Below are 71,653 nucleotides of genomic sequence, written 5' to 3' on the forward strand. Positions count from 1 at the left end.
GTGCTGCCCCCTAGTGACCCAATGGAGAACGACATGTAATGACATGAAGATTCTACATTTTTCCACTTGTGAGATAAAAATACCTCACAGCAAGAAGGTTCAGGGTTCCAGTCCTGGCTGGAGCACAGGATCTTTCTGTGTGAGTCTCCATGTTCTCCCTGTTCCTGCGTGGGTTCTCTCTGGTTCTCCTGCTTCCTCCCACAGTCCAAAGACATCAAGAGAGGACGAGGCTGATTGATACTCTAAATTGACTGTAGGTGTGACTGTGAGAGTGAATGGTTGTCTGTCTCTATGTGTTGGTCCTGTGATGGACTGGTGACCTGTCCAGGGTGAACCCCGCCTCTCGCCTGTAGACGCTGGGATAGGCTCCACCCCCCATGACCCTTAACAGGAATAAGAGGAAGACAATGGATGGATGGATATTGGAAACGACTGCAATACAGCATATAAATATTCTAGTTCCATACATGGGAACCTGGTTCTTCTGCTCTTTAACATCCTCCAATAGGAATGGACCGTCTATGACAAAGTATCAATAAATCTATCAAGGAGGAAGAAGAATTCTGATCAAAGAACTGAAGTCAATCTGGAGATCAGTTGATCTCTGGAAGGAGGAGGAGGAGTCATCCTGTGCTTTTATCTCTCTGTTCATGTTTCCTGCTGAGTGTGTGTGTGTGTGTGTGTGTGTCCCAGCTGCAGCAGTCAGTTCAGGTTCCTTCAGTGTGACTGAGGGAGGTTTCTGTCCGATGGTTTCTCCCAGTGTGAACACAGCCTGACTGCTGATGCTGTGCCGACTCTGACAGTGGTTCAGTTTTTCTCAGTGGCTTTGTTGCTGCTCTCAGATCAGAATGAAAGTTCTCTCAACTCTGAGTTCAGCCTCCACAACATGGAGTCACTTGTTTCTCCTTCCTTTGATCAAATAGCGAACGCTTTTGGACGAGGAGGGAGGAAACCACGGCGTTTCACTGCTTTACATTTAGAATCTCACGCCAAGCCGGAGAAGCAGGTCCTGAATCAGTCACGTGGTCACTGCCAGCTGGAGAGGCTTCGGACGTCACCACATACGTCATCAATACGCGCTTCACAAAACGAGACGAAGACGCGGGAAGCTTTGAACACAACAAGGAAAGAAGGAGAAGTCCGTGAACCCCCGGCCTCGGTCTTTGTCTCCTGAAGGCTGAGTGGCGCCGGTAGAACCTCAACATGTGCGCCGCGCAGCTGCTGCGGGTGTCGGTCCAGGAGCGGATCCTCGCCGCCGCTGAAGACTTCCTGCTGCAGCTGGGAGAAGGAGACTCAGCGGCTGGAGTCCCGGTGCTGAGAGCGCTGCTCACCGAGCGGCTGGCGGCGGCCGCGGAGCAGATCGTGGCTCTGCTGGAGGAAACCGTGGCGGAGTACGAGCGGGAGAACCGCCGGCAGAGGTTGCTGCTCGATGCCGTGCTGAAGCCCCGAGTCAGGCTGGACAGAGCAGGTGAGTCCCCGCAGGGACATGCTGGGCCCCTCATTCAGCCAGGAAGTGGAGCTGCAGAGGTCCTCAGAGAGCATTTTAGGGGATTTTAGGTGTAAAAAGCCATTTCCGGGTTGTGTGTGAACGTCTGAAAGGTAAAATGTAAAAATTCAAAGGTCAAAATCAAAGGGTAAACTAGTTTTTCTGTGGATTGTTGTCCAGCCTTCTTTTGTAGTTTTTAACCTGTCCTGTTCAGCAGCAGCATCCATGTTCCTGGTGCCTGGTTGGACTGAAGCAGTTCTACTCTGCTAAGGAGGAACCTGATAAACTCCTCCTATCACCATCTGTGTTGAACTTTATTAGGAATGGTGTTGGTTCACTGATGAAGCTACCGGACTGAGGCTCAGGAGAGGACAGGAAGAGAGAGCAGGGACAGGACAGGGAGGACAAGGGGGGGGGGGCAACAATAGGAGAAAAACAAACAAACAGTAACAACAGAAAAAAAAGAAAAACTTTGGTTGCAGAATTTCCACTGCAGGTTTACCATTTATTTTAATATAATTAAAAAATAAATGCCTGAGTGTGTGATTAGGGATCAGTTGTGCACTGCGTGTGTGTGTGTGTGTGTGTGTGTGTGTGTGTGTGTGTGTGTGTGGATACGGTTTGTCTTGGATGCTGTGGGTAGCTGGCTGTAGCTGATGTGGGGGACCAGAACAACACGCCCCAGCCCAGGATAGCAGGCAGGTCAGGACCAAACCACCAGGGCACCCAGAAACCCCCAGGACACAGGGAGCCCCAGGAACCCCACCCCCCAGGAAACAACCACAGGCCAAACCCATGCCAGGACCCACAGGAAAGTAGAGGAGCAGCAACCCCTGAGGCAGCCCACAGAGAGACAGAAAGACAGGGCAGACAGAGGACCCCAGGCCCACCGGCTGGCCTGGGCTGGACCGGCCATTAGGGAATCATTCCACTTCTCCCAGTGGCCAGCACCTCCCTGGCTGTGAGTGCAGGTGGGCTGACATGTTTAGCATCGGTACAGGTTCCCTCTGGTTCTAGGGACTGAACTCTCATTCTCCTCCAGGGTCTCATTCTAGAAATGAACATTCTGACTAGCAGATGTGATCATGAATGGACAAAACCATCCAGCAGAGGGGACCTATGACCTTTGACCTTGGTGACACAACGTTGATCCAAGCATCTGAAGCCAGCGTTTCTGTTCCCAGTTTGCTGACTGGTCGTCAGTAGCAGGACGTCTCTTTTCATTGAGTTGATTTCTGTTTCTGTCTGTTGCTCCGCTGTTTCAGAGTCAAATGAAGAGATTCTGATGTTGCTGTTTGTGTCCTGCAGATGTGGAGCAGCTGCTGGTGATTAAAGAAGAGGTTCCCCCTGAGCTGCAGGACCCAGAGCCCCCCCACATTAAAGAGGAGTGGGAGGAGCTCTGGACCAGTGAGGAGGGAGGGCAGCTTCAAGGGCAGCAGGAGGCTGATATCACCACGTTCCCCTTCACTCTGGTCCCTGTGAAGAGTGAAGGGAACGAACAGAAACCTCAGTTCCCACAGCTTCATCAGAGTCTAACTGAGGAGAACTTGAAAGAAGAGTCTCTGAGCAGCAGCCCAGTTCATCCTCTGAAAACAGAAGCTGATGGAGAAGAGTGTGGAGGACCAGAACCAGAACCAGCCAGCAAGGTAGATCCAGATACACTTGTACAACCTAAGACTGATGACCAGATGTCAGACTCTTCTGAAGCTGAGACTGAAGTCAGTGAGGATGATTGGGTCAGACCTGATAACACGGCCACCTCTGAGCACAAGGAACCCCTTGGCTCAAAGAGGAATTTGCTTCAGAAACTGAGCCCAGGACAGGAAGTGACTCATTGCAGTTCAAAAGATGAAAAAGTAAAAACTGGAAGAGAATCAGAAATAATCAGGAACGTGAACTTTGGTCCTTCTGAATCTGAGACAGAAGTCAGTGAGGATAAGTGTCCTTTTAGGTGCTCAACATGCAGTAAAGGTTTTAGTTACAGAAGTAGTTTGGATAAACACATGAGAACACACACTGGGGAGAAACCATTTTCCTGTTCAGTTTGTGGCAAAAGGTTTGCAGAAAAGGGTTATCTGAAAACACACATGAGAACACACACTGGAGAGAAACCATTTTCCTGCTCAGTGTGTGGAAAAAGATTCTCACTTAAGGGACATCTGAATACACACATGAGAACACACACAGGGGACAAACCGTTTCCCTGCGCAGTTTGTGGAAAAAGGTTTTCAGAAAAGGGACAGCTGAAAAAACACATGAGAACACACACTGGGGAGAAACCATTTCCCTGCTCAGTGTGTGGAAAAAGATTCTCATTTAAGGGACATCTGAAAAGACACATGACAACACACACAGGGGACAAACTGTTTCCCTGCTCAGTTTGTGGCAAAAGGTTTTCAGAAAAGGGATGTCTGAAAAAACACATGAGAACACACACTGGGGAGAAACCATTTCCCTGCTCAGTGTGTGGAAAAAGATTCTCACTTAAGGGACATCTGAATACACACATGAGAACGCACACCGGGGAGAAACCATTCCCCTGCTCAGTTTGTGGCAAAAAATTCTCAGTTCAGGCAAGTCTTAAAAGACACTTGAGAACCCCTCCTGGGGAGAAACCACCTTGCCATGCCATGGCTTTGAAGTAAGACAAAAGAGCGAGACACAGGTTGAAGGCCCATCCATCCATCCAGCCATTGTCTTCCGCTTATTCCTGTTAAGGGTCGTGGGGAGGTGGAGCCTATCCCAGCGTCTACAGGCGAGAGGGGGGGTTCACCCTGGACAGGTTGCCAGTCCATAGCAGGGCCAACACATAGAGACAGACAACCATTCACACCTACAGTCAATTTAGAGTATTAATTTAGCCTAGTCCCCAATTGCATGTCGTTGGACTGTGGGAAGAAGCTGGAGTCCCACAGAGAACCCACGCAGGAACAGGGAGAAGACCCTTGTTAATTTGATAAAAGTGGTCTAAAGAAATATCTGGTTTAACTGCAGTTTCTGTGTTTACTGAGGCGGCTCTGGCTTTACTGAGGACCTTCTTATGCATTTGAAGACGATTCTGCCTCTTGCTTAGTTGCCTGGTGATGGAATTCTACCACAGAGCTGTTCTCTGTTGTTGAATGATCCTCTTTTTGAAGGAGTGATGGAGTCGTTAGTGTGGTTGAGTGGTTGTGGTTGGTTGGTTGGTTGGTTGGTTGGTTGTGGTTGTGTTAGTGGTTGAGATGATCGTCCAGTGGAGCAGTGACCAGAAAAGAGGCTAAGTTCTCTGTTGTTCTGAGAAACTGTCAGGTATTTACACATCTCTTCACATTCACTGGGGAGGGAAATGCAGATTGGGGTCAAACACAGGTTGAAAAGAGTTCCTGGCCATTTGTGAGGTGGCTTGTCAGGGTGGAGCCAAATGGTTCCAGTCCCTAGAACCAGCAGAGACAACCATCAACCTGTCACCCAGAAGCCACCAGATACATTTTTCAACTTTAACAACCAGACCATTTGGAATACATGTTAGCACCTGTGGTTTGTCCTTCCACATCCATTTATGAATTCAGCATATGAACATCCTTCCTGACCTTTGATGGAGAAGCCCAGAAACTAACAGGTCTGACATCGTTAAAGCAGGTTATCGATTTCTACTGAACTACACAGTTCAGAGGCGCTACACATTACCAGTGGCTCATTACTTACTAACTCACAACTCTTAAACAGAATAATGTCACGATCCCTGTCTTGTGTTTCCTGTTTTACTTTGTGGTCATGTCCTGTCTTCCTGTCCTCCCTCCCTTGGTTACCTAATGTGTCTCTCCTGGGTGATTACACCACCTGTGCCTCTCGTGTATTTAACCTCTGTGTTTCCCCTGTGCCATGTCGGGTCATTATTGTACTGTTGTGTTGCGATGTCGAAGTCTAGGTCAAGGGTTGTCACAGTCACGAGCCGCTAGTCTCAAGCCTCCAGGTTTCCCCGGTCTCAAGCCTTCAGTCTCCAGTCTCCAGTCTCCAGTCTCTCAAGCCTTCAGTCTCCAGTCTCTCCAGTCTCCAGTCTCCAGTCTCTCCAGTCTCCAGTCTCCAGTCTCTTTAACAAACCTCTTTTGTTCACCCTCCTTACCCTCCTCTTCATTTGGGTCTACTTCCCTTCACCCTGCCTCCTGCCAAACAAAGGAAATGCGTCACCAAACAAAGGAAAAAGCAAGCTTCTGCAGCAGTGAGCCTGCAGTTTTATCCACCATGAGATCAACCTCCAAATGACTAAACTCAGAACAGGCATCTCTGTTGTTGTCATCCATCCAGTTACTGAACAGTGAACTTAAAGTTAACAGAAGAATAGAAAGTTTATTAATAGACAGGTTTATGAGGACAGTTAATAAAAAGGTTTAAAGAGAGTATTTTTCTTAACTCGCTGTACAGTTTTAAAGTTGTCAGTGCTTTTGTTTCCATGTAGAGGCTCTGCTTGTATCCTCACCCCTGTGTTTGACTATTTGGAGTGGATGTTATCAACCTTCATCAACCCTAACTGACCAATTAACAGCCTGGTGTCAAAGTGCCGCCGGGTCTCATTTGATGGCCGAGGGTCCAACCTCATTTTGTAAAGTAGACGCCTGTCTTAAATAAACGCCAGGTTCGTTTAAACGCCTGGGGGCCGTTATTTGAGATTAATTTGATCTTAACTTGGTTTCATGTAAGATTTTGCAATTTATTTTAACTTCCCAATAATTTATGTCTCATGATGTCAGTGCACCGCAAACAGCAAATCTTCAAGCTCACGGTTCCATGCAAAAAAAGAAAAAAAAAGATCTACAAGGTGGTAACGCGTCGTTGTGAATGTGTAGATCTGCTATTTTGGCCTCATGAGACTGTCGTGGAAGTGGAAGGATACGGGCCTCAAGTTGTCACGCCCCTTTCCTTACTAATAAAGTGTTCTTGTGTAAAGTGTTCTCTGGACAATCTTGATATTTGCACTACTGTTCTTTAAAGTACTACAGTATATTGTTATACCTTGTTTACCTATTGCTAAAAAAATAATAATAGTGGCCCAGTGCTGGCCAGCGCCAAAATAAAAGCCTGTATCAATCAACGCCTGGTCTCTTTTAAACGCCCGGGGTCCACATCGATTTTGCTACTAATTGGTCATTTACGGTGCATATGCATGCACACACACACACACACTTGGATATATATGCCTTTAACTGCTTCAATTACTGCAGGAACCAACGAGAACCATCCAGAACCTGAACCTCTATATCTGATTCTGGGTCTGTTTGTTTCCATAGGCTAGCACACGGCACAGGGTGGCCTGGTTTTAGAAAGTTTCTTGGAATCCTTATTATCAATAAAGTATCAAATATTTTGCATAATAAATGCATGCATGGCCTAATATTTTGCCATTTTAACGTGCTTTAAGTTGACGGTGCCCACCTGTCGTGTCAATGTTTCTATGTTTGTCTGTTCTGGTCTGAATGAAAGAGGAGGTTTTCTTGGTCATGTGACGTGGATGAGAGTTCAACTAGAACTTCCTGATTCAACAGGATTTGAGTTTGTTGGGATTTTGTCAAAGACACCAACCAAACCTCTGAGTGGTGCAGATGTCTGCTGCCTCCTCAGAGCAGACTGGAGCTCAGCCTCACTCACCTGTGGGAGCCCCAGCAGAGCCACCGTGTGATGGAGTTTCAGTTCAGGCTCCAAGGTCCTGGATTGAATTGGTGTTTTGTGTTTTTAGGCCTCCTGGCACCGATGAATGAATGAACCATTGTTCCAGAGGGAGCTGGTGTCAGGTCAGTCCCTGTTTCTACAAGACCTCCTGCTGCAGAGCCACATTGGGAAACATCCATCCATCCATTTTCTTCCACTTCTCCTGTTTAGGATTGTGTGTGTGTGTGTGTGTGTGTGTGTGTGTGTGTGTGTGTGTGTGTCAAGTCAAGTCAAGTCAAGTCACAACAAAAGTTCTCTCATGACTCTTTACTAGTAGAGCAGGTCCAGCACCAAACTGCTTCAATGAATCTACACCCAACAATTCTCCACCAGCAGCACATCCTGCAACAGTGGTGATGAAAACCTTCCTTTTAACAGACAGGAACGTCGAGCAGATCCAGGATCAGTGGGGACGGCCTTCTGCTTTGACCGGTTGGGGGGAAAGAGAGCAGGAGAGCAGGGCAGAGACAAACACAGATAATGCTGTCCTAAAACAAGGACTGTTCAGTCAATGGTAGAGCAGAGTGGCGCAGAGGAAGCGTGCTGGGCCCAGAACCCAGAGGTCGATGGATTGAAACCATCCTTTGCTAAAAGAAGAAAAATAAAATGAACCAGTGTCTTTAGAAATGTGTGTCTGTTAAAAAGAGGTTCATAAGGATTTTGTCTTCCTCCACAATCACCAACCATTGTGAGAGTTAACAACAGTCCACTTTCTGACTGAAGCAAAAGTAGACTTGAAAAGGTTTTTCTGATTCAACATAGCAGCTAAATTTCCATTTCTCCACTGATTATCTGTTAAGGTTCATAGGGGGGGTGGAGCCTATCACAGCTGACATTGGTCGAGGGGCGGGGTTCACCCTGGACAGGTCACCAGTCCATCACAGGGCCAACACATAGAGACAGACAACCATTCACACTCACAGTCACACCTACAGTCAATTTAGAGTATCAATCAGCCTCGTCCCCTCTTGATGTCTTTGGACTGCGGGAGGAAGCTGGAGTACCAGAGAGAACCCACACAGGAACAGGGAGAACATGCAGACTCACACAGAAAGATCCTGTGCTGGAGCTGGGACTTGAACCCTGGAACCTTCTTGCTGTGAGGAGACAGTGCTGACCACTGCACCACCGTGCTGGATTTTCTGTAACATCAAGTCCATCTGAACTGGCACTTGACAGTGACAGCAGGAGAACAAAAATCCCAGTGTGTCATCAACATTTCCTGTCAAATAAATGATAGAAGCTGAAAACTAACGTTTCCTGACGGGTTGCTGTTTCCACTCCAGAGCAACCAGTAGTTGATCCTATCAGACCAGTCTGATGAACGAAGCTTTTCACTTTACCAGTGGAATCACTGGGAAAAGAAACTCCTCCTGTCAGACGAAGGCTTCACTGTGTTGAGGAGGGTTTGTTCAGATGATTCTAGAAGACCAGTGAAATTTAGGTAAAAACAAATGTGTATATATAGAAGCCGCAATGGACTCTAAGCCGCAGGTGTTTTAATGTTTAATGACCACATGTAAGGGTTTATGCACAGAGGGGATTGTCAGGAAAGAGACGGCTGTTTGGGGAAGCTTCCGATTTGTTAACCTTTCTTACAAACAACAAGTTGCATACATGCATCACTTATAACAACAGTACGGAACATGAACCGTGCTGTGTAAACTGTCCTGTATCACACGACACATCGCGTTTCAGACACACAAACTTTCACAGCATTTGAAACGTGTTTACTGAGGAGAAATAAACGGTGCTCTCTCAGCGAACGGACCATAAACGAAGCTTACAGCGCTGGACGAGGCTACCCTTAATTAACAGGGCTGCAACTAACGACTATTTTAATAGTCCACTAGTCACCGACTATTGAAACGATTAGTTGACTAATCGGATATTTATTAATTTTTTCTTAAATTTAGCATGAAGTTGATTTAATTATGAGGCAATGATAATAAACAAGAAAGATGGTACAATGAAAAATACATCTTTTATTGAACACTGCAGGTTCGTACAAAAATTAAATAAAAACGTCCTGTCTAAAACCAATTAGGCCCAGTGCTCGGTCAGCAGAGACATAGATCCATAAATAAATAAACCTCTGTCAGGCAAATAAATAATAAATTAAAATCAAGTAAACACTTTTATAGCGAAAATACGCTTCTAAAATGTACCATGTGTGTCATAAAAACCATATTGGCTTGAATGTTCCTTGAATCTCACCGAGGCGAGTCAGACTCCGTTCCGTTCAACTGCCCCACGTGCTTTCTCTTTAAATGTTCCTGCATCGCCGAGGTGCTGCCATGACACCAAGGTCTGCTTTGCAACCTTTCCAAGTAGTCTTTTTATTCGCCGTATCCAGGCTGAAATACCACCAAACTTTAGAAGTTTGGTACACGTACCTGATGTTGACGCCGCCATTTCTGTATGTTACCGCTCAGAGACAGAGACGCTACTGCGCATGAGCGACTCTCAGCAGAGATTATAATCAGGTGAGAAGCCTCACTCTGTTGGAAAAACGCGTCTGGCGACAATGGACTTCACTGTCGACTATTTCAATTATCAAATTTTTGTCAACAACGTCGACTAATCATTGCAGCCCTATGAATTAAGTGTTTTTTAAAAGTGCCTGTAACATAGCAGTAGGCCTAAAGGTGCAGTAACATCTGTTTAAAATATAACCAGCCTACCAGCCGCACCGTTGTATAAGCCGCAGCGTTCAAAGCAGGGGGAAAAAGTAGCGGCTGATAGTCCAGAAATTACCGTATATATAATTTTATTTTAATATTTCGAGATCACAATAATCTTACAATTTACAACTACAATTAAACAAATGAACAAACACAAAGAAAATAGGTCTAAATTCTTGCTTGTGTTGTACGTCGCTTTGGACAAAAGCGTCTGCTAAATGAAATTGTAGTAGAATTGTAGTTGTAGTAGAAAATACTTTGTTCAGATATTGCGCAGTTTAGGTGTCGCTGGGCTTTCCGCACATGCCGGCTGCCTGCTGACACGTCGAGTGCTGTCAAACGTCTCTCAAGAAGGCAAATGCTGATCACCGAAATTGCACAAGGTCTGAAGAAAGAAGTTAAAAACTTTGACTTAATAAGAAGACATGATACACGTTTTTGAGACAAATAACATACACTTCAATCGGACACTTAAAATTTATTTTCCCAAGCCACGCAGAGCTGCAACTTAAGGATGAAAAAGCCACATGCGGCTCCGGAGCCACGGTTGTCGACCCCTGGGTTAGAGGATCAAATTAGTAGAAAAGCATTGGCACAAAGGGAAACTTCCTCATTCCCTGAACGCAGCTTCATCAAACAGAGCAATGCTAACTGTTCACCTGCAGTAGTGAAGTCTTCAAGACAGGAAGTTGATCAAACATGGGAACTTTGACTCAGATCAACCAGGCAGGGAGGAGTTATCAGAGAATACATTCATTATTTGGCTTTCAACCTGCGTTTCCCACTCTTTTTTTCAAGGCTTCAGTGCGATATTTTGACAAATGGTTTCTCCCCAGTGTGCGTTCTCATGTGTGTTTTCAGATGTCCCTTTACTGAGAATCTTTTGCCACAAACTGAGCAGGGGAATGGTTTTTCCCCAGTGTGCGTTCTCATGTGTGTTTTCAGATGTCCCTTTACCGAGAATCTTTTAGCACAAACTGAGCAGGGGAATGGTTTCTCCCCAGTGTGTGTTCTCATGTGATTTTTCAGATTTCCTTTGTCTGACAATCTTTTGCCACAAACTGAGCAGGGGAATGGTTTCTCCCCAGTGTGTGTTCTCATGTGTGTTTTCAAACATCCCTTAACTGAGAATCTTTTGCCACAAACTGAGCAGGGGAATGGTTTCTCCCCAGTGTGCTTTCTCATGTGTCTTTTCAGATGTCCCTGTTGTGAGAATATTTTGTCACAAACTAAGCAGGGAAACGGTTTTTCCCCAGTGTGTTTTCTCATGTGTCTTTTCAGATGTCCCTGATCTGAGAATCTTTTGCCACAAACTGAGCAGGGGAATGGTTTCTCTCCAGTATGCATTCTCATGTGTCTGTTAAGACAACCCTTTACTGAAAATCTTGCGCCACAAACTGAGCAGGGGAATGGTTTCTCTCCAGTGTGTGATCTCATGTGTCTTTTCAGATGTCCCTTTTCTAAAAATCTTGAGCCACAAACTGAGCAGGGAAACGGTTTCTCTCCAGTATGTGTTCTCATGTGTGTTTTCAAATATCCCTTTGAGAATCCTCTACCACAAATTGAGCATGGGGATGGTTTCTCCCCAGTGTGTGTTCTCATGTGTTTATCCAAAAGCCTTCTATTACTAAAACCTTTACTGCATGTTGAGCACCTAAAGGGACACTCATCCTCACTGACTTCTGTCTCAGATTCAGAAGGACCAAAGTTCACGTTCCTGATGATCTCTGATTCTCTTTCAGTCTTTAATTTTTGCTCTTTTGAGCTGCAATGAGTCACTTCCTGTCCTGGGCTCAGTTTCTGAAGCAAATTCCTCCTTGAGCCAAAGGGTTCCTTGTGCTCAGAGGTGGCCGTGTTATCAGGTCTGACCCAATCATCCTCACTGACTTCAGTCTCAGCTTCAGAAGAGTCTGACATCTGGTCTTCAGTCTGGGGTTGTACAAGTGGATCTGGATCTACCTTGCTGGCTGGTTCTGGTTCTGGTCCTCCACTCTCTTCTCCATCAGCTTCTGTTTTCAGAGGATGAACTGGGCTGCTGCTCAGAGACTCTTCTTTCAAGTTCTCCTCAGTTAGACTCTGATGAAGCTGTGGGAACTGAGGTTTCTCTTCGTCCCCTTCACTCTTCACAGGGACCAGAGTGAAGGGGAACGTGGTGATATCAGCCTCCTCCTGCCCTTGAAGCTGCCCTCCCTCCTCACTGGTCCAGAGCTCCTCCCACTCCTCTTTAATGTGGGGGGGCTCTGGGTCCTGCAGCTCAGGGGGAACCTCTTCTTTAATCACCAGCAGCTGCTCCACATCTGCAGGACACAAACAGCAACATCAGAAATCTCTTCATTTGACTCTGAAACAGTGGAGCAACAGACAGAAACAGAAATCAACTCAATGAAAAGAGACGTCCTGCTACTGAGGACCAGTCAGCAAACTGGGAACAGAAACGCTGGCTTCAGATGCTTGGATCAACGTTGTGTCACCCAGGTCAAAGGTCATAGGTCCCCTCTGCTGAATGGTTTTGTCCATTCATGATCACATCTGCTAGTCAGAATGTTCATTTCTAGAATGAGACCCTGTAGGAGAATGAGAGTTCAGTCCCTAGAACCAGAGGGAACCTGTACCGATGCTAAACTTGTCAGCCCACCTACACTCACAGCCAGGGAGGTGCTGGCCACTGGGAGAAGTGGAATGATTCCCTAATGGCCGGTCCAGCCCAGGCCAACCGGGCAGTGGAGAAAAAAAGGTTGTTTTTAATGGGCTGATATAATTTCCAGTCTACAGGATCATCTTTTAACAAGGTAGCACCGTAGCAGCCTACAGAAGAACGACACAAGGACACCAACATGCACAGCATGCTGGGCCAGCCTGTCACACACGACTCAGTTAGCAGGAGTTAGCAACACAGTGTGAATGTCCCCTCAGCTTGGTCTTGTCTTGGTTCAGTCCAATGGTAACATGCTTCTGATGCCTGTCAATGGGAGTGTTCTTAACATTGACCACTGACAGTGACTCACACCTCAGGTTCCAGCCCTGGAATGAGGATTCCTGAGATCCACTGATGCGTCAGGTCTTTGTTTCTTTCACTTCATGATCCTCATGGACCCATCAAAAAATAACACAACACAAAAAACACCTACACAGGAAATACTTAGTCTGGGCCAATATTAATATTAATATTTATATATAAAAAAGAATAAATGGCACACAAACAAGCAACCGGCGGCGCTCCCACGCCCCGGGTGCCTCCCTGAATTTTAACTACATTCTAGTCATCCACACCATCACATCTACACTCCCACGCACAACACACACCCTGCACCCATGTTGGGATGGGGGGGCAGCTGGGGCGGGGAGTGAGTCCATTGCTGCCCCTTTTGCTAACTGCACCAGCGCGGGCCTGGGTTGGGCCTGTGGCCTGGGGGGGGTGGGGTTCCTGGGGCTCCCTGTGTTCAGGGGGTTTCTGGGTGCCCTGGTGGTTTGGTCCTGATCTGCCTGCTATCCTGGACTGGGGGTGTGATGTTCTGGTCCCCCACATCAGCTACAGTCAGCTACCCACTGCATTCAAGACAAACCATAGCACACACACACACACACACATCTGGTCTCAAAATACACACCTCTCTGGCTACAAAGACAGGTCAGTGAGAGTTTTTCTGGACTGATAACTTCTGTTGTTCTGTGTTGTAGAACTGTAATACTCTGAGAAGAAATACCTGCTGGCTCTACTCTCTCTCTCTCTCTCTCTGGTCTATTTTTATAGTTCGTCACTTGGTGACCAGTAGAATTTCAGATCGAACTCTCGATAAATCTCTGTTGTTATTGTTGTTACTGTTTTTGTTTGTTTGTTTTTCTCCTATTGTTGCCCCCCCTTGTCCTCCCTGTCCTGTCCCTGCTCTCTCTTCCTGTCCTCTCCTGAGCCTCAGTCCGGTAGCTTCATCAATGAACCAACACATTCCTAATAAAGTTCAACACAGAAGGTGATAGGAGGAGTTTATCAGGTTCCTCCTCGGCAGAGTAGAACTGCTTCAGTCCAACAAGGCACCAGGAACATGGATGCTGCTGCTGAACAGGACAGGGTAAAAACTACAAAAGAAGGCTGGACAACAATCCACAGAAAAACTAGTTTACCCTTTGATTTTGACCTTTGAATTTTTACATTTTACCTTTCAGACGTTCACACACAACCCGGAAATGGCTTTTTACACCTAAAATCCCCTAAAATGCTCTCTGAGGGCCCCTGCAGCTCCACTTCCTGGCTGAATTCGGGGCCCAGCAGGTCCCTGCGGGACTCACCTGCTCTGTCCAGCCTGACTCGGAGCTTCAGCACGGCATCGAGCAGCAACCTCTGCCGGCGGTTCTCCCGCTCGTACTCCGCCACGGTTTCCTCCAGCAGAGCCACGATCTGCTCCACGGCCGCCGCCAGCCGCTCGGTGAGCAGCGCTCTCAGCACCGGGACTCCAGCCGCTGAGTCTCCTTCTCCCAGCTGCAGCAGGAAGTCTTCAGCGGCGGCGAGGATCCGCTCCTGGACCGACACCCGCAGCAGCTGCGCGGCGCACATGTTGAGGTTCTACCGGCGCCACTCAGCCTTCAGGAGACAAAGACCGAGGCCGGGGGTTCACGGACTTCTCCTTCTTTCCTTGTTGTTTGAAACGTCCCGCGTCTTCGTCTCGTTTTGTGAAGCGCGTATTGATGACGTATGTGGTGACGTCCAAAGCCTCTTCAGCCGGCAGTGACCACGTGACTGATTCAGGACCTGCTTCTCCGGCTTGGCGTGAGATTCTAAATGTAAAGCAGTGAAACGCCGTGGTTTCCTCCCTCCTCGTCCAAAAGCGTTCGCTATTTGATCAAAGGAAGGAGAAACAAGTGACTCCATGTTGTGGAGGCTGAACTCAGAGTTGAGAGAACTTTCATTCTGATCTGAGAGCAGCAACAAAGCCACTGAGAAAAACTGAACCACTGTCAGAGTCGGCACAGCATCAGCAGTCAGGCTGTGTTCACACTGGGAGAAACCATCGGACAGAAACCTCCCTCAGTCACACTGAAGGAACCTGAACTGACTGCTGCAGCTGGGACACACACACACACACACACACACACACACACACACACACACACACACACACACACACACACACACACACACACACACACACACAGCAGGAAACATGAACAGAGAGATAAAAGCACAGGATGCCTCCTCCTCCTCCTTCCAGAGATCAACTGATCTCCAGATTGACTTCAGTTCTTTGATCAGAATTCTTCTTCCTCCTTGATAGATTTATTGATACTTTGTCATAGACGGTCCATTCCTATTGGAGGATGTTAAAGAGCAGAAGAACCAGGTTCCCATGTATGGAACTAGAATATTTATATACTGTATTGCAGTCATTTCCAAAATATTCCACTATTTACTTGTTTTATAGGAGAGGCTTTAATGTCTGTCTTTGATGTCTGAACTCTGACTCTGATGTCATTGGTGCTGACTGAATTCTACCCCCTGACAGACTGAAGGCTCCTATTGGTGATGTCATCATAAATATATGAAGGTCTTGTTTCAGTGTCAGGAACCAATCAGAGCAGCCTCCTCCTGACTAAGCAGCTCTACTCATCAAGCCCCTGACCCCAGACTCTTCTTGGTGAACTGGTCAGAGATCAGATTAGTAGAGAAGCAGTGACACAAAGGGAAACTTCCTCATTCCCTGAATGCAGCTTCATCAAACAGAGCAATGCTAACTGTTCACCTGCAGTAGTGATGTCATCAGGACAGGAAGTTGGTCAGACATGGGAACTTTGACTCAGATCAACCAGGGAGGGAGGAGTTATCAGAGTTTGATTGTGCTGATGAATCATCAGAACTCTCCATCATGCCGTGGTCTCAGCGTTTGACCTGAAGTCCCAGGCTTCAAGGGTTCTCCCCAAACTCTCAGGGTGGGTCTGACCACATCTGAGCAGGGCACCATGAACAGGCTACATGAGGACATCTCAGTGTCAAATCTGTCATTTCCTGTTGCCAGTAGGTGACGCTGTGGTCACTACTGACCTGTAGATGTGTTCAGACTGGGATGTTGATCAAACCTGGAAGTTTCAAACAGATCTGACAGGTGGAGAGGATTCAGAAGAGTTGAAGCTTCATTTTAGTTGGAGCCTGAAAATGAGGTGAGACTGAGGGCTCACAGGAGTTGCAGGTAGGTGCTGCCCCCTAGTGACCCAATGGAGAACAACATGTAATGACATGAACGTTCTACATTTTCCATTTCTTGAGGCCGTTACATAAAAATATGAAGTTGATCCAAGTCAGAAACCTTCAAACTGGATGTGAGTCCAGTTGTTTCAAGTAGAGTCAATGGTGACACCCCAGTAGTTTGTAGTCTGCTGGGTATCATAGAATGTTTGCTAGTGAATGAAACGTGGCAGCCCTGCACCAACTGCTCAGAGTCCATGTTGCCTGGGTGGACTGCATGTTTGTGTTCCGTCGTCTGTCTTGGAAGCCTCGTCTGCTCCTTCCTCCACAGAACTCTTTGCTCACAGGACATTCCAGTCTGTTCATGACAGATGTGGTTTTCCAGGTCATGGAATGATTCATAGGGAATTGTTTTTGGGAGGCAGCGTCCTGGAGGGTTTGGTTTGCTCTCCGTTTGCTCAGTGATTAAATAGAAACCAACCTTTGACATGACAGTGCAGTGTTGCTGATGTTTGTGTCAAGTAAGTTGCATGGAACAAACAGCACTGCAAACTGGGTTTCAGCTGGAGGTTCAGAGGAAAGTAGAGAAGTCTTCCAGGAGCCTGGAGCTCTGTGGTGGGTTGGAGCTGAACTAGAGAGGATTGATGGTGGAGGACCAGGAACACGTCACTGGAACCAGAACCACACTGCAAGCCAGTTTGCTGTCTTGCTTCCTTCCAAACGTTCAAATGTTCCATTAGAAGTGGAACCTTCCTGTCTCACTTTACTGAGTCCCAATGAGGGTGTGGCTAATCTGAACAGGTCAGACCAGCGTTGACTGCACACTCCAAACATCTTATTAGGAAGGGGTGGTGAACACAAACATGCTAACTTCCTTAGCGCGAGCCAGAGACCAGTCAGTTTACAGTCCAGCCCTCATTTGGTCTCAAGCTTTTGGTTTGTGAGTGAAAGAAGAATGGAATCCAATGTTGTTGAGGAAGTCAAATCAGCTGAAACTCAAACATTTCTGTTTTAATGGAGAAACTCCTGGTAAAATCTGGTTTTACCATCAAAAATAATCTAAATGTTCTTTTCACCTTCAAACAAACTTTCCTTTCCCCGTGAACAATGAGCATAAATCAGCTGCAGCCATGTTTTAGGAATGTTCCTACTGTGTAGTGACCAGTGAGGAGAGGCTGTTACCATGGGGACAATGTTTACTTTGTCCTGTTACTAGGAGGAGGGATTTACCTGTGGCTGAGCATCGAAGGCAGCTTCAAGGAACCAGAAATGCCCTTATTTGGATATGACTTGGTTCATGGATTCCCCTGAAATTCAACGCCCTGAATGGGAAAGTATTTACAAACCTGGTAACTTAAACAACAAACCAGTCAAACCACAGCTACCAGTTTAAAGTTCAGACTAAGAGGTTCATGTTCATGGTCGACTTCCAAAACTTGACTTCAGAATTCTTTGAACCCAGAAGTTTTTTACTCTTTGATTTCAGAATTTTGTCTTTGATGTCATCGTGACACAATGGACCGAACCTCTAGATTTGATAGTCTACTGCCCTCTGGTGGTGAGGCAGTGGGGATGCAGGTGATCTGCTGGTCTGGTTGAACGTGAGTGGACAGAAACCTTGTTAAGGTGACTGGGAGTTCCTGACTGTGGTGAGCTGCCTTGCTTCTCCTCAGGTCTTCATGGTGGCTTTCTGCTGGACTGTTGTTGAAGGGAACATGGCATCCTATCATTTTCAGCTCTGACATCTGGACAGTGGACAGATGTGACATCATCATGGTCTCACTGCCTGCTTTGTTCATGGATCAATGGAACGTTGTGTTGGAACCTTTATTGTAGAACTGCTATGAGCTGAGAGCTCAGTGTTGTTGGAACAACGCAGCTCCACATGGGACTGATGTGATGAAGAGGTTTTTATTGAGCTGAAGCTGGAGAGCAACAATCAAAATGGAGCAGCAAACATTCTGATGGCAACGTTTACAGAGGAAAACTGTTGCAGAGTTCAGAGTCCCAGTGAGTCAGGTCAGGACTGGGAACACTGGTCTCTCCTCAGCACCTCTGACACTGGAGTCTGGGAGCCCTGGGTGGCCTCACAGCTCACCGAGCCCACCTTCCTCCACTGGTCTGCGGGGAGCCTCAGGGTGCTGCTCCAGCTGTAGAGGCCGTCCTTCTCCAGCACCCCGGGGCTCCTGCTCTCCTCCCCGCCGCCGCTGCTGCTGCTGCCGTCCACCTTCCAGGCCAGACTCCAGTCTGAAGGGAAGCCCTTGTTGGCCAGACACACCAGCGTGACCCTCCCCTGCTGCAGCTCCTGGCTGGAGGGGGGCAGCACCGTCAGGGAGGGAGGGACATCACCTAGAAGACACCGCTCAGATTAGAGGACGGGGCAGCTGTCAATCAAACCCTGCTGTTTGGACACCAGGACTGTGAGAGCAGATTTCCTCTTGATGGAGTTTCTGTCAGATGTTTCTCTGCTCCAGCAGTCACTCACTCACACATTGTTTCACTTCCCTTCTAGAAGCGGCTCAGAAAGAGTCCTCACCGCCCAAATAGAAGCAGGACCCTGACAATGGAGGAAAGCCCCTTTGGCAGCAGCTCCACTTTGAAAACTGCCATCAACTAAAGCTTCTCTGTTCAGTCATGAAGGTGAAGAACAAAGAAACCCCACACATTCCAATCTCCCTGATTCAGCTGCTGGTAGAATGGACTTGTAGCAGATTGAGTCCTTGAACAGAGGGGTTCACCTCACTGAGGCTGACAGTCTCCAAGCAGAGTGAAGCAACCAGCACCAATGATTCTACAGGGGATTTTCAACCTGCACTCATCAAACACTGCAAATGAGTGACAAGCAAACGGCAAATTAGAAAATTACATTGAAATGAAATGAAATCTGTTCAATTCACCATGTAAAACTGGGCCATTTTCAAATGGAAGCGTCCGTTCTTCTTGATGTGGACTTCAGTCCTCACTCATCAAACACTTCAAACTGAAGGGAAACCCATTGGATCATTTCTACACTTCAAGGAGTTCAATTTCAGTCTGACAGGAATTTGAACAGAAACCTTCTTGGAGTTGTTCTCCACGTTAAAGCAGGAGAACTCAACACATCAACACACAAACTGTTCAAAACACACAAAAACTCTGCTGCAAATGTTCCCCGATGGAATTTACAACCAAACTGGACAACATTTTCCTCAGAGTTTGAGCAGAAACTTACGTCCAACATCCAGTCTGGTTCCTCCACCGAACGTCAACCACAGTGACACAAACTCATTGAGGCGCCGTACAAAAACCTCTGACTGTAGAGACACGACTCTCTGACTGGGAAACACACACCCACTTGAGTCAGAAGCCAGCAGTCAAACGTCTGAGCTGCTTTGAACCCTGCCAGCACAGCAGCAGGTCAACAAGTCTGCTTCCATATTCTAGATGTTCATGAATCAAGAGATTAGACCTGAAAATGAAGAGAAGTCATGGAAGCTACGGAGCCCCAGAGCGGCCAAAGAGAGACTTGAACAAGTTCCCTCAGTTCATCAATCCATGGCCAGGAGACCTGTTCCCTCTGATACAGAACTTGGAACCGGTTCTATTTGATGACCACAAATTAACGTGGTCATTAAAAAAATCAAAAAAATCGAATGAATCCCCTTTTTGGTGCAACATCTGGCTCCAACATGTGTTTTCTGTCTCTCTGGCCTCTCCAGGGCTCCGTACTCATCACATGAAGGTCAGAGCAGCTAAAAAGGAGCTCTGACACATCCTGATCAATACTCTGATCAGGTGATTGATTGATTGATGGATGCAGCAGCAGCATCAGAGTGTCCACGTCTCTGCTGAGTCCCTCTGAACATTTCCATAGAGAGACACTTTGCATCAGCAGCACCATGCTCCAGTGCTCCGGGACACTTTATAGTCCTGAGACTTGAACCCTGGATGACTGACAGCTGTCCGTCACCACAACAGAAGCCACAGAAATCTGCTCATCAGAAACATGGCGTTGACCTCCGCCCTCGTCTGGACGCTGCTCTGCTGCTGCTTGACAGGTAAAGTCTAGAGGGTCCAGCTGCTGTCCTCCATCAACATGGGTCCTCTGAGATGAAGCTGCTTGATGGTTATGTCTCTGTAACTCTTCTTCTCTTTGTCTCCAGGGTCGTCAGGACAAATCCTCCTGACTCAGTCTCCTGAGTCTCACTTGGTTGCTCCAGGACAGTCTGTCTCTATCAGATGTACAACAGGTTCAAGTGTGAGTGCTTACCTCCACTGGTACCTCCAGAAAGATGGAGAAGCTCCTAAACTGCTGATCTATTCTGCTACAAGCCGTCAGAGTGGCATTTCAGACCGGTTCAGTGGATCAGGATCTGGGACTGACTTCACTCTGACCATCAGTGGAGTCCAGACTGAAGATGCAGGAGTTTATTACTGTCAGCAGAGTTACAGCTCCCCGTTCACACAGTGATTCAACATCATACAAAAACCTCCCTCAGCTGGAGAGGAAGTGAAACTCTTCGCAGGAGCACTCGTCATGGTGGAGGAACTGAAAATGTCTCTGTCAGACTGGATTAGAGGAAATATTTAGAGTCCAGTTCAGCATCGCTCTGAGGAGATGAGCTGACAGTGACAATGAATGGAGAGAGAGAGAGAGAGAGAGAGAGAGAGAGAGAGAGAGAGAGAGAGAGAGAGAGAGAGAGAAAGCTGCTGTCCAGCATGGATGAGAGGGAGGTCAAACTAGCTAGGAATGTGACAACTGCATGATAGTGACTCCAACGTAACAGAGGACTGAAGTCCCCCTTGGTTGTTGTGCAGCTGTGTTCAGATCAGTCACAACCTGACTTCAACTCACTTCAACTCTTCTGAATGAGCTCAGGTTGATGGTTTCATGTGTTGATGACCTTCACACTCACATTTGTAGTTCCACAGGTCGTTGTTGGACATTCAGATTCATTCCTGACACACTGGTCTTGAACTAAACTCCAGTCAATGATGATAAGAATGTAAGAGTACTGACAAATACACAGTTAAAATATCAGGTGCTCTTCAAATGACATGATGATGAGGAAAAGCTACATTCTTGATAAATGATGAAGTCAATTGAACTCAGTTTAGAGTTCAAGCTGTCTTGAATGGAAAGTTTGAGTTGAACAACTGAAACAACTAGGACCCTGACAATGGAGGAAAGCCCCTTTGGCAGCAGCTCCACTTTGAAATCTGCCATCAACTAAAGCTTCTCTGTTCAGTCATGAAGATGAAGAACAAAGAAACCCCACACATTCCAATCTCCCTGATTCAGCTGCTGGTAGAATGGACTTGTAGCAGATTGAGTCCTTGAACAGATAGACAACATGGGTCCTCTGAGATGAAGCTGCTTGATGGTTGTGTGTGTGTCTCCTCAGAGTCCAGAGGTCAGGTCACCGTGACTCAGCCTGCAGCAGTGAGATCTGCTCCAGGAGCCTCCGTCTCCCTCCCATGTTCAACCAGTCAGGATGTTTATAGTGGGAACCGTTTATCCTGGTACCAGCAGAGAGAAGGAGAACCTCCTAAACCTCTCATTTACTGGGCCACCTCGAGAGCATCAGGGACTCCAGGTCGTTCTTCAGGCAGTGGATCAAACTCTGGCTTCACTCTGACCATCAGTGGAGTTCAGGCTGAAGATGCAGCCGTTTATCACTGTCAGAGTCTTCACAGCATCAACAGTCAGGGGGTGTTCACACTGTGAAAAACCATCGTACAAAAACCTCCCTCAGTCACACTGAAGTGAAACTGAACTGACTGCTGCAGCTGGGAGCTGCTGACACACACACACACACACACACACACACACACACACACTCACACACACACACACACACACTCACACACACACACACACACAGGCTTGATGAGAAGAACTAGAACTAGAAGAACTAGGATTCAGATTTTCTGCTGATGACGTTGTGATCTTCATCACCAATTCTTCAACCTGATTGTGGTCCTTCATCAGATTAGCAGCTTCTCTCTGATGATGTCACTCACATCAACTGTGCTTCTGCTTGGATTTTCAATGAACTTCAAGAAAAACCAGCAGCAGCAGCAGGGAGGGACGACTGGACCCTGCAGAGAGAGACTGATCAGCTCTAAAAGGGACAGGAGGCTGAGACTTCTGCTGCTCGTCCTCACACGACTCTGCTGAGGAGACTTTTGGAGGAAACTCGTCTTCAGTCTCTCATTTCTCTCTGAGCTCAGTAACCATAGCAACCGAGAGGCATCGCTGCTGGACCGTGACAACAGACGGTTTCAGAACTAAAGATAAAAAGAAGAGAGAACTCACCGTTCCTAAGTTTCAACAGCCAAAATAAAAGCAGCTTTGGAAAGTTTGAAAAACCACCAGAATGAACACCTGTTGGTTCATCTGGTTTGGTTTCACTGAAGCCAAACACAAGATCCAGATTTTCCTGGTCCTCCTGCTAGCAGGCGTCCCTGATTGGACTAAACTACACCAAACAAAACTGTTTGTCAGGACAAGTTGATTTTACAGAGCGTGGAGAGAATTTTGAATTGAAACCATCTTTTTATTGCAACAGGAAAAGATGGAGGTCAACATGACACAAGAACCCATCTTGAAACAGACGCAGTGAGAACCCACAGAACACTGAGGTTCTCAGAGCGTCTGTGAGCCCCACTGAGCCAAAAACTCTTCCACATTGTTCACTGGTGAATCAGAACTAAAATCTAGCCTGATTCTGGCTTCACCGTGGACACAAACATCGGCAGCAGCTCTTTATCCAAACCTTCTCCATTTGTTTGTTCTTCTTTTGTCAATGGACAACTTGGGCTTCTCCCACAACAAACTTGAACATTTGCCAGGTTTCTGCCCATTGTTCTCCTTTGGACCTTCACTAAAATAAAAGCAGTCTGAGCCCAGATCCCATTGCATCATGCAGAGATAAAATCCTACCAACCAAACAAACCCCTGAGTCTGGGACAGTCCAAATATCAGTGTTAGATGGTTTCAGGCTCTTGGCAGAAGGGACACTGGGCAGAGACACCAGGGTCCATTTGAAGCAGAGGTGTTGACCACTAAAGTTCCATGAAGGATTCACCACTGCAAACCTGCAGACCTCTGATTTCAAGGTGCTTGATACAACAGCCTCCACACCAGCTTGCAGCCGTCCTCTACCTTTAGTCTGTCTCAACACACAGTGTCCCTTCTCCCTCCCAGCTCTCCCTTATTGAAGGCCTTCACTCAGCATTTGGAACACCCAGCACGTTCAGGTCTGCAGCCAGAACTCACAGAACTCTTGTCCATTAAAAATGTCCCTTCATACGTCCAGCTGGGGAACTGTTAAGATTTCAATGTGCTTCATGTCAGAAATATCAAGACCAAAGTCCTGGACCCGGGCACCCTCTGTGTCTGGATCAGTGATGAACCTGTGAAGTTCAGGAGCTGAGAGGCTGCCATGGCCGCACTGAAATCTAGACTCCCTGATCTGAAAGAGGTCAGAGCAGCACTGTGTGGCTCTGAACTGGTGTTTGGGGGAGTCACTACTTTGAAGGAGCAGGCCCACTCCCCATGGGCCAGATTTATGATGCAAGGGATCCTCAACACTGAGGTATCAATTAGTATGCAAGTAATTCTACACAAACCTGGTCAATGACTGCCAGAATGTTTTTGATTTTTATTCATGACAAATAACATTTAATGTACTGCAGTAGTTTCCAATATATTCCACTATATTCTTGTTTGATACAAGAGGCTTTAATCTGTGCCTTTGATGTCATCATAAATATATGAAGGCCTTGTTTCAGTGTCAGGAACCAATCAGAGCAGCCTCCTCCTGACTAAACAGCTCTACTCATCAAGCCCCTGACCCCAGACTCTTCTTGGTGAACTGATCAGAGATCAGATTAGTAGAGAAGCAGTGACACAAAGGGAAACTTCCTCATTCCCTGAACGCAGCTTCATCAAACAGAGCAATGCTAACTGTTCACCTGCAGTCGTGATGTCATCAGGACAGGAAGTTGATCAAACGTGTAACCTAGATGAGAGACGTATCATTAGTTGTGTTACTGCTCCTTTAATAAGTGCCGGTCAGGTGACTACAGCGGCCCCTGCAGTAGAGAGGGAGAATAACGAGAGCAAGAGCAGCACGCTACAGACAGCAGACGGACGACTCGAGAATGAGAGAGGAAAGAGTAAACAAAGCAGACTCTTTTGAGGTCTTCTCCTTGGTTCCTTCATTTTTTGAGAAGACACTGGACTCAACTGCTGTCCATGATTCTGGATTTTGTTGATTGCGTTGTGAACGAGGATTTGGCCAGGTTTTGTAGGCGGGATCACTGGTGTGCAAACACACCTGACGCTGTGGAGAAAAGATGGCGAGCCACCCACAGGAGAGAGAGAGTCGGAGTGGAAAATGGCGCTGCAAACCTCACCCACCCAGGTGACACTGACCCTGACGGTGGGATTGTGGTAGGACAGAACTGACAGGTTTCACAGAGACACCTTGAATTTCTTTTGGACTGATAACGGACTGAACGAAAAGACTGGTGATGAACGGGAGAGACTCTGATCATTGATTTGTGAGATTGAGTTGTAAATTGAAATACTTTGGCCCTGAGTTTTATTTTTATAACTTTGTTTTGTTCACGTTTCCTGATTGTGTGCCAAATCGGTGTTACATGAGAGGGTTGTTGAAAGGGAGTTCAAGCTTGGATAGAGCCGGTGAAACAACCCAACAGGAAGAGGGAACGTAGAACTAAAACTCATAAAAAGGCTGAACCAAGATCAAATGAGAACCTAGACTGAGGAAACTCAAATAGACACCGTGAAGTAAACAAACAATCATAGAAATCCAGCCACCAAATTAAACCTCAACTCAAATAAGTCGGGTTAACTTCAAATAAGACTCAAAAGAGGTCAATAACCTGATTCTCCTGAGGTCTGGTTTCTGTCTGTTGGTTGGAGGGAGACTCCTTTATTGAATGTGTGTGGATGTAAAGGGTTTGGTACCAATAGTTTTTGTTTTTCTGATATTTTCTGTCTATAAAGAAGTCGGCAGTTTTATTCACTGACTAGTCTGTGGTCTGTTATTCTTACATTAGAATCAACCACTCACATGAGCCTAAAATCTCTGGTCCTCCACCTGAAGTGAGACACATGGGAACTTTGACCCTCATCAACCATGCAGGGAGGAGTTCTCAGAGTTTGATTGTGCTGATGAATCATCAGAACTCTCCATCACGCCGTGACGAGGACATCTCAGTGTCAAATCTGTCATTTCCTGCTGCCAGTAGGTGGCGCTGTGGTCACTGCTGACCTGTAGATGTGTTCAGACTGGGATGTTGATCAAACCTGGAAGTTTCAAACAGACCTGACAGGTGGAGAGGATTCAGAAGAGTTGAAGCTTCATTTTAGTTGGAGCCTGAAAATGAGGTGAGACTGAGGGCTCCCAGGAGTTGCAGGTAGGTGCTGCCCCCTAGTGACTCAATGGAGAACAACATGTAATGACGTGAACGTTCTACATTTTTCCAGTTCTTGACTTCATTCATCCTCAAACTTCTTCCAGCTGGAAGAGAGTGAGATCATTTAAAGTAGAGAGTCAATAATCAGCATCTCATCACTCATTTGTTCTCTGGTGGTGACCTCACGACTCAGCAGTGTGACATCACACATTTCGCTGATGTCATCCTCAAGTGTGTCACTCAGTTCATGCAGCCTTCATTGTTTTATTTTATTATTTCCTTTCACTTTGATCTTCACAAAGACAAAGTGCGTCTGATGGAGGCAACACTGATAGAGTGGAATGTTTCCATGTTGCCATGACAACGTGAGGCCCCTCACCTCCTCTGTTCCTTCTGCCGGTCGGCGTCAGAAGAGCAAGATGGCTGCTTCTCCATCTGGGTGGATGAGCAGCTCCTCCCATCTCAGGCAGACGCTCCCTGGCTGCATGTCAGCAGCTCCTCAAAGCTCCTTCTGGTTTCTTTGCTCTCCTGATGCTGCGCTGGTGGATTTGTCCACCTCTCATTCTCCAGGGTTCTCAGCCTCATGTTCTCTCCCTCCTGTTCCAGCTCCTCCAAGTTTCCAGTGGAAGTTTGGCTTTTGTTTGCTACTTTGTCTTTTCTCCTCTGTTGGTGCTTTGAGTTCCTTTGTTGTTCTTTGTCTTTTCATCATTCAAGCCTCCTTTTGTTGAACGCTCCTCTCCCCCGTCTGTATTCGGGTCCTGTTCTCCTCCACTTTGGCCAAGAAGGCGGCTCAACAAGAGTCACCAGTGATGTCACAGCTCCTGGATGCCCCGCCCCTTCATCTGGTGCAGGTCGTGTGATGTCACTGAATCCCACTCAGACCAAACCAGTCAGAGATCAGTGTGTTTGTGTCAGTGATGTCATCGCCGCTGACATCACAGCCCTCCATCCACACACGCCAGACTGAGGTGGAGGAGGTGATGTTGGGGTTTTCAAGGTCTTCGTCATGAGTGGGAGGGGCTGAGCTGGTGAATGATCAGCTGACCAGGTCTGGGCTCAGTTCAGATGTTGAGCCACTGCTGACTGCCGTTTGCCTGAGGAAGACCCAACGTTCCCCTCAAGAAATGGAGGGCAGTTTTTAGTGCAGCGTTCATTCTGGTTGGAGTTTTCCTTTCCTTTGCCCTGCACCTCTCTGGTGGGGAGGTGCTCCCTGTTGACCAGGACACAGTGGAGAAGACTGGACCAGGACCTTCACTGGTTCAAGGAGCACCGAGGCAAAGGGAGGCCCAGACCAGCAGCCAGGGTGACCAGTTTGAAAAGCTGCTCCTCTTCCATGCTGACTTGTTGGTGTCTCCTCTTTTATTCCTGAGTGATTTTAATCTCAGCTCTCTGAACCTGAATGGAGCAGAACCAGGAAATCATTGCAGGAAATCATGGAGGAGAAATGAATGAATGAGACTTCCAGTCAAACTGAGACAAACGTCCAGGTTTGGTCATCAAAGATATCTGACATTCATCAGTAGACTGACAAAGATGCTCATTATTATTGCAGCAGATTAAACTAGAGAATGAAGAGGGTCTCACTTTGGAAAAAAATATTGCAGGATATTTTTGTTTTATCAGAGAGGCTTTAATGTCTGTCTTTGATGTCTGAACTCTGATGTCATTGGTGGTGACTGAATTCTACCCCCTGACAGACTGAAGGCTCATATTGGTGATGCAGGTAGGTGCTGCCCCCTAGTGACCCAATGGAGAACGACATGTAATGACATGAAGAGTCTACATTTTTCCACTTGTGAGATAAAAATACCTCACAGCAAGAAGGTTCAGGGTTCCAGTCCCAGCTCCAGCACAGGATCTTTCTGTGTGAGTCTCCATGTTCTCCCTGTTCCTGCGTGGGTTCTCTCTGGTACTCCAGCTTCCTCCCACAGTCCAAAGACATCAAGAGGGGACGAGGCTGATTGATACTCTAAATTGACTGTAGGTGTGACTGTGAGAGTGAATGGTTGTCTGTCTCTATGTGTTGGTCCTGTGATGGACTGGTGACCTGTCCAGGGTGAACCCTGCCTCTCACCTGTAGACTCTGGGATAGGCTCCAGCCCCATTACCCTTAACAGGAATAAGAGGAAGAGAATGGATGGATGGATGTTGGAAACGACTGCAATACAGTATATAAATATTCTAGTTCCATACATGGGAACCTGGTTCTTCTGCTCTTTAACATCCTCCAATAGGAATGGACCGTCTATGACAAAGTATCAATAAATCTATCAAGGAGGAAGAAGAATTCTGATCAAAGAACTGAAGTCAATCTGGAGATCAGTTGATCTCTGGAAGGAGGAGGAGGAGGCATCCTGTGCTTTTATCTCTCTGTTCATGTTTCCTGCTGTGTGTGTGTGTGTGTGTGTGTGTGTGTGTGTGTGTGTGTGTGTGTGTGTGTGTGTGTGTGGGTGTGTGTGTCCCAGCTGCAGCAGTCAGTTCAGGTTCCTTCAGTGTGACTGAGGGAGGTTTCTGTCCGATGGTTTCTCCCAGTGTGAACACAGCCTGACTGCTGATGCTGTGCCGACTCTGACAGTGGTTCAGTTTTTCTCAGTGGCTTTGTTGCTGCTCTCAGATCAGAATGAAAGTTCCCTCAACTCTGAGTTCAGCCTCCACAATATGGAGTCACTTGTTTCTCCTTCCTTTGATCAAATAGCGAACGCTTTTGGACGAGGAGGGAGGAAACCACGGCGTTTCACTGCTTTACATTTAGAATCTCACGCCAAGCTGGAGAAGCAGGTCCTGAATCAGTCACGTGGTCACTGCCGGCTGAAGAGGCTTTGGACGTCACCACATACGTCATCAATACGCGCTTCACAGAACGAGACGAAGACGCGGGACGTTTTCAAACAACAAGGAAAGAAGGAGAAGTCCGTGAACCCCCGGCCTCGGTCTTTGTCTCCTGAAGGCTGAGTGGCGCCGGTAGAACCTCAACATGTGCGCCGCGCAGCTGCTGCGGGTGTCGGTCCAGGAGCGGATCCTCGCCGCCGCTGAAGACTTCCTGCTGCAGCTGGGAGAAGGAGACTCAGCGGCTGGAGTACCGGTGCTGAGAGCGCTGCTCACCGAGCGGCTGGCGGCGGCCGCGGAGCAGATCGTGGCTCTGCTGGAGGAAACCGTGGCGGAGTACGAGCGGTAGAACCGCCGGCAGAGGTTGCTGCTCGATGCCGTGCTGAAGCCCCGAGTCAGGCTGGACAGAGCAGGTGAGTCCCCGCAGGGACCTGCTGGGCCCCGAATTCAGTCCAGGAAGTGGAGCTGCAGAGGCCCTCAGAGAGCATTTTAGGGGATTTTAGGTGTAAAAAGCCATTTCCGGGTTGTGTGTGAACGTCTGAAAGGTAAAATGAAAAAATTCAAAGGTCAAAATCAAAGGGTAAACTAGTTTTTCTGTGGATTGTTGTCCAGCCTTCTTTTGTAGTTTTTACCCTGTCCTGTTCAGCAGCAGCATCCATGTTCCTGGTGCTTTGTTGGACTGAAGCAGTTCTACTCTGCTACGGAGGAACCTGATAAACTCCTCCTATCACCTTCTGTGTTGAACTTTATTAGGAATGTGTTGGTTCATTGATGAAGCTACCGGACTGAGGCTCAGGAGAGGACAGGAAGAGAGAGCAGGGACAGGACAGGGAGGACAAGGGGGGGGGGCAACAATAGGAGAAAAACAAACAAACAAAAACAGTAACAACAATAACAACAGAGATTTATCGAGAGTTCGATCGGAAATTCTACTGGTCACCAAGAGACGAACTATAAAAATAGACCAGAGAGAGAGAGAGAGAGAGAGTAGAGCCAGCAGGTATTTCTTCTCAGAGTATTACAGTTCTACAACACAGAACAACAGAAGTTATCAGTCGAGAAAAACTCTCACTGACCTGTCTTTGTAGCCAGAGAGGCGTGTATTTTGAGACCAGGTGTGTGTGTGTGTGTGTGTGTGTGTGTGTGTGTGTGTGTGTGTGTGTGTGTGTGTGTGTGTGTGCGCGCTACGGTTTGTCTTGAATGCAGTGGGTAGCTGACTGTAGCTGATGTGGGGGACCAGAACATCACACCCCCAGTCCAGGATAGCAGGCAGGTCAGGACCAAACCACCAGGGCACCCAGAAACCCCCTGAACACAGGGAGCCCCAGGAACCCCCCCCCCCCCCAGGCCACAGGCCCAACCCAGGCCCGCGCTGGTGCAGTTAGCAAAAGGGGCAGCAATTGACTCACTCCCCGCCCCAGCTGCCCCCCCATCCCAACATGGGTGCAGGGTGTGTGTTGTGCGTCTCTTTTCATTGAGTTGATTTCTGTTTCTGTCTGTTGCTCCGCTGTTTCAGAGTCAAATGAAGAGATTTCTGATGTTGCTGTTTGTGTCCTGCAGATGTGGAGCAGCTGCTGGTGATTAAAGAAGAGGTTCCCCCTGAGCTGCAGGACCCAGAGCCCCCCCACATTAAAGAGGAGTGGGAGGAGCTCTGGACCAGTGAGGAGGGAGGGCAGCTTCAAGGGCAGGAGGAGGCTGATATCACCACGTTCCCCTTCACTCTGGTCCCTGTGAAGAGTGAAGGGGACGAAGAGAAACCTCAGTTCCCACAGCTTCATCAGAGTCTAACTGAGGAGAACTTGAAAGAAGAGTCTCTGAGCAGCAGCCCAATTCATCATCTGAAAACAGAAGCTGTTGGAGAAGAGTGTGGAGGACCAGAACCAGAACCAGCCAGCAAGGTAGATCCAGATCCACTTGTACAACCCCAGACTGAAGACCAGATGTCAGACTCTTCTGAAGCTGAGACTGAAGTCAGTGAGGATGATTGGGTCAGACCTGATAACACGACTACCTCTGAGCACAAGGAACCCTTTGGCTCAAGGAGGAATTTGCTTCAGAAACTGAGCCCAGGACAGGAAGTGAGTCATTGCAGCTCAAAAGAGCAAAAAGCACAGACTGAAAGAGGATCAGAGATCATCAGGAACATGAACTTTGGTCCTTCTGAATCTGAGACAGAAGTCAGTGAGGATGAGCGTCCCTTTAGGTGCTCAACATGTAGTAAAGGTTTTAATTACAGAGGTGGTTTGGATATACACATGAGAACACACACTGGGGAGAAACCATTCACATGCTCAGTTTGTGGAAAAAGATTCTCTGTCAGGGAACATTTGAAAACACACATGAGAACACACACTGGGGAGAAACCGTTCCCCTGCTCAGTTTGTGGTGGAAGGTTTTCAGAAAAGGGATATCTGCATAGACACATGAGAACACACACTGGGGAGAAACCATTCCCGTGCTCAGTTTGTGGCACAAGATTTTCAGAAAAGGGGCATCTGAAAAGACACATGAGAACGCATACTGGGGAGAAACCATTCCCATGCTCAGTTTGCGGCACAAGATTCTCAATTAAGGCACATTTAGAATCACACATGAGAATGCACACTGGGGAGAAACCACATCCCTGCTCAGTTTGTGGCAAAAGATTCTCAGTTAAGGGAGATCTGAAAACACACATGAGAACGCACACTGGGGAGAAACCGTTTCCCTGCTCAGTTTGTGGCGGAAGGTTTTCAGAAAAGGGATATCTGAATAGACACATGAGAACACACACTGGGGAGAAACCATTCCCGTGCTCAGTTTGTAGCACAAGATTTTCAGAAAAGGGGAATCTGAAAAGACACATGAGAACGCACACTGGGGAGAAACCATATCCCTGCTCAGTTTGTGGTAAAAGATTCTCAGTTAAGGGAGATCTGAAAAGACACATGAGAACGCACACTGGGAAGAAACCATATCCCTGCTCAGTTTGTGGTAAAAGATTCTCAGTTAAGGGAGATCTGAAAAGACACACGAGAACACACACTGGGAAGAAACCACCTTTGCAAGAAGTGGCTTTGAAGCATGACAAGAGTGGGAGACGCAGGTTGAAGGCCAAATAATGAATTTATTTGGTGAAAAGAACAACGATAAACCAAAATTGAACTCAGACAACAATGTGATGTGATTGTCAGTAGAGTCAGTGGTGTGGGTTCATGTGTGCATGTGTGTAAGGGAGGTGGAAGGAAGAGATGTTGTCTGCTGAAAATCAAAGTGACAATGGATGAGGAGGAAGAGAGGCTCCTGGCCAGCAAGGCGGGTTCTGTATGTAGAGAGCACCGGGCCCAGGAGCTTCAACTAGGAGGAACGAACAGCCCCCCACCCTCCAGATACCTGCTGCAACACCAGAAACAGCATGAAAGGCACCAGCCACGGGACCTTTATCCCCCCCCCCCACACACACACACACACACAAGAAAGGGGTCACCAAAGTACCTTAAATGTATTTGTTTAAAAAAAAAGCCAAAATGATGATTAACCAAACCCCCTCAAACCATGTACATCACCCATTGTTCTGTACAGATGAGGTAAACCTATCAGGAGGTGAACCAGTGGCTGCTCCGGTGGTCCAGCATCTCTTGTCCCAAGGTACCGCATTGACCGGTGCACCCAGAAAGCAATGATGTAGGAGGCTAGGAAAAGACAAGAGGAGAACCAGAGACAGGAAAACAGTTCACTATCAATTTCCACACTGAAGGAACTCTAGACAACGCGTCCACCACCACTTTGTTGGTCCCCTTCACACAAGAACTATCCAGTGTGACTGCAGGAACAGAGACAAAGAGAGGAGAAAACACAGCAGGAAAGAAACAGGATGAAGCTGAAATCATGGAGCCACCATTGGACAGGAGGGTGTGAGGGCTGATCTGATTTCTCTGAGGTCACCATCAAAGATCCACTTGGCACCAAGTACTGATCTTTATAATGATGTATTGATCCTGATCAAACACTGAATTGTCTTTGAGATGTGTGAAAATAAATGAGTGGGTGGAGTCTCTGATATCAGTGATGTCATCCAGCTGATGGAGACATATGGGACATCAGCTGGAGCCTCCGGTGAAGTACCTTTAGTAGTAGTACACATGCAGTACACGCTCAGGACCGGCTCCTACACTTCCTACTACGCTCAGGCAGGGTGCTGTGCTGCTGGGCACCACTCAAACAAATACATGGTTCCTATGTGAGGGATTGGTTGGATTTCCGGTGTATCAGGACCAGGACTGAAGTTGGTCCCTGACCGTCCTGGAGGGGCGGCTGTAACACAGGATGAGTTTTCACAGTGAAGGTCTTCTTCTTCTACAGCTGAATTAAAGTGTAAACAGCCGTCTAGACACCTTTTAACTGTCCTTATAAACTTGTCTTTTAATAAACTTTCTGTTCTTCAAGTCGTCAGTGCTTTTGTTTCCATGCTCTACTTGATCACCACCCTTGTGTTTGACTGTTTGGAGTGGATGTTATCTACAGACATCTTTCTACTTTAAATAGATTAAAGACTTGTTTTTCCATCTCATGTTGTTCCTGCAATGATTGAAGGCAACAAACAACAACACATTATTTGCCATTTTTCATGTTATTTTGAACTTTTCAATTTTTATCTCAGTTCTGGATAAAAAACATTCTTCTTCCTCTTCTGTTTAACAGCAGCTGTTCTCTAAGTTTGAAACTCCACATTACAACTGCAGCAATCAATCAATCAATCAGGTTTGGGGAACCAGCCCAAAAGAAACATGGTGTCAGGGGCCTCTTATGTGTTACAGTTGGAATGTCCTGGCTCAGGGACTCTTGGATTTCACCTCACCAGCAGGATGGATTTTGCGTTTGTTTTGTCTTCTCTTTTTTTCCTTGTACTTGTGGTCATCATTGTCTCCAATAAGAAAATCTGAGGCTGGGACGTCTTGATGACTCTTGAAGACAGGAAGCAGGTCTCAGAAGAGTGTCAACAGTCTGGTGCTGCATTTCTCTCTCTTCTAGACTCAACTGGTGTCCATCAGTCTGTCCATGAACGCCCTCACTGTCACAACCACACCTCCACCTCCTCCTAACATGTGGAACTGAAGCTGAACATCTTGTTGTGTTTCCACAGAACGCTTTTATCAGACCATCAATCAATCACTTTGGACTTTGAACTAATCAACTACACTCCACTCAGGAAAACTGTGGTTTCCAGATGTTTGTCTGATCAGGCCACACCTGGATTTAAGGAAGCGATTCCAGTCGTGCTTAATCAGTGTCGTGTCCCATTGTTACAGAGGACACTGTTGTCAACCTTAGTCCCTCCCAAATTGATAATTTTATCAATAGAGCAACAGGCACCTTAGGATCAACTCTGGACTCATTTGCCCCACTAAAAACTAAATCTATAAATCCAAGGAAACAAGCACCTTGGTACAATTCAGAAACCAGACAGCTTAAACAAAAAACCCAGAAGTTCAAGAGAATATGGCGCTGCCCCAACTGGAGGAGTCTCATTTAGTCTGGCAAGACAGCCTTAAAAGCTATAAGAAAGCCCTTCGTATAGCGAGAGCAGCCTACTACTCAGCACTAATAGAGGAACACAAGAACAACCCAGGTTCCTCTTCTTTCATGGACTTCTTTAATGACAAAATTGTCCTTCTTAGAGAGAAAATTCACCTCCTCCTGCCATCAGCTGACAACATGGCACCTATAGCCTCAGAAGCCTTAGAGGCTGCTGGAGGACCAGACGTACACTTGACAGTTTTTCTACCGTTAGCCTTGATGAGCTCAGTTCAATCATTTCCTCCTCTAAACCATCCACCTGTCTTCTAGACCCCATCCCAAACAAGCTACTTAAGGACTCTCTACCCCTCGTTAGCACCTCCCTCTTAGATATGATCAATGTGTCTGGTATCTGGTTACGTCCCACAGTCCTTTAAAGTGGCAGTAATTAGACCCCTTCTCAAAAAAGCAACCCTGGATCCAGAAGTTTTGGCCAAATACAGACCAATGTCAAATCTTCCTTTTCTCACCAAAATTCTGGAGAAAGCAGTTGCTAAACAGCTGTGTGACTTTCTCCATAGCAACAGCCTATTAGAGGATTTCCAGTCAGGTTTCAGGGTTCATCATAGCACAGAAACTGCACTCGTCAGAGTTACCAATGACCTCCTACTAGCATCAGATGAGGGACTGGTCTCTGTGCTGGTCTGATTAGATCTTAGTGCAGCTTTTGATACCATTGATCACCATATCCTTCTACGGAGACTGGAACCTGTCATTGGCATTGAAGGAACTGCACTTAACTGGTTCAGGTCCTATTTACTAGGTCGATCTCAGTTCGTACTCACGAATGATAAACCCTCGGAAACCACTACAGTCTCTTATGGTGTTCCTCAAGGCTCTGAGCTTGGACCAATCCTCTTCACCCTTTATCTGCTTCCTCTCGGTCACATTATTAGGAAACACTCAATTAATTTTCACTGCTATGCTGACGACACACAGCTGTACTTATCAATGATCCACATGAAATAAATCAGCTGACTAAACTGGAGGCCTGTCTGAAGGAGATAAAAACTTGGATGACCCTTAATTTCCTTTTATTGAACTCTGACAAAACTGTGTCATGAAATAACTTCTGTTGGGATTTGGTTCTATATAAATAAAATTGACTTGACTTGACTTTTAGGTTAGAATTAATTTTAAAGCAGAAAACTCTTCCCTCTTCAATCCTGTCACTCAGTGTTGTAAACTGTTTCAAACAAATTCTACTGTTCAACAGTTCAAGTGTTTCTAATGAAGCTGAATGTTCTCCTCTACTTTCCTCAATTGGGTTTCTTTCATGTCCTCCTGAGATCAAAGACAGAATTCTAGCTACTGTCAAAGCCCTGATGACATCATGAGGAATTCTGACTTTGATCTGGAGCCTCTTGCTTTAATCTGAATTTGATCTGACGAATGTTTTAGTTTAGGTTGCATGATACCGTCCACCTCATTTCTCCTGATGGACTGGTGACCTGTCCAGGGTGAACCCTGCCTCTTGAACAATGTCACCTGGGATCGCCCCCCCCCCCCCCATGACCCTTAAAGGACAAGAATAGAAAGTGGATGGAGGGATGGACTCAACACTGAAATCAGCTGATCTGATCCACATTCTAATGTTTCCTGTCCCTCTTTAGGAGTCAATGAGAATAGTAGTGTATATAATAATGTATATCCAACCTTGGAGTATCTTTCCAAAGCTTTGAGTATTTCTTCTTGTTTCTACTTGTAGTTTTAGTGTCTGGATCTTTTCTTTTGATGTCCTGCTGTCTGCTCTTTGCTTTTGGAGCTTCCTTCCCAACAACTACCAGGCCTCCTGGGTACTGTAGGAAACATGGTCAAGTTCTTCTGACTTCTCCAGGAACGTCCTGCTCACATTGGTCTGTCTTCATTTTGACTCCTCCCACTGCCACAATGACCAGCCTTTATACTCTTGGTGACTGGGGCCCTGGTTGCTGCAGGCCTCAACACCAGCCTGTGGTTGTGAGCAGTGCAGAACAGAACTGACAGTATCTCCCATGCAGGACCTGGGTCAGCACCTGCTGCCAGCTGGGGCACCGCTTTAACCTGGACCCCTAGAAGATCTTCTCCAGGAACTGGCCTTTTTGGTTCCATCAAGGCCTGAGAGGATGGTGAAGAGTGATCCTCCACCAGGCAGCACAGTCAGCAGCAGCCATTTTGTTCCACTAGAATCAAGTATGATAGTGACAGACTGGTGAGTACTTGCTAACTAACACTTCCTGTTTTTACTGCTATTCTTCCATGAATGTGCTCATGTTGGCTGCTCCCCAACCACAGTTTCAAAGCCATGAGGACATCTTTCATCAACAATCAGACTTATTTTTTCTCTATTTGGACAAATAAGGTTTCAACTGACACGGCTGGCCAACGTCCTGGAGTTCATTCAGCCTGGAGAACCAGGTGCTGGTTCCTTCTTTTACCAGGCAGGAACGGGCAGCAGATCCAAGATCAGTAGGTGCGGATGTCTGCTTTGACTGGTAGGAGGAAAGAGAGCAGGACAGCTGGTCAGAGACAAAGACAGATCATGAAGAAGGAGTGCTGTATTCTGCTAGCACATGCTAGTGACAGTCAGAGATCAGGAGTCTCAGCAGGGAAAGATTCATGTCTTATTTCAGAGGACAATTGGACGTTCACTGGAAGACTGTGAATGTTTGAGGGTCAGAGGAGAAAAGAGGAGAAGTGCACCTGTTGTGTGTGATGGGGCACCAGCATGGAGGAAGTTGTCAAACATTTTGAGCGAAAAAGTGTGAATCTTCAAGTAAAGAATTAAAATGATTTAGTTCACAATGAGGTCTCTGTCATAAAACAAAAGGAACAACTGACTCCCTCACCATTTCCACCCTCTTCAACAGATTCACATTTCAAAACAACCAGGTTTATTTTGTTCCCTTCTTTTAGCAGAGGATGGTTTTGATCCATCCACCTCTGGGTTCTGGGCCCAGCACGCTTCCTCTGTAAATCCATATTTTGGGTTCTGGCTTGTTCTGCTTTTCATTTTGTGTTTGTATTAAAGTTCTGTTGCTGAAAAAAAGACTTTTTTGCCTTTTTAAACACACACACACACACACACACACACACACTACAGCCAAGCATATAGAATGATACAGTCTGAGGTGGTTTTGACTGGTAGGCACCAGTGTGCACTGTTTGGCACTGAAGTCACGTGACTGAAGTCATCCAGTCATGTGACTGAAGTCATCCTGTCATGTGACTGAAGTCATCCAGTCATGTCAGTGATGTCACTTGGCAGGACTGTCACTGCCGTCTCATTCTAGAAAAGAATCCAGACTCCACCTGTGGCTCCATGATAACTGATGGACCTCTGGTTGAAGGCTGGACGATGATGTTTGGACTGGGGGGGTTAAGATGGTGGGGCTGTTTCAGTTCTAGTGCTGAAGGCTTTCACCATGACAGTCAGACTCTCCTCTGTCCTTCATGGTCCCTCAAATGTGCAGTGTGGACCTCACACACTGAATTTAGCCTGAAAACTCTTCATGAACAGCAGGAGACTCAGAGTCTCTGTGGCGCTCGGCTGTTAACAGAGAGGCTGGTGGTTGGAGCCCCCCAGGGACCAGGACCAGGCTCTACTGGTGCTGAGGACTCTGTTGATCAGCTGCTGAGTTGCTACTTGATGTCAACATTGGTCTGTTTCATCCTGAGTAGTTTGATCCTAGCAGAGTCGCTGCATCGATGATCTGAATGTGGACGGACAGATTGACCCTCCACAGCAGACGCCTGTCACAGATCTCTGGATGAGACACTTTGAGGTAAAGCCAGGTTCTGCCAGTCCCACTCACATGTTTCAATCACATGTTCAGAGATGGGTTTGTTGTTCCTGAATCCATTTCTTATTTTCTGATCACCTTGTGGATTGTTCATCATTCTCCTCATCACCATACTTTAGGTTGCAGTACGAACACCTGAGTTAGTCTGGGGTTGCAGGAATCATACAGCATCCAAATAATAGCAGGTTGAAACATTTATTTAAAAGAGTTTAACATGGTTACACACACACACACACACACACACACACACACACACACACACACACACACACACACACACGTGTATCAACATGATGTTCCGAATGTTTCACTGTCTGTGGTTGTCCAGCTCTCCTTGCCTCTTCACTGTCATTGTCAGAACTCGGAGCAGTCTTCCTCTCCAGGTGATGTCTCTGAGTGATGATGATTGCTGTCTGTTCAACCAGCTTCATTTGTTGATATCTGAGAAGGACTGAAGACAGCAAAGTGTGCTGATTGGCCAACAACCCCTCACAGGTCAAAGGTCACTGCTCTGAGGCGGACCAGTTTACTGTAACAGTGGTGGCACCATCCACTGCTGGCGCTCTCTTCAGTGCTTCTTGTTTCTGCCCTTTGTGTGTGAGCTCCTAGAGCAGCTGGTCCGGCTCCTCCCCTTTTCTTTTCTATTCCACAAATTTATTTTTTTGATTTTCTGTTTTTGTAATTCATCATCGATCTCGGCTCACGGTCGCTACACTCTTGACCTCCTGTGAGCCTTGAAGAGAGAGAAGCCACCTTTGTGTCGGAGAAGAGCAGCTTAGTCCAGGCAGCCAGCAGCCTGAGACCAGAGGGTAGCCAATCAACGCGCTTCCCTTCTTCATCGAGCGAATCTCAGCGGGAGCCACGGTCGACGAGGTGGAGGCTTTGGAGGCCGTCCTCCCACCAGTTCGTTGGAGAGGCGTCGTACATCGATGGGAGAATCCAGCTGAGAACGTGAGCCGGTTAGGTTGGTTTTCACCGATTCAGGCCTGGACTCCTCTCTCGCTGCCAAACTCCGCCTGACTCCGTAGAGCTGGTCAGCCTCCACTCAGTCCTCTTCATTTGGTTGGAGGTCACCATCGTTCATCCTACACACCTTTCCACCTGCCTCTTAGCCGTCTACTTGAAGCTCAGATAAATCCAGGCTAATTCATACCTGCTACTCAATATGGGCCTTAATTACTCTGCTGGAATTATCACTCTGTCTTAAGGGTTTTCTTAATTGTATTAAATCCTCTTTAATTTCCAAGAAGTCTTCCAACTCATTCATTCATGCAAGCCACTGATCCACAAGACCTCATTGATGAGCTTCAACCTGAGACTGATTGTTTCTCGTTGGACGAGACACCCATTCAATGAGACTCATTGTCAGTCCATTGAAATCTACTGGTGTTCCTGGTGAGTTGATTTAACAACATGAGCTGACAGAATCTACATTCAGGTAGGAACCACCACATCCAGGGGTCTGGACCTTTGAGCAGGCAGAGCCATCAAAGTAGCAGACTAAGCTAGCAGACATTAGCATTGAGAAGAAACTGATACCTGAGCCTACTTTTGGGTCTGGTCAAGTGATGACACAATAATATGACATCATTGTCAGACTGACGCCTGCTCAACACTGACCAAACGCCGCCCTATTGCATTGTGGGAAATTTCTGCTTGGCTCGCGTCCATCAAAACACACAAAGAAATTTCTCCAGAATCATTATGGAAAGTGGATACAATTGAGTCCACACTGGTTTTTCATTCTGAGTCGGGTGCAGGTGTGGAATTTCAGACACAGTCTGTGTTTGTGTTGTTTATTCAGTGATTTTTCTTACAATTCCCAATCAAAGCCCCACATTGCTAATGAACTCAAAATGATGCTAACAGTAATGTAGTGATAGTTGCTAATAAACTAAGTGATGCTGACACTCATGTGGTTAGAGTTTCAAGTAACCTAAAAATGATGCAGACAGTCATGTAGTAAGAGTTGCTAATAACCCCAAAGTAATGCGACAGTGATTTCAGAAGAATTGCTAATGATCTCAAAATAATGCGACAGTAATGTTGTAAAAGTTGCTACGAACCTCAAAATATTGCGACAGTGATGTCGGAAGAATTGCTAATGAACTCAAAATGATGCTGACAGTAATGTAGTGATAGTTGCTAATCAAGTCAGTGATGCTTACAGTAATGTAGTAAGTGTTTCGAATAACCTCAAAGTGATGCTGACAGTCATGTAGTAAGAGTTGCTACGAACCTCAAAATAATGCGACAGTGATGTAGGAAGAATTGCTAATGAACTTAAAATGATGCTAAACGTAATGTAGTAATAATTGCTAATCAACTCATTGATGCTGACAGTAATGTAGTAAGTGTTTCGAACAACCTCAAAGTGATGCTGACAGTCATGTAGTAAGAGTTGCAACGAACCTCAAAATAATGCGACAGTGATGTAGGAAGAATTGCTAATGAACTTAAACTGATGCTAAACGTAATGTAGTAATAATTGCTAATCAACTCATTGATGCTTACAGTAATGTAGTAAGTGTTTCGAACAACCTCAAAGTGATGCTGACAGTCATGTAGTAAGAGTTGCTTCGAACCTCAAAATAATGCGACAGTGATGTCAGAAGAATTGTTAATGATCTCAAACTGATGGGACAGTGATGTCGTAAGAATTGCTAATGAACTAAAAATGATGCTAACAGTAATGTAGTGATCGTTGCTACTAAACTCAGTGATGCTTACAGTAATGCAATACGTGTTTCGAACAACCTCAAAGTGATGCTGACAGTCATGTAGTAAGAGTTGCTACTAACCTCAATTTAATGCGACAGTGATGTCAGAAGAATTGCTAAAGATCTCAAAATGATGCGACACTGATTTAGTAAGAATTGCTAATGAACTCAAAATGATGCTAACAGTAATGGAGTGAAAGTTTCGAATAACCTCAAAGTGATGCTGACAGTCATGTGGTTTGAGTTGCGAGTAAATTAAAAATGATGCTGACAGTGATGTCGGAAGAATTGCTATTGAACTCAAAACGATGCTAACAGTAACGTAGTGATAGTTGCTAATAAACTCAGTGATGCTTCCAGTAATGTAGTAAGTGTTTCGAACAACCTCAAAGTGATGCTGACAGTCATGTTATAAGAGTTGCTACTAACCTCAAAATGATGCTAACAGTAATGTAGTGATAGTTGCTATTCAACTCAGTGATGCTTACAGTAATGTAGTAAGTGTTTCGAACAACCTCAAAGTGATGCTGACAGTCATGTAGTAAGAGTTGCTACGAACCTCAAAATAATGCGACAGTGATGTCGGAAGAATTGCTAATGATCTCAAAATGATGCGACAGTGATGGAGTGAAAGTTTCGAATATCTCAAAGTGATGCTGACAGTCATGTAGTAAGAGTTGCTACGAACCTAAAAATGATGCTACAGTGATGTCAGAAGAATTGGTAATGATCTAAAATGATGCGACAGTGATGTTGTAATAATTGCTAATGAAGTCAAAATAATGCAACAGTAATGTAGTAAGAGTTGCTACGAACCTCAAAATAATGCGACAGTGATTTTTGGAAGAATTGCTAATGATCTCAAAATGATGCGACACTGATGTAGTAAGAATTGCTCATGAACTCAAAATGATGCTGACAGTAATGTAGTGATAGTTGCTACGAACCTCAAAATAATGCAACAGTGATGTCAGAAGAATTGCTAATGATCCCAAAAAAATGTGACAGTGATGTCGTAAGAATTGCTGATGATCTCAAAATGATGCGACAGTGATGTAATAAGAATTGCTAATGAACTCAAAATGATGCTAACAGTAATGGAGTGAAAGTTTCAAATGACCTCAAAGTGATGCTTACAGTGATGTAGTAAGAGTTGCTACGAACCTCAAAATGATGCTACAGTGATGTCAGAAGAATTGGTAATGATCTAAAATGATGCGACAGTGATGTTGTAATAATTGCTAATAACCTCAAAATAATGCTACAGTGATTTAGGAAGAATTGCTAATGATGTCAAAATGACGTGAAAGTGATGTCGGAAGAATTGCTAATGAACTCAAAATGATGCTCACAGTCATGTAGTAAGAGTTGCTAATAACCTCGAAATGATGCTTACAGTGATGTAGTAAGAGTTGAAACTAGAACAACAAACTGTCCTCTGATGGTTGGACAGGTTGGTTTGGTCCGTCCTCTCACTCATCATTAAAAGCCCTTATTACTCATCATTCATCCAATCTGACACTCACGTCTGCAGTGGGGAATCCCCAGCAGCCCGCGGCCCACATGGAGAAGTCTCGGCCAATCACGTGGGGCCTGCAGCGGCACCGACCACCAAATGGCTCGCAGGTGTCACTCTCAGCTCCAACCTCATGGCAGGCACAAGGCAGGGCGCCGTTGTTGAAGAGAGCCCAAGAGACACAGCTTAGCTGAGACAGAATGGAGACGAAGGATAGGAGGGACGACAGAGAAAAAGGAAACGTTAGCGAGACATTTTAGGAAAATTAGTTTAGTGGGGAAAAGTTTCTTAGCCAAACTTGCTAAATGGAAGGACAACAAAAAAACAAAGATCTTCAAAAGAAAATTAGCACAAAATGAAACCCTGCAAGAGAAAGTAAATCAAGAACTAAATATTCTTGAGGCTCAGGTCTTTAGTTCCAATGCTTGTAAATGACATCTGAATGCATTCACAACCCAAATCTGAGCAGACAGAAGCGTCCCAGTCAGGCCCAGTTTAGTTCCTCTAGAACATTCAGGGATACAGAACATGGACCAACTCAGGCTGAGAGACACCAACTTGACATGAAAGCTGTTGAGGCCACAGTTGCTGATGAAGTGGTCAGATTTCTCCAGTGGTTCTTGGTTCAGGGAGCTGGAGCTGGAGCTGCTCTCAGGCACCACCAGGACGTAATCCTGGAGAGACAGAAGGAAGAAGTCCAGGCCTGACAGAGGAGAAGGAGGCACAGAGTAGAAAAAGCAGATACGTGTGGGGAAAGGGAGAGGGTATCAGTCCAGCAGAGGAGCAGGAAACCTACCACCACAGGGCTCTGCCTGCAGGAACCTGCAGGTGAGGAGGACCTGGTGGTCCGGCACATCCAGAATGATCTGGTTTTTAGACGCCGGCACGTTTCGGCAGCCGTAAGCGTGGGGACAGAAGGAGGCGTTGGCGTGGCCTGAAAGACACAAACAACCATCTCCATTTGAATGTTTCTCAAACAGCCGGAGCAGGAAAGCTAAGATGAATCAAAGATCCTCCACCCTGCCAGATCCGACCCTGGTAATGTAGACCTGCACAGGGTGGGTGGGGTGGAGCGGCTGGTGGTGGTGGAGGATGAAGACGTATCTGCCCAAAGCCTGGACACGGTGGAGTCCACCGCAGCGTTCTGAGTAGAAGGATGAGAGCGATGTTCAATGCTACATGTTTTCTTTCCTGAACCGCCGATGTTTCCAATCACGAATCTCAGTCATGAGATTTGAACATCATGGAGGAGTTCAAAAGTGTCAAACTGGGCCGGTCTCCATTTTATGAGTCCGGAGACCGAGGATAAAACTACAAGTCCCTGGTTCAGATTTGACTCGTCTGAATCCAAACACAGCAGCGTTCTTCCACCAGGCCAGATGAGTTGATCATGATAACAAGATATCTTCATGCTACTACAACACACAAACTCATCACCAGAAAAGACTTCATGGTGGAACAACAAATCTCCTCTCAATGGGAAAAACATTGAGTTGAACAATCAACTTTTCCATGATGACATGGAGAGCTTGGCAGCAGCAGCAGGCTTCCATTGGGGGCTGATATGCCAGCTCCACTTAGCCTTCTTTGGAATGGTTTCACCTGGAGTGATGCTGTTATTGAGACCTTTTATCTGGAACAACACCACCTGCATGGAGACTGAGGACTTCAACAGAAGCAGATGTTGACTCAGAATAAATCTAAATATTCCAGATGTGTTAAATCAATCCAGCAGCAGTAGTGGGAGCGTCGTAAACTCACTCACTCAGCAGCCGTCAGCCTCCGTACCTGCACGGAGTCCAGCCTGATGTGGTCTCTGTTGTCTGCTCCCAGAGGTGGTCTGTCACCTCTGAACCAGGGGGCTCATCTCTCTGGTGGGAGGGCAGTGGAGGAGCTGCAGCGGGGGAGGCCAGGATGGGCTCCTGTAGGAGGAGCTCTGGCTCTCCTTAAGCACCAACCAGTGGGAGGGAGTTTGGAAACGTGAGGGGACACAGGAGGAGCTACAGGGGGAGGGAAGGTGGATCAGAACCGTTCTAACAAGAGCGCTGAGGGGACACAGGAGGAGCTACAGGGGAAGGGAAGGTGGATCAGAACCCTTCTAACAAGAGCGCTGAGGGGACACAGGAGGAGCTACAGGGGGAGGGAAGGTGGATCAGAGCTGTTCTAACAAGAGCGCTGAGGGGACACAGGAGGAGCTACAGGGGGAGGGAAGGTGGATCAGAACCGTTCTAACAAGAGCGCTGAGGGGACACAGGAGGAGCTGCAGGGGAGGGAAGGTGGATCAGAACCGTTCTAACAAGAGCGCTGAGGGGACACAGGAGGAGCTACAGGGGGAGGGAAGGTGGATCAGAACCGTTCTAACAAGAGCGCTGTCCCACTAATGTTCCTCACCAGAATCCTCCTGTCAGGGGGGAACCGTCCATGGGTGCTGATGCAGCGGACTGAAGGTTCAACGTAGTCCATGCTGAACTGGTCTTTAGGCACCAGGTGGACTTTGTGCTAAAAACAGCAGAAAAAAAAGACAAAAAGGGGAGAATTTTAGCAAAAGTATGCAAATGAGCTGAAGATCAAAATAGAAAAAGTAAATCAAGGTTTTTTTCAAATGATTGCCAGCTATTTAGCTAAGAGAAGGACAAATGTCAATCAAGATGTCAGAATGGAACGATCCCACTGGCTTCTGGTCAAGGGAACCATGGAGATGCTAACTTCCTGTTGGACTATCAGGGTGTCTCATCCCTGACATGCTAACTTCCTGTTGGACGATAAGCGTGTCTCATCCCTGACATGCTAACTTCCTGTTGGACGATAAGCGTGTCTCATCCCCGACATGCTAACTTCCTGTTGGACGATAAGCGTGTCTCATCCCCGACATGCTAACTTCCTGTTGGACGATAAGCGTGTCTCATCCCTGACATGCTAACTTCCTGTTGGACGATAAGCGTGTCTCATCCCTGACATGCTAACTTCCTGTTGGACGATAAGCGTGTCTCATCCCCGACATGCTAACTTCCTGTTGGACGATAAGCGTGTCTCATCCCCGACATGCTAACTTCCTGTTGGACGATAAGCGTGTCTCATCCCCGACATGCTAACTTCCTGTTGGACGATAAGCGTGTCTCATCCCCGACATGCTAACTTCCTGTTGGACGATAAGCGTTTCTCATCCCCGACATGCTAACTTCCTGTTGGACGATAAGCGTGTCTCATCCCCGACATGCTAACTTCCTGTTGGACGATAAGCGTGTCTCATCCCCGACATGCTAACTTCCTGTTGGACGATAAGCGTGTCTCATCCCTGACATGCTAACTTCCTGTTGGACGATAAGCGTGTCTCATCCCTGACATGCTAACTTCCTGTTGGACTATAAAGCCTGATTTAAGCCTGATTTATGCTTCTGTGTCGCGTCGTATTCGTACCTACGCCGTCGTCGCAGACCGTACGCCGTAGCCTGAAACGCGCCTCCAAAAAATCCTGCTTACGCATCGCGTCGACGCGTGGTGACGTCAACGTCGAGGACTGTGATTGGTCCCGCTCAGAACGTTATTTCCGGTTCAGTCGCGGCACAGCAACACCACCATTTTCAAAGTTTCTGTGGTGAAAGCTCCAAGAAAAAATGGACCAAGCTGAAGAAAGGATGATCGAGGAGGTGCTCAAGTACGACCACCTCTACAACTCCTCTTCGCGGCACTACAAAGACTGAAAAAAGGCCAACAATTGTTGTCTGTGACCGGAAGAAAACCAAGGAATCCGACAAGAGCCCCGTAAACAATACAAAGACAAAACCACACCCCCTAGCGGCTTGGCAGTGAAGAGCAGAGCAACGCGTTCCCTCGACGCAGAATAAACCAGGCTTTCCAGTCGCACCTGTTTTACGCCCCCGTGCCAGATAAGGACCCCCATCGGGCTGTGCCACTCTGGAGGGAGTGCGTCTCACAGTCAGTCAGCGGAACCATGCGGATCCGGGCCGGAGGTGTGGGAAGGAGCGCCAATTGTATCGGGTTGTTGTTTTCTGGACTGCAGCAGAACAGGGGCAGCCGGGACTGGAATGTAGAAGTAGGTTATCTTGAAGTTGACTCAGTTATGGTGAACGATATTGTGGTTCAACACTTTCATGAGCTTTAAGGCAAACACATTTCATGAGGAAACAACGCCGGAATTGGACGGATTTCAGCGGCACACAACAACGTATCCGATACACCTCATTGGAAACCTGGTGGTCTCAGACTAAGAAACACCAGTCACCATGAAGAAAGGAACTTTTAGCTGAGGACTCATGTTCTTTTCTGCAGGTTGAATGTCGCATTTGTTGGACAGAAGCGTCTCATCTCAACAAAAGCACCTCTTCAGTGCTGAGGCATGATGGGGCCAGGCATGAGAATGAAGTCCCAGATCCACCAGGATGAACTCAGGTATACAGCCACTCTCCAACTGACTCACAGTTGCTTCATTGATCATTAATTCCTATTCATTTCTTCTCTCCTTCATCTTTAACCATCCAGCTTCCAGGAAGCAGTTGCTGGATGAGGCTCTGCTGAATTTCATCCTGAAGGACTGCCAGCCCCTCAGCACTGTTGAGAGGGAAGGGTTCAGGGAACTGGTTCAGGTCCTTGAGCCTCATATGTTTGCCAACCAGAAAGGTTTGTGTGGAAATGATCTAAAGCAGTCGTTGATATCTCCAGTTTATTTCATCTTTAATTTCAATGTATTGATTTACTCTGGGTGTCATTTTCAGACCATCAAACAAACGGTGGCCAAAAAGTACCAGGAGGAACGGGAAGGAGTGAAAAAGGAAGTCCAGCTGCCATGTGGACATCTGTGGACATGGAGGCTCCCTTGGCTCTGACCTGTCACTGCATTCGTGAGAATGAATGTGTTGGGAGTGCAAGACTTTCCACAAAGTCACCTTGCTGACAGTGTGGCCCCAGTCCAAAGAGGCATGATGGAGGACTGGGCCATCACCAACAAAGTCAAGTGTCTTGTGAGCGACGCAGCACCAAACATGACAGCATCCACTAGACAGCTCCAAATTCACCACTCAGTCTGCACTGCACATCGTCTGAATCTAGGAGTCAGAAAATCCTGTGATCAGATCCCCACTTCCATCATCAGACACAAAGCCAGGAACACTGTCACATCCTTCAGATCAGCACTACAGCCAAGGAGAAGCTGGCTCAGGTGCAGCAACAGATGGGAGGGCCAACCCTGAAACTCATCAGTGAGGTGCCAACACGCTGGAACAGCACACACAGCTGTCAGGGCTGCATGATGAGAGGGAACCAGTGTGGGAACCTCTGGCCTCTCTAAGACAGATTTGACTCCACTGACAGCTGAGGAGTTCACCACCATAGGAGAAGCACTTCTAGTAAACAGAGGTCATTCTAGTAGCCTGGTCCCTCTGTGGTTGAGCTATAATTTTAGGAAATATGGTCATTATTCAATGGTGACGTCTCTCTGCTGAATAATGTAGAACTGAACGGATCCACTGGACCTTCTTTTTACAAACAGCAGCATGCAGCAGCTGTCCTGAGTGGAAAACTGCACATTTCTGTTGGTGAGAGTTAATCAAGTGATGGACTTTGTCTCTCAACAGAAGCTGTGTGGAAAAACCCTGCAGCTACGAGGGCTTCAGATTCTGAGAGTGATTCTTACGCCATTGGCTGGTTTAACCTGGCGTCTGACCGTGGAGGTGGCCGAGAGGAGCGTGACATGGCTGCACAGGTAAATCAACTAAAGCAGTGTTAGTCTTTGGCAGCAGGCCAGGCCGACAAATGCTAATGTCTCTGACTGACTGACTGATGAAGTTGGACCATTGGTCAGCAACAATGATGCATGACCACAAATAGTGGCCTGGGTCTTGATGAAGCTCACATGACTGTCAGCATCATTTTGAGGTTATTAGCAACTCTCATGACATCACTTTAGCATCATTTTGAGGTTCGTAGTAACTCTCACCACATCACTGTAGCATCATTTCTTAGGTTCATAGCAACTCTCATTACATCACTGTCAGCATCATTTTCAGGTTTTTAGCAAGGATACTACATTACTGTCAGTATCCTTTTGAGGTTTTTAGCAACTCTCACTACATGACGGTCACCATCATTTTTTAGGTTTGGAGCAACTCTCACGACATCACTGGAGCCTCATTTTTAGGTTAGTAGCAAGTCTCACTACATGACTGTCACCATCATTTTTAATTTAGTAGTAACTCTCACTACATTACTGTAGCATCATTTCTTAGGTTAGTAGCAACTCTCATTACATCAGTGGAGCCTCATTTTGAAATAAGTAGCAACTCTCATTACATCACTGTAGCATCATTTTGAGGTTCGTAGAAACTCTCACGACATCACTGTCAGCATCATTTTAAGGTTAGTAGCAAGTCTCACTACATGACTGTCACCATCATTTTTAATTTAGTAGTAACTCTCACTACATTACTGTAGCATCATTTCTTAGGTTAGTAGCAACTCTCATTACATCAGTGGAGCCTCATTTTGAAATAAGTAGCAACTCTCATTACATCACTGTCAGCATCCTTTTGAGGTTTTTAGCAACTCTATCTACATGACTGTCACCATCATTTTGAGGTTTGTAGCAACTCTCACTTCATCACTTTCAGCATCATTTTGAGGATAGTAGCAACTCTAACGACATCACTGTAAGCATCATTTTTAGGTTAGTAGCAACTCTCACGACATCACTCTAGCATCATTTTGAGGTCGGTAACAACTCTCACCACATCACTGGAGCATCATTTCTTAGGTACATAGCAACTTTCACAACATCACTTTAGCATCATTTTGAGATTAGTAGCAACTCTCACGACATCACTTTCAGCATCATTTTGAGATTAGTAGCAACTCTCACTCCATGACTTTAGCATCAATTTTTAGGTTTTAAGCAACTCTCACTACATTACTGTCAGCATCATTTTGAGCATCCTAGTAACTCTCACTACATCACTGTCGCATCATTTCTTAGGTTCGGAGCAACTCTCATTACATCACTTTAGCATCATTTTTAAATTAGTAGCAACTGTCATTACATCACTTGAGCATCATTTTAAGGTTCGTAGAACTCTCACCACATCAGTGTAACATCATTTTGAGGTTAGTAGCAACTCTCACTACATCACTGAAGAATCATTTTGAGAATAGTTGAAACTCTCACTACATCACTGTAGCCTTATTTTGAGTTTAGCAGAAACTCTCACTACATTACTGTCAGCATCATTTTGAGGTTTTTAGCAACTCTCACCACATCACTGGAGCATCATTTCTTAGGGTAGTAGCAACTCTTACTACATCACTGAAGCATCATTTTGAGGATAGTAGTAACTCTTACTACACCACTGTCGAATCATTTAAAGGTTCGTAGCAATTCTCACTACATTACTGTCAGCATCATTTTGAGGTTCGTAGAACTCTCACCACATCACTGTAGCATCCTTTCTTAGGTTCGTCGCAAGTCTCATTACATCACTTCAGCATCATTTTGAGGTTCGTAGCAACTCTCATGACATCACTATCAGCATCATTTTGAGGTTAGTCGCAACTCTCACTACATTATTGTGGCATCATTTTGAGGTTTTTCGCAACTCTCACTACATCACTGTAGCATCATTTGTTTGGTTAGTGGCAATTCTTATTACATCACTGTAGCATCATTTGAGCATCGTAGCAACTCTCACGACATTACTGTTGCATCATCTTGCGGTTTTTAGCAACTCTCACCACATCACTGCAGCATCATTTCTTAGGTTTTTAGCAACTCTCACTACATCACTGTAGCATCATTTTTAGGTGAGTTGCAACTCTCAATACATTACTATAATCATCATTTTGAGGTTCGTAGCAACTCTCACCACATCACTGGAGCATCATTTCTTAGGTTAGTAGCAACTCTCATTACATCACTGTCAGCATCATTTTGAGGATTTTTGAAACTCCCACTTCATGAGTGTCAGCATCATTTTGAGATTAGTAGCAACTCTCACTACATCACTGTAGCATCAGTTTGAGGTTTTTAGCAACTGTCACAACATTACTGATAGCATCATTTTGAGATTTTTAGCAACTCTCACGACATCACTATCAGCATCATTTTGAGGTTGGTAGCAACTCTCACTACATCACTGTAGCATTATTTTGAGTTAACAGAAACTCACACTACATTACTATCAGTATCATTTTTAGGTTTTTAGCAACTCTCACTAAATGACTTTAGCATCATTTTGAGGTTCGTAGCAGCTGTCATGACATCACTTTGGCATCATTTTGAGATTAGTTGCAACTCTCACCACATCACTGTGGCATCATTTCTTAGGTTAGTAGCAAGTCTCATTCCATCACTTTGGCATCATTTTGAGGTTTGTAGCAACTCTCACTACATTACTGTAGCTTTATTTTGAGTTAAGCAGAAACTGTCACTACACTACTGTCAGTATCATTTTTAGGGTTTTAGCAAGTCTCACTTCATTACTTACAGCATCATTTTGAGATTTTTAGCAACTCTTACCACATCACTGGAGCATCATTTTGACGTTCGTAGCAACTCTCACTACATCACTGTAGCATCATTCATCGATTTTAAGCAACTCTCACTACATAACTGTAGCATCATTTTGAGGATAGTAGCAACTCTCACTACATCACTGTAGCATCATTTGGAGGATAGTAGCAACTCTCACTACATCACTGTAGCATCATTTGGAGGTTTTTAGCAACTCTCACTACATTACTGTAGCATCATTTTGAGGTTAGTAGCAACTCTCACTACATTACTGTAGCATCATTTTGAGGTTTTTCGCAACTCTCACCACATCACTGTAGCATCATTTTGAGGTTCGTAGCAACTCTCACTACATTACTGTAGCATCATTTTGAGGTTAGTAGCAACTCTCACCACATCACTGTAGCATCATTTTGAGGTTCGTAGCAACTCTCACTACATCACTGTAGCATCATTTTGAGGTTTTTTGCAACTCTTCCTACATTACTGTAGCATCATTTTGAGGTTCGTAGCAACTCTCACTACATTACTGACAGCATCATTTTGAGGTTTTTAGCAATTCTCACTACATTACTGTAGCATCATTTTGAGGTTTTAAGCAACTCTCACTACATTACTGTAGCATCATTTTGAGGTTTTTAGCAACTCTCACCACATCACTGAAGAATCATTTTGAGATTTTTAGCAACTCTTACTACATCACTGTAGCATCATTTTGAGGAAAGTAGCAACTCTCACTTCATGACTGTCAGCATCATTTTAAGGTTTGAAGCAACTCTCACTACATCACTGGAGCATCATTTTGAGGTTTTTAGCAACTCTCACAACATCACTGAAGCATCATTTTGAGATTTTTAGCAACTCTTACGACATCACTGTAGCATCATTTTGAGCTTCGTAGCAACTCTCACTACATCACTGTAGCATCATTTTGAGGTTTTAAGCAACTCTCACTAAATCACTGTAGCATCATTTCTTAGGTTTGTAGCAATTCTTTTTACATCACTGGAGCATCATTTCTTAGATTAGTAGCAACTCTCACTACATTACTGGAGCATCATATTGAGGTTCGTAGTGTCACGTCCCCATGGTCACGGGCATGGGGGCGTTGCATTATTTTTGACTTCCTTCCCTTCTCAGGTTCGAGCTTCATGGGGCGGAGCTGCTGACTAATTGGGAGCACCTGGGCCCGGCGTCTCCCAGCTATAAAGCAGGCGATCAACCTGGCCGGTTGTCTCTCGCTCACTCCTCCTGGCCCACGTCGGAGCGATGGTTGTGTTTCTTGAGTTATGTCTTGTTTAGTTCTCTGCATCCATCACACCGCACACATACACCCCCTGTACACTCATGCACACACTCGCACTCACCACTGACACTACTGATAACCACACTCCACTGTACGTTATGGTTTGCCTTGTGTTGATTTTGCGTTACTAATAATAAATTATTAGTTGTGTGTCACGTTTAGTCTGCGTCTCCCTCCTTCGATGTCACGATTTCTGAGCCGGGTCGTGACAGAAGCAAATCTCACCACATCACTGTCGCATTATTTTGAGATTTTAAGCAACTCTCACTACATCACTGTAGCATCATTTGGAGGATAGTAGCAACTCTCACTACATGACTGTCAGCATCATTTTAAGGTTTTAAGCAACTCTCAGTACATCACTGGAGCATCATTTTGAGGTTCATCGAAACTCTCACTACATCACTGTAGCATCATTTTGAGGATAGTAGCAACTCTCACCACATCACTTTCGCATCATTTATTAGGTTAGAAGCAACTCTCATGACATCACTTTCGCATCTTTTTGAAATTAGTAGATACTCTCATTACATCACTGTCAGCATCATTTTGAGTTCATTATTATCATTGAGGTTATTCGAATCTTTCACTGCATTACTGTTAGCATTATTTTGATTTCATTAGCAATTCTTACGACATCTCTGTCGCATTATTTTGAGGTTATTAGCAACTCTTCCTACATCCCTGTAGCATTGTTTTTGAGGTCGTTAGCAACTCTTCCTACATCACTGTAGCATTTTTTGAGGTTATTCGCAAATCTTACGACATCACTCTCAGCATCATTTTGAGATCATTAGTAACTTTAATTACATCACTGTAGCATCGTTTTGAGGTTCGTAGCAAATATTACTACAAGACTGTCAGCATCACTTTGAGGTTATTCGAAACTTTCACTACATTACTGTCAGCATCACTTTGAGTTTGTTCGCAATCCTTAGAACATCACTGTAGCATCATTTTGAGTTCATTAGGAATTCTTACGACATTATTGTAATCATCATATTGAGGTTTTTCGCAACTCTCACAACATTACCATCAGCATCATTCTTTAATTCATTCACAATTCTTCCTACATCACTGTAGCATCATTTTGAGTTTATTAGCAATCTTTACGACCTCACTGTAGCATCATTTTGAGGTTCGTAGCAACTATTACTACAATAATGTCAGTATTATTTTGAGTTTATGAGCAATTCTTACGACATCACTTTCGCATTATTTTGAGTTTTTTAGCAACTCTTACTACATCACCGTCAGCATCATTTTGAGTTCATTTGCAATTCTTCTGACATCACTGTCGCATCATTTTGAGTTCATTAGCAATTCTTACGACATCACTGTCGCATCATTTTGAGGTTATTAGCAACTATGACTACATTACTGTCAGCATCACTGAGTTTATTAGCATCTATCACCACGTGACTGTTAGCATCGTTTTGAGTTCAATAGCAATTCTTACGACATCACTGTCATCATCATTTTTAGGTTACTCGCAGCTCTAACCACATGACTGTCAGCATCACTTTGAGGTTATTCGAAACTTTCACTACATTACTGTTAGTATCATTTTGAGTTTATTAGCAATTCTTACGACATCACAGTAGCATTATTTTGAGTTTCGTAGCAACTCTTACTACATGACTGTCAGCATCACTTTGAGGTTGTTAAAAACACTGACTACATTACTTTAAGCACCAGTGAGTTTATTAGCAACTATCACTACATTACTGTTAGCATCATCTTGAGTTCATGAGCAATTCTGACGACATCACTTTCAGCATCATTTTGAGGTTATTACCAATTCTTCTGACATCACTGTCGCATTATTTTGAGGTTGTTAGCAACTCTTACTACATTACTGTTGCATTATTTTAAGCAACTCTTTCTAACTGACTGTCAGCATCACTTTGAGGTTGTTCGAAACACTTACTACATTACTTTAAGCATCACTGAGTTAATTAGCAACTATCACTACATTACTGTTAGCATCATTTTGAGTTCATTAGCAATTTTTCCGACATCACTGTCGCAATATTTTGAGGTTCGTAGCAACTTTTACTACATTACTGTCAGCATCACTTTTAGGTTATTCAAAACTTTCACTCCATTACTGTTAGCATCATTTTGAGTTCATTAGCAATTCTTACTACATCACTGTCGCATCATTTTGAGATCATTAGCAATTCTTCCGACATCACTATCACATTATTTTGAGGTTCGTAGCAACTCTTTCTACTTTACTGTTGCATTATTTTGACGTTATTAGCAGCTCTTACTACATTACTGTCAGAATCATTTTGAGGTTATTAGCAGCTCTCACTAGATTACTGTCAGCATCATTTTGAGTTCATTAGCAATTCTTACTACATTACTGTTGCATTATTTTGAGGTTAGTAGCAACTCTTACTACATGACTGTCAGCATCACTTTGAGGTTGTTCGAAACACTACATTACTGTAAGCATCACTGAGTTTATTAGCAACTATCACTACATTACTGTTAGCATCATTTTGAGTTTATTAGCAATTCTTACGACATCACTGTATTATCAATTTGAGGTTAGTTTCAACTTTTCCAAAATTACCGTCAGCATCATTTTGAGTTCATTAGCAATTCTTCCGACATCACTGTCGCATTATTTTGAGATTATTAGCAATTCTTCCGACATCATTGTCGCATTATTTTGAAGTTCATAGAAACTCTTACTACATGACTGTCAGCATTACTTTGAGGTTATTCGAAACTTTCACAACATTACTTTTAGCATCATTTTGAGTTCATTAGCAATTCTAATGCGGCTCGAGGCCACGCTGGTTCACCGAGCGACAAGGTGAGCCTTGAAAACGGCATCGGCCGAGCTTCCCGGGCTTTGGATACCCTGGTGAATTCCCCAAATGTGGGAGTCTCAACTGCATAATTTCTGACAGTGGGGGACTGCGTCCGCGCTCTCCCCTGTGATCGTGTGAAAAAAGGAAAGAAAGAAAGAAAGGCCGACCACGGCGGCAACAACAACAACGGTGACCGCCTGTCCCGGCCAGTTGGCGGTCTCCTCTTGTGCTGGCCAGCCTGAGGAGACCGCGGAGGACGTAGCCTCGATGAGCTCCCAGTATCTCTCACACCTTCCAGCCCTAAATGAAGAGGGCAGGGTTTCTGCCACATTTAGTTGAGGGTCATGGTATCTGACAAGCCCTGGGCTCAGGACAATACATCCACGGCTCGTCTTCGCAGTAAGTGGAATGATACCAGAGAATTCATGCGTGGGAGGAGATCAACTTGGAAAACCCCGACTCCAGGATGAGTCGCTGGCTTGTGGCTTTGAACACCGCTTTGTTTTACTTTGAGTCGCCCCACGAGCATAGCAGGATGAAGGCACCGATTGCCTTTGCTTTGGATAGCAGTGGGGACAACCAGTGTGCCAGATGTAGTGTTTATGGCACTGCATTTTGTGTCGCCACCCAAAATGTTGCAGTTCCTGCCCACAGCCGCGGCCGCGATTGGCTGTACTGGGGGTGCTGGCTCTCACGTCGGGTGGCTGACAGGCATCGCTTCTCGGCCTTTTGGCTAAGATCAAGTGTAGTATCTGTTCTTATCAGTTTAATATCTGGTACGTTCCCTATCCGGGAACCATATATTAAATTGCTTTTTGGAACAGGGAGATGGAACGGGAGCTTGCTCCGTCCTTTCCACGCATCAACCTGGTATTGCAGTGTTTCCAGGAGTGGTGCGATGCACCGCATTTCTCGTCGGAAATAAAACAAGCCTCCGCCAGGCACTCGCTCACCTGCTCCACCCAAGGCCGGACCAGGGTTCTCCTCCTGCACTGCAGCCTTTCCTCAGCCTGCGGCCGCAATGGCCTTCCAGGAACAGTGCGGGCCCCTCCCCTTTTGTCAGGAGCAAATCCCGTGCTCTTCAGGCCAACTCTCGAGTGCTGCACATGAGGCCGGGGCTGGATTTCCGCCCCCGCTGCCGCTGGGCGTCAAGTTGTGGCTCCGTTTGCACTCCAGATAAGGATGGAGGTCCGCTGACGGCACTGCTCTCGGAGCCTTTCCCAAAAGGCTTTGGAATGCACTCTGAAAGACCTGAACCTTCAATGTGCCTGTTTTGCCCAGAGATGGGTTGTGAACTTGATGTTGAAATGTGAAACCCCAGCTTGCTGCCTTCAGTCTTTCGGAATTGGGCCGCTTGCGTTGACAGCTCTCATGGTCGCGACGCTCCATCCAAGGGTGAAAGCGGACGGAGATTGTTTTTTTTACTGCGGGGCACGATGCATGCGGTTAGAGGCCACGCTGGTGCCCCCAGCGAGAAGGTGAGCCTTGAAAACGGCATCGGTCGAGCTTCCCGGGCTTGGGATATCCGACATCCGGCATCGTTGTGAGAAACAAAGGGGGCTGCGCACGCGGCAGATTGGCACAAGGTAGGAAAGATCAGGCGCTGTGTCGGCCTCCCTGCCTGTCAGTCAGAAGGCTGTGTCCCTGGAGCTCATGTCTGTTCCTAAGCTCAGCGAGTCATACTTACCTGGCAGGGGAGATACCATGATCAGCAAGGTGGTTCTACCCGGGTGAGGCTCAGCCATTGCACTGGGGCTGTGCTGACCCTGGTGAATTCCCCAAATGTGGGAATCTCAACTGCATAATTTCTGACAGTGGGGGACTGCGTCCGCGCTCTCCCCTGTGATCGTGTGAAAAAAGGAAAGAAAGAAAGAAAGGCCGACCACGGCGGCAACAACAACAACGGTGACCGCCTGTCCCGGCCAGTTGGCGGTCTCCTCTTGTGCTGGCCAGCCTGAGGAGACCGCGGAGGACGTAGCCTCGATGAGCTCCCAGTGTCTCTCACACCTTCCAGCCCTAAATGAAGAGGGCAGGGTTTCTGCCACATTTAGTTGAGGGTCATGGTATCTGACAAGCCCTGGGCTCAGGACAATACATCCACGGCTCGTCTTCGCAGTAAGTGGAATGATACCAGAGAATTCATGCGTGGGAGGAGATCAACTTGGAAAACCCCGACTCCAGGATGAGTCGCTGGCTTGTGGCTTTGAACACCGCTTTGTTTTACTTTGAGTCGCCCCACTAGCATAGCAGGGTGAAGGCACCGATTGCCTTTGCTTTGGATAGCAGTGGGGACAACCAGTGTGCCAGATGTAGTGTTTATGGCACTGCATTTTGTGTCGCCACCCAAAATGTTGCAGTTCCTGCCCACAGCCGCGGCCGCGATTGGCTGTACCGGGGGTGCTGGCTCTCACGTCGGGTGGCTGACAGGCATCGCTTCTCGGCCTTTTGGCTAAGATCAAGTGTAGTATCTGTTCTTATCAGTTTAATATCTGGTACGTTCCCTATCCGGGAACCATATATTAAATTGCTTTTTGGAACAGGGAGATGGAACGGGAGCTTGCTCCGTCCTTTCCACACATCAACCTGGTATTGCAGTGTTTCCAGGAGTGGTGCAATGCCCCGCATTTCTCGTCGGAAATAAAACAAGCCTCCGCCAGGCACTCGCTCACCTGCTCCACCCAAAGCCGGACCAGGGTTCTCCTCCTGCACTGCAGCTTTTCCTCAGCCTGCGGCCGCAATGGCCTTCCAGGAACAGTGCGGGCCCCTCCCCTTTTGTCAGGAGCAAATCCCGTGCTCTTCAGGCCAACTCTCGAGTGCTGCACATGAGGCCGGGGCTGGATTTCCGCCCGCGCTGCCGCTGGGCGTCAAGTTGTGGCTCCGTTTGCACTCCAGATAAGGATGGAGGTCCGCTGACGGCACTGCTCTCGGAGCCTTTCCCAAAAGGCTTTGGAATGCACTCTGAAAGACCTGAACCTTCAATGTGCCTGTTTTGCCCAGAGATGGGTTGTGAACTTGATGTTGAAATGTGAAACCCCAGCTTGCTGCCTTCAGTCTTTCGGAATTGGGCCGCTTGCGTTGACAGCTCTCATGGTCGCGACGCTCCATCCAAGGGTGAAAGCGGACGGAGATTGTTTTTTTTACTGCGGGGCACGATGCGTGCGGTTAGAGGCCACGCTGGTGCCCCCAGCGAGAAGGTGAGCCTTGAAAACGGCATCGGTCGAGCTTCCCGGGCTTGGGATATCCGACATCCGGCATCGTTGTGAGAAACAAAGGGGGCTGCGCACGCGGCAGATTGGCACAAGGTAGGAAAGATCAAGCGCTGTGTCGGCCTCCCTGCCTGTCAGTCAGAAGGCTGTGTCCCTGGAGCTCATGTCTGTTCCTAAGCTCAGCGAGTCATACTTACCTGGCAGGGGAGATACCATGATCAGCAAGGTGGTTCTCCCCGGGTGAGGCTCAGCCATTGCACTGGGGCTGTGCTGACCCTGGTGAATTCCCCAAATGTGGGAATCTCAACTGCATAATTTCTGACAGTGGGGGACTGCCTCCGCGCGCTCCCCTGTGATCGTGTGAAAAAAGGAAAGAAAGAAAGAAAGGCCGACCACGGCGGCAACAACAACAACGGTGACCGCCTGTCCCGGCCAGTTGGCGGTCTCCTCTTGTGCTGGCCAGCCTGAGGAGACCGCAGAGGACGTAGCCTCGATGAGCTCCCAGTATCTCTCACACCTTCCAGCCCTAAATGAAGAGGGCAGGGTTTCTGCCACATTTAGTTGAGGGTCATGGTATCTGACAAGCCCTGGGCTCAGGACAATACATCCACGGCTCGTCTTCGCAGTAAGTGGAATGATACCAGAGAATTCATGCGTGGGAGGAGATCAACTTGGAAAACCCGGACTCTCAATTCTTACAACATCACTGTCGCATCATTTTGAGATCATTAGCAATTCTTCTTACATCACTGTCGCATTATTTTTAGTTTCATAGCAACTCTTACTACATTACTGTGTCATTATTTTAAGGTTTGTAGCAACTCTTAATAAATTACTGTCAGCATCACTTTGAGTTTATTAGCAACTATCACTACATTACTGTCAGCATCATTCTTGAATTCATTCGCAATTCTTACGACATCACTGTAGCATTATTTTGAGGTTATTAGCAACTCTTACTACATTACTCTCAGCATCATTTTTAGGTTACTCGCAACTCTAACCAGGTGACTGTCAGCATCACTTTGAGGTTATTCGAAACTTTCACTACATTATAGTTAGCATCATTTTGAGTTCCTTAGCAGTTCTTCCGACATCACTGTCGCATTATTTTGAGGTTCGTAGCAACTCTTACTACATTACTGTCACATTATTTTGAGGTTCGTAGCAACACTTACTACATTACTGTAAGCATCACTGAGTTTATTAGCAACTATCGCGACATTACTGTTGGCATTATTTTGAGTTCATTAGCAATTCTTACGACATCACTGTAGCATCATTTTGAGATCATTAGCAGCTCTTACTAGATTTCCGTCAGCATCAGTTTGAGTTCATTAGCAATTCTTCCGACATCGCTGTCGCATTATTTTGAGTTTTGTAGCAACTCTTACTATTTGACTGTCAGCATCACTTTGAGGCCATTCGAAACTTTCATTCCATTACAGTTAGCATCATTTTGAGATCTTTAGCAATTCTTCCAACATCACTGTCGCATTATTTTGAGGTTCGTAGCAACTCTTACTACATGACTGTCAGCATCACTTTGAGGTAGTTCGAAACACTTACTACATTACTGTTAGCATCATTTTGAGTTTATTATTAATTCTTATGACATCAGTGTAGCATCATTTTAACGTTAGTTTCAACTCTTCCTACATTACCGTCAGCATCATTTTTAGTTTTTTAGCATCTCTTACTACATCACTGTAGCATCATTTTGAGTTCATTAGCAACTCTTCCGACATCACTGTCGCATTATTTTGAGTTTCGTAGCAACTCTTACTACATGACTGTCAGCATCATTTTGAGGGAGTTCGAAACACTTACTACATTATTGTAAGTATCACTGAGTTTATTAGCAACTATCACTACATTACTGTTAGCATCATTTTGAGTTCATTAGCAATTCTTCTGAAATCACTGTCGCATTATTTTGAGGTTATTAGCAACTCTTAATACATTACTGTCCGCATCATTTTTAGGTTACTCGAAACTCTAACCACATGACTGTCAGCATCACTTTGAGGTTATTCGAAACTTTCACTACATTACTGTTAGCATCATTTTGAATTTATTAGCAGCTCTTACTAGATTACCGTCGCATCATTTTGAGATCATGAGCAATTCTTCCGACATCACAGTCGCATTATTTTGTGGTTTTTAGCAACTCTTACTACATTACTGTAAGCATCACTGAGTTTATTAGCAACTATCACTACATTCCTGTTTGCATCGTTTTGAGTTTATTAGCAATTCTTACGACATCACTGTCGCATCATTTTGAGATCATTCGCAATTCTTCTGAAATCACTGTCGCATTACTTTGAGGTTCGAAGCAACTCTTACTACATGACTGTCAGCATCACTTTGAGGTTAATCGAAACTCTAACCACATGACTGTCAGCATCACTTAGTTTATTAGCAACTATCACTACATTACTGTTAGCATCATTTTGAGTTCATTAGCAATGTGGGGCTTTGATTGGGAATTGTAAGAAAAATCACTGAATAAACAACACAAACACAGACTTTGTCTGAAATTCCACACCTGCACCCGACTCAGAATGAAAAACCAGTGTGGAATCAATTGTATCCACTGTCAATCCTGATTCTGGAGAAATTTCTTTGTGTGTTTTGATGGACGCGAGCCAAGCAGAAATTTCCCACAATGCAATAGGGCGGCGTTTGGTCAGTGTTGAGCAGGCGTCAGTCTGACAATGATGTCATATTATTGTGTCATCACCTGACCAGACCCAAAAGTAGGCTCAGGTATCAGTTTCTTCTCAATGCTAATGTCTGCTAGCTTAGTCTGCTACTTTGATGGCTCTGCCTGCTCAAAGGTCCAGACCCCTGGATGTGGTGGTTCCTACCTGAACGTAGATTCTGTCAGCTCATGTTGTTAAATCAACTCACCAGGAACACCAGTAGATTTCAATGGACTGACAATGAGTCTCATTGAATGGGTGTCTCGTCCAATGAGAAACAATCAGTCTCAGGTTGAAGCTCATCAATGAGGTCTTGTGGATCAGTGGCTTGCATGAATGAGTGAGTTGGAAGACTTCTTGGAAATTAAAGAGGATTTAATACAATTAAGAAAACCCTTAAGACAGAGTGATAATTCCAGCAGAGTAATTAAGGCCCATATTGAGTAGCAGGTATGAATTAGCCTGGATTTATCTGAGCTTCAAGTAGACGGCTAAGAGGCAGGTGGAAAGGTGTGTAGGATGAACGATAGTGACCTCCAACCAAATGAAGAAGACTGAGTGGAGGCTGACCAGCTCTACGGAGTCAGGCGGAGTGTGGCAGCGAGACAGGAGTCCAGGCCTGAATCGGTGAAAACCAACCTAACCGGCTTACGTTCTCAGCTGGATTCTCCCATCGATGTACGACGCCTCTCCAACGAACTGGTGGGAGGACGGCCTCCAAAGCCTCCACCTCGTCGACCGTGGCTCCCGCTGAGATTCGCTCGATGAAGAAGGGAAGCGCGTTGATTGGCTACCCTCTGGTCTCAGGCTGCTGGCTGCCTGGACTAAGCTGCTCTTCTCCAACACAAAGGTGGCTTCTCTCTCTTCAAGGCTCACAGGAGGTCAAGAGTGTAGCGACCGTGAGCCGAGATCGATGATGAATTACAAAAATAGAAAATCAAAAAATAAATTAGAGGAATAGAAAAGAAAAGGGGGGGGCGGACCAGCTGCTCTAGGAGCTCACACACAAAGGGCAGAAACAAGAAGCACTGAAGAGAGCGCCAGCAGTGGATGGTGCCACCACTGTTACAGTAAACTGGTCCGCCTCAGAGCAGTTACCTTTGACCTGTGAGGGGTTGTTGGCCAATCAGCACACTTTGCTGTCTTCAGTCCTTCTCAGATATCAACAAATGAAGCTGGTTGAACAGACAGCAATCATCATCACTCAGAGACATCACCTGGAGAGGAAGACTGCTCCGAGTTCTGACAATGACAGTGAAGAGGCAAGGAGAGCTGGACAACCACAGACAGTGAAACATTCGGAACATCATGTTGATACACGTGTGTGTGTGTGTGTGTGTGTGTGTGTGTGTGTGTGTGTGTGTGTCAGAATCGGAATCAGAATCTTTTATTTTCGTTGTGGGGGGGGGGGTACAGTGACAATAGTTAGAGCGCTCTTCCAGAGCCACCGTGCACCACAGAATGCAGATACAAAGAAAAGATAAAAGCAAGATAAAAGACACTGTTAGAACAGAAAGATCCATCAACCCACCAACCAGAGGTGTGTCTGGTACAGATGTGGAATTATTGGCTCACACAATGTTGAGGCAACTGGAAGAAGACAAACAAAAAAGGCTGGTGTGATCCAGACATCCATCAAAAATGGTCCTGGAGAACTGTTCAATGTGTCAGGACTTCTGTCCATTGTCTTCTGCTGATCCTGTTCAGGGTCATGAGGGGGTGGAGCCTATCCCAGCAGCTTTTGGGCGACAGGCCGTGTTCACCCTGGACAGGTCACCAGTCCATCACAGGGCCAACACATCCACAGACAAACATTCCAAGCCAGACTCAGGAGGATCTCTCCACCCTACAGATGTAAAGGAACCATCAAAGATGGCAGTTGGAGTTCTGTGGATCTGTGCTGGATTCCTCGTCCTCACGGACCAGAAGTCTGTCTGAAATACGGCACTGATTGATGATCTTTTCATGAATCTGGAAAAGCTTCTAAAATGAAAGGAAAACAATCCTATCTTCTTCATGTCTCAAGCCAAATCAAACCAAGAGTTCTTTTATCATATTTTTTTAACCGGACGTCTGCTTTGACTGGTTGGTTGTTGAAAGAGAGCAGGACAGGACAGACAGCAGAAGACAAATATAGAGAAGGAAAGACAAAAGAAAGAGAGAAAGGAGGGAGGGAATGACAAAAAGATGTGAACAAGATGAGGGTGCAAGACAAGCAGAGAGAAAGACAGAGGGACAGGGGGATGGAAGACAGACACACAACCAACAACAGCAGCAGCAATAATAGTAAACTAGCTGCCAATGATAACGTCTCCTGGTCGCTGAAGCAATCAACTTCATAATAGGAGGATTGAAGAGCCAGGAAATAAAATATTAGCACAATACTGATGTGAATGTTCGTGCAATACTGAGAACACTGATATGAAGACGACTAGTAGGGGCGGCACGGTGGTGCAAGAAGACAAACAAAAAAGGCTGGTGTGATCCAGACATCCGTCAAAAATGGTCCTGGAGAACTGTTCAATGTGTCAGGACTTCAGAAGCTCCAATCCTCTCTAAGGTCCAGTGAGAGTGGAAGAGATTATAAATGAGAGAAGCAGGGCCCTCACTCAGAACTGAACCAGCTCAGTTGGGAGAGCCTTACACTGAAGATCTAAAGGTCCCTGGTCCGATCCCAGGTTTCAGCAGAGGAGCAGCATTGACTTTACTTTCCAGTGGAGGAACTGCAGACATGAAGGAAACTAACATCTTGTCCTGTGCATTCTTGTGACATTCAGGACATTTTTGGAGCCTCTTGTTGGATTTTGCCACAGAGAATCAGAGCCAATCAAAAGCCTGGTGGACTTCAACATGGAGGACTGAACAAGTCAAGAAAGCATCAGTTTGACCTTCACAGGTGTTTCTGTTCCTGTCTCAATGCTGTAGAAAGAGCCTGAGGAGCTCAGACGGTAGAGCATCAGACTTTTAATCTGAGGGTCCAGGGTTCAAGTCCCTGTTCAGGTGCTGTGGAGGTTCCAGTGTTTGACAACATGGTACTGGATGAAGCTTAGTGTTGAACAAACTGTCATCATCAAAAGTAGAAGTGTTCTTGTCTCGCCACTGTGAGACAGTTGCTAGAAAAGTGACCAATAATAATTTCATGTGGCATGCAATTAACAAAACACCTACATTGATGGTGGAGGGGGGGTGGAGCCTATCCCAGCATCTACGGGCCAGAGGCGGGGTTCACCCTGGACAGGTCACCAGTCCATCACAGGGTCAACATACAGAGACGAACAACCATTCACATTCACATTCATACCTACGGTCAATTTAGAGTGTCCAATCAGCCTCGTCCCCAATTACATGTCTTTGGACAGTGGGAAGGAGCCGGAGTACCAGAGAGAACCCACGCATTCATGGGGAGAACATGCAGGCTCTACACAGAAAGATTCCCCACCCGAGCCTGGACTCAAACCCAGAACCTTCTTGCTGTGAGGCCACAGTGCTCACCACTGCACCATCATGCTGCCAAGCTCTCTTCTACTTTCCTCAATTGTGTTTCTTTCATGTCCTCCTGAGATCAAAGACAGAATTCTAGCTACTGTCAAAGCCCTGATGACATCATCAGGAATTCTGACTTTGATCTGGAGACTCTTGCTTTAAACTGAATTTGATCTGACTAATGTTTTAGTTTAGGTTGCATGATACCGACCACCTCATTTCTCCTGATGGACTGGTGACCTGTCCAGGGTGAACCCTGCCTCTTGAACAATGTCACCTGGGATCGCCCCCCCCCCCCCCCCATGACCCTTAAAGGATAAGAACAGAAAGTGGATGGAGGGATGGACTCAACACTGAAATCAGCTGATCTGATCCACATTCTAATGTTTCCTGTCCCTCTTTAGGAGTCAATGAGAATAGTAGTGTATATAATAATGTGTACACAACCTTGTAGTATCTTTCCAAAGATTTTAGTATTTCTTCTTGTTTCTACTTGTAGTTTTAGTGTCTGGATCTGGACCCCCCATGACCCCATACCCCCTTCCCTCATGTGACTCTTTCATGCGGGCCTCTCAAAACAAAAACATGGCCGCCGCTCCTGTCATTTTCGGAGGAAAGTGCCTTCTTCCAAGATAATTTTGATTTAATAAAGCATTCTGATGACATTTCTAGCGAGAAATATGCATTTTGTTTTCATAATCTTTGCTCAGTTCTTGTGTATAATCTTTGGTTTGTTTGTTTGTTTGTTTTGTCTTCTGTGAGAAAATCCGGTAGTTATCGCTCACTCCGAGGAAAAAAAACAAATATTTTTAATACTTCATCTTTTGATTAATAAGACAATCTACAAATTCATTTAATTTCTGGATGTTTATTCTACCTACAAAGTCCATTTGTCACCATTATAGATCGACCAATCAGCATTAAGAATATAAACAATGACTCAAACTAATGGCGGTCTGCTGACGTCACATCCGTCACAGAGGCTCACTCCTGCACTCAGAGGTGGCCTTTTAGTTCCATCACTTCACGCTGTATTTACAGATTTATGATTGAGGGGAACAAACCACTCTGATGTCTGGGTTCATCAAGGATATCATTAAAGAAATCCTAACTATCTGACCAGTTAAATTGATCCTAACTGTTCTTCAGATGTTGTGCTGGTAATGTCATGTAGTTTCTTTTCCAATGTAACTTTGTCGTTCTGATGTGTGTATTTTTACTGCTCCAACAAAGCTGTTCCTCTTCTGGGTAAATCAATCATTCAGGCAATCAATAACTGAGTGTCTCTGATGCTGTACTGTAGTATTGCAGTACAACAACACTCTGATCCTTCCTTTTCAAATGTTTTTATTGTGTTTCTCTCATCAGGTGTTCAAAATGATGACAATAAAAATCAATAATTGATATTCAGCTTTGTTTCAACAATAATAACTGATCAGAAATGAGGCCTGATGGCTGCAATAGCAGCTTTGTGCTGTTCAGTGACTCCTGCTATAAAAAGGAGTCAAGGCGGTCTTAAAGATGTGAAAATGTTCCAAAGATCCTTCTTCATGTTGGTCCTGAACAAGACTGGTGTCAGGCCTTTTTTCAAAGGAGCTCCAAAAGGCTCACTTAACCCTTTGAGGCCTGGCTGAGACACGAGGCCTGTTGACCTTTGACCCTGTTGCTCTTTTGCTCTCATTGGCCTCTCCAGTGGATACAGACCTGAAACTTGAACTGTGAGGCCTCTCAAATGTATGGAATCATGATCTGTTTTTGGCAGCAGAATGTCATTAAATACTTTCAACACAGATTAGTGGTGACGACTGAGTCCACAATGTCCTGCTACCTTTGCGGCCGTCTCGTCTGGCTTTGATCCCTCATGGAACCTCTGAGCTTCAGGGCTCCTCTGTCTCTACTGCTGCTGCAGGAGTCAGAGGGTCTCTCACCTGAAATTCAGATGCCAGACAAGAAGACACTTGGAGCTGACAGAAGTCATCACTGTAGGTGGAGACATTCACAGGCTAACAAGGTGACCTCGTGGTAAGACAGGTTCTCCAATGGCACAGAACTTCAAACTGAGATCACAGCACAGTCGTTCTGAGGCGTCAGCAACTGGCATGAGCCATTCCAAAGATTTGCAGTGGGCCACACTGGAAATATGGCTTTAAAACATGGAACAGCTCACACAGCGTACAGTTAGAAGTGTAAAAGTCAAAGTTGAGCTGATGCCAGGTGTTGCCACAGTGTCATAGAAACACCTTGAGTCAGAACCACGTGGAAGGACCCCACTCAGGTCAGACCTGAAACGTACGAGTGTGTGAAGTTACCCTCCCCCGTTTGTGAGCCTTGATGAAATGAACCCACAATGACATGACTGGAAACGTGTGTGTGTGTGCGTGTGTGTGCGTGTGTGTGTAACCATGTTAAACTCTTTTAAATAAATGTTTCAACCTGCTATTATTTGGATGCTGTATGATTCCTGCAACCCCAGACTAACTCAGGTGTTCGTACTGCAACCTAAAGTATGGTGATGAGGAGAATGATGAACAATCCACAAGGGGATCAGAAAATAAGAAATGGATTCAGGAACAACAAACCCATCTCTGAACATGTGATTGAAACGTGAGTGGGACTGGCAGAACCTGGCTTTACCTCAAAGTGTCTCATCCAGAGATCTGTGACAGGCGTCTGCTGTGGAGGGTCAATCTGTCCGTCCACATTCAGATCATCGATGCAGCGACTCTGCTAGGATCAAACTACTCAGGATGAAACAGACCTATGTTGACATCAAGTAGCAACTCAGCAGCTGATCAACAGAGTCCTCAGCACCAGTAGAGCCTGGTCCTGGTCCCTGGGGGGCTCCAACCACCAGCCTCTCTGTTAACAGCCGAGCGCCACAGAGACTCTGAGTCACCTGCTGTTCATGAAGAGTTTTCAGGCTGCATTCAGTGTGTGAGGTCCACACTGCACATTTGAGGGACCATGAAGGACAGAGGAGAGTCTGACTGTCATGGAGAAAGCCTTCAGCACTAGAACTGAAACAGCCCCACCATCTTAACCCCCCAGACCAAACATCATCGTCCAGCCTCCAACCAGAGGTCCCTCAGTTATCATGGAGCCACAGGTGGAGTCTGGATTCTTTTCTAGAATGAGACGGCAGTGACAGTCCTGCCAAGTGACATCACTGACATGAATGGATGACTTCAGTCACGTGACTGGATGACTTCAGTCACGTGACTGGATGACTTCAGTCACGTGACAGGATGACTTCAGTCACGTGACTGGATGACTTCAGTCACGTGACTGGATGACTTCAGTGCCAAACAGTGCACACTGGTGCCTACCAGTCAAAACCACCTCAGACTGTATCATTCTATATGCTTGGCTGTAGTGTGTGTGTGTGTGTGTGTGTGTGTGTGTGTGTGTGTGTTTTTTTAAAAAGGCAAAAAAGTCTTTTTTTCAGCAACAGAACTTTAATACAAACACAAAATGAAAAGCAGAACAAGCCAGAACCCAAAATATGGATTTACAGAGGAAGCGTGCTGGGCCCAGAACGCAGAGGTGGATGGATCAAAACCATCCTCTGCTAAAAGAAGGGAACAAAATAAACCTGGTTGTTTTGAAATGTGAATCTGATAAAGAGGGTGGAAATGGTGAGGGAGTCAGTTGTTCCTTTTGTTTTATGACAGAGACCTCATTGTTAACTAAATCATTTTAATTCTTTACTTGAAGATTCACGCTGTTTCGCTCAAAATGTTTGACAACTTCCTCCATGCTGGTGCCCCATCACACACAACAGGTGCACTTGTCCTCTTTTCTCCTCTGACCCTCAAACATTCACAGTCTTCCAGTGAACGTCCAATTGTCCTCTGAAATAAGAGATGAATCTTTCCCTGCTGAGACTCCTGATCTCTGACTGTCACTAGCATGTGCTAGCAGAATACAGCACTCCTTCTTCATGATCTGTCTTTGTCTCTGACCAGCTCTCCTGCTCTCTTTCCTCCTACCAGTCAAAGCAGACATCTTCACCTACTGATCTTGGATCTGCTGCCCGTTCCTGCCTGGTAAAAGAAGGAACCAGCACCTGGTTCTCCAGGCTGAATGAACTCCAGGACGTTGGCCAGCCGTGTCAGTTGGAACATTATTTGTCCAAATAGAGAAAAAATAAGTCTGATAGTTGATGAGATAATGCTAAAGCGGCAGTGATGTAATGAGAGTTGCTACTTCCCCAAGAAATGATGCTACAGTGATGTAGTGAGAGTTGCTACGAACCGCAAAATGATGCTACAGTGATATAATGAGGGTTGCTATTTACCTAAGAAATGATGCTACAGTGATGTGGTGAGAGTTGCTCCGAATCTCAAAATGATGCTAAAGTAATGTCGTGAGAGTTGCGACTATCCTCAAAATGATGCAACAGTGATGTAGTGAGAGTTGCGACTATCCTCAAAATGATGCAACAGTGATGTAGTGAGAGTTGCTATGATCCTCAAAATGATGCTAAAGTGATGTAATGAGAGTTGCGACAAACCTAAGAAGTGATGCTACAGTGATGTGGTGAGAGTTGATAGTAATTTCAAAATAGTGCTAAAGCGGTGTAATGAGAGTTGCTACTTCCCGAAGAAATGATGCTACAGTGATGTGGTGAGAGTTGCTACGAACCTAAAAATGATGCTCCAGTGATGTAATGAGAGTTGCTACAAATGTCCAAATGATGTTACAGTGATGTAATGAGAGTTGCTACAAACCTAAGAAATGATGCGACAGTGATGTGGTGAGAGTTGATAGTAATTTCAAAATCATGCTAAAGTGATGTAATGAGAGTTGCTACTTACCTAAGAAATGATGCTAGAGTGATGTGGTGAGAGTTGCTACGAACCTCAAAATGATGCTACAGTGATGTAATGAGAGTTGCTACGAATCTCAAAATGATGCTACAGTAATGTCGCGAGAGTTGCAACTATGCTCAAAATGATGCGACAGTAATGTAGTGAGAGTTGCTACGATCCTCAAAATGATGCGACAGTGATGTAATGAGAGTTGCTACAAATGTCCAAATGATGCTAGAGTGATGTAATGAGAGTTGCTTCAAACCTAAGAAATCTTGCTACAGTGATGTGGTGAGAGTTGATACCAATTTCAATATAACGCTAAAGTGGTGTAGTGAGAGTTGCTACGAACCGCAAAATGATGCTACAGTGATGTAATGACAGTTGCTAGGAATCTCAAAATGATGCTACAGTAATGTCGTGAGAGTTGCGACTATCCACAAAATGATGCGACAGTGATGTAATGAGAGTTGCTACAAATGTCCAAATGATGCTAGAGTTATGTAATGAGAGTTTCTACAAACCGAAGAAATGATGCTACAGTGATGTAATGAGAGTTGCTACAAATGTCCAAATGATGCTTGAGTGATGTAATGAGAGTTGCTACAAACCGAAGAAATTATGCTACAGTGATGTAGTGAGAGTTGCTAGGAATCTCAAAATGATGCTACAGTAATGTCGTGAGAGTTGCTACTATTCTCAAAATGATGCTACATTGATGTGATAATTGCGATGAAGCTCATAATGAAACTACAGTGATGTATTGAGAGTTGCTTAAAACCTCAAAATGATGCTACAGTCATTTCCTGAGAGGTGCTACTAACCTCAAAATGATGTTGAAAGTGATGTAGTGAGAGTTGCTAAAAACCTCAAAATGATGCTAAAGTAATGTAGTGCCAGTTGCTACGAACCTCAAAATGATGCTAAAGTGATGTGGTGAGAGTTGCTACTAACCTCAGAAATTATGCTACAGTGATGTAATGAGAGTTGCTACTAATCTCAAAAAGATGCTACAGTGATGTTATGAGAGTTGTTACTTACCTAAGAAATGATGCTACAGTGATGTGGTGACAGTTACTACGAACCTCAAAATGATGTTACAGTGATGTAATGAGAGTTGCTACTAACCTAAGAAATGATGCTACAGTGATGTAGTGAGAGTTGCTACGAATCTCAAAATGATGCGACAGTAATGTCGTGAGATTTGCGACTATCCTCAAAATGATGCGACAGTGATGTAATGAGAGTTGCTACTTACCTAAGAAATGATGCTACAGTGATGTGGTGAGAGTTGCTACTTACCTAAGAAATGATGCTACAGTGATGTGGTGAGAGTTGCTACAAATGTCCAAATGATGCTACAGTGATGTAATGAGAGTTGCTACAAACCTAAGAAATGATGCTACAGTGATGTGGTGAGAGTTGATCGTAATTTCAAAATGATGCTAAAGTGATGTAATGAGAGTTCCTACTTCCCTAAGATATGATGCTAGAGTGATGTGGTGAGAGTTGCTACGATCCTCAAAATGATGCTACAGTGATGTAATGAGAGTTGCTACTAATCTCAAAATGATGCTACAGTAATGTCGCGAGAGTTGCGACTATCCTCAAAATGATGCGACAGTGATGTAGTGAGAGGTGCTACGATCCTCAAAATGATGCGACAGTGATGTGGTGAGAGTTGCTACCATCCTTAAAATGGGGTGGCAGTGATGTAGTGAGAGTTGCTACGATCCTCAAAATGATGCGACAGTGATGTGGTGAGAGTTGCTACGATCCTAAAAATGATGCGACAGTGATGTAGTGAGAGTTGCTCCGATCCTCAAAATGACGCTAAAGTGATGCAATGAGAGTTGCTACAAACCTAAGAAGTGATGCTACAGTGATGTGGTGAGAGTTGATAGTAATTTCAAAATAATGCTAAAGTGGTGTAATGAGAGTTGCTACTTCCCTAAGAAATGATGCTACAAGGATGTAATGAGAGTTGCTACGAACCTCAAAATGATGCTACAGTGATGTAATGAGAGTTGCTACAAATCTCAAAATGATGCTACAGTAATGTCGCGAGAGTTGCGACTGTCCTCAAAATGATGCGACAGTGATGTAGTGAGAGTTGCTACGATCCTCAAAATGATGCGACAGTGATGTGGTGAGAGTTGCTTCGATCCTTAAAATGAGGTGGCAGTGATGCAGTGAGAGTTGCTACGATCCTCAAAATGATGCGACAGTGATGTGGTGAGAATTGCTACGATCCTAAAAATGATGCGACAGTGATGTAGTGAGAGTTGCTCCGATCCTCAAAATGACGCTAAAGTGATGCAAAGAGAGTTGCTACAAACCTAAGAAGTGATGCTACAGTGATGTGGTGAGAGTTGATAGTAATTTCAAAATAATGCTAACGTGGTGTAATGAGAGTTGCTACTTCCCGAAGAAATGATGCTACAGTGATGTAGTGAGAGTTGCTACGAACTGCAAAATGATGCTACAGTGATATAATGAGGGTTGCTATTTACCTAAGAAATGATGCTACAGTGATGTGGTGAGAGTTGCGACTATCCTCAAAATGATGCAACAGTGATGTAGTGAGAGTTGCTACGATCCTCAAAATGATCCTACAGTGATGTCATGAGAGTTGCTACGAATCTCAAAATGATGCTAAAGTAATGTCGTGAGAGTTGCGACTATCCTCAAAATGATGCAACAGTGATGTAGTGAGAGTTGCGACTATCCTCAACATGATGCTGAAGTGATGTAATGAGAGTTGCTACAAACCTAAGAAGTGATGCTACAGTGATGTGGTGAGAGTTGATAGTAATTTCAAAATAATGCTAAAGCGGTGTAATGAGAGTTGCTACTTCCCGAAGAAATGATGCTACAGTGATGTGGTGAGAGTTGCTACGAACCTCAAAATGATGCGACAGTGATGTAATGAGAGTTGCT

The 71,653-nt window shown here is 45.6% G+C and overlaps 3 protein-coding genes, 4 non-coding genes and 1 gene segment (V, D, J or C); 7 read left to right on the forward strand and 1 right to left on the reverse strand.

Moving 5' to 3' along the window:
- Window positions 1-3,489: 3,489 nt before the first annotated feature.
- LOC147271652 (uncharacterized) lies at window positions 3,490-4,172 on the forward strand. Its single transcript, XM_086203451.1, has one exon. It carries the CDS (start codon window positions 3,490-3,492, stop codon window positions 4,129-4,131), a length of 642 nt encoding a protein of 213 aa, XP_086059577.1. The 3' UTR covers window positions 4,132-4,172.
- A 6,149-nt stretch (window positions 4,173-10,321) lies between these two features.
- On the reverse strand, window positions 10,322-11,537 carry LOC147271653 (uncharacterized). The gene has a single exon (XM_086203338.1). It carries the CDS (start codon window positions 11,452-11,454, stop codon window positions 10,654-10,656), a length of 801 nt encoding a protein of 266 aa, XP_086059464.1. The 5' UTR covers window positions 11,455-11,537; the 3' UTR covers window positions 10,322-10,653.
- An 8,472-nt stretch (window positions 11,538-20,009) lies between these two features.
- Window positions 20,010-20,474, forward strand: LOC147271654 (immunoglobulin kappa variable 1-39-like). The segment is given in 2 exon segments: window positions 20,010-20,061; window positions 20,167-20,474. Coding segments are annotated over 2 exon segments (360 nt in total).
- A 9,787-nt stretch (window positions 20,475-30,261) lies between these two features.
- LOC147271655 (uncharacterized) lies at window positions 30,262-32,664 on the forward strand. Its single transcript, XM_086203218.1, has one exon. It carries the CDS (start codon window positions 30,427-30,429, stop codon window positions 31,381-31,383), a length of 957 nt encoding a protein of 318 aa, XP_086059344.1. The 5' UTR covers window positions 30,262-30,426; the 3' UTR covers window positions 31,384-32,664.
- A 22,554-nt stretch (window positions 32,665-55,218) lies between these two features.
- Window positions 55,219-55,409, forward strand: LOC147271656 (U2 spliceosomal RNA). Its single transcript, XR_015117288.1, has one exon. It is a non-coding gene; the product is annotated as a U2 spliceosomal RNA (small nuclear RNA).
- Window positions 55,410-56,184: 775 nt separating this feature from the next.
- LOC147271657 (U1 spliceosomal RNA) lies at window positions 56,185-56,348 on the forward strand. The gene has a single exon (XR_015116951.1). It is a non-coding gene; the product is annotated as a U1 spliceosomal RNA (small nuclear RNA).
- Window positions 56,349-56,934: 586 nt separating this feature from the next.
- On the forward strand, window positions 56,935-57,125 carry LOC147271658 (U2 spliceosomal RNA). The gene has a single exon (XR_015117382.1). It is a non-coding gene; the product is annotated as a U2 spliceosomal RNA (small nuclear RNA).
- Window positions 57,126-57,900: 775 nt separating this feature from the next.
- LOC147271659 (U1 spliceosomal RNA) lies at window positions 57,901-58,064 on the forward strand. The gene has a single exon (XR_015116967.1). It is a non-coding gene; the product is annotated as a U1 spliceosomal RNA (small nuclear RNA).
- The last annotated feature ends 13,589 nt before the right edge of the window (window positions 58,065-71,653 follow it).

This window comes from Aulostomus chinensis, chromosome 1, assembly GCF_037954235.1.
Source record: "Aulostomus chinensis isolate RoL2024-O1b breed Wild chromosome 1, RoL_Achi_v1.0, whole genome shotgun sequence".
Classification (NCBI taxonomy): Eukaryota; Metazoa; Chordata; class Actinopteri; order Syngnathiformes; family Aulostomidae; genus Aulostomus; species Aulostomus chinensis.

Bases quoted from the DNA above. Each gene is read 5' to 3' on its own strand.
- LOC147271652 (XM_086203451.1), top strand. From the start codon at position 3,490: ATGAGAACACACACTGGGGAGAAACCATTTTCCTGTTCAGTTTGTGGC.
- LOC147271655 (XM_086203218.1), top strand. From the start codon at position 30,427: ATGAACTTTGGTCCTTCTGAATCTGAGACAGAAGTCAGTGAGGATGAG.
- LOC147271653 (XM_086203338.1), bottom strand. From the start codon at position 11,454: ATGAGAACACACACTGGGGAGAAACCATCCCCATGCTCAATTTGTGGT.